This window comes from Watersipora subatra, chromosome 5 (assembly GCF_963576615.1).
Source record: "Watersipora subatra chromosome 5, tzWatSuba1.1, whole genome shotgun sequence".
Lineage (NCBI taxonomy): Eukaryota > Metazoa > Bryozoa > Gymnolaemata > Cheilostomatida > Watersiporidae > Watersipora > Watersipora subatra.
Genome location: NC_088712.1, coordinates 29,754,471 through 29,814,847, shown reverse-complemented (window position 1 = coordinate 29,814,847; position 60,377 = coordinate 29,754,471). Strand labels below are relative to the sequence as shown.

The following is a 60,377-nucleotide window of genomic DNA, read 5'->3' as shown; positions in this document are numbered from 1 at the left end:
AAAATATCTCAAGTGCAAATTAATCCGTTAGCATATTATGAGAAGAAACCACCTAGACAGGATATTACGGTGGAAAAACTTTTTTTAATTGTTTCAATTCAGTAAATGTGCTAAAAAAATAACAAATAGTTATTTAGTTGTTATTATCTGCAACAAAATGTAGCAACACTATGTACACTACTTCATGGAGAATAAAAAAAAAGACTAGATAGCAATGCGTTTGGTACACTAAACTTTTGTGACTTAATAGAAACTTTGAAGTTACTTCCGATGAATTTAGCTCACTAAACATACTCTTGAAGATAAGTTTCAATCTTTCACTAAACTTACTTTAATTTTGTCGTCTTAGTACGTTTTCGGATAGCGGCGTTTTGCCTCGCATTCGCTACCACTTTTAGCAAACTTTTTTCAAACTGATTCTAAAAAGACCAAGTGATGTGGTTCTCGAAAGCCACCTCTCGCATACTTGGCCATATAATGGCTAATTACAACCGACCTGTATGCTCTTATCTCAAAGATTACTCGCAACTCAAGGAAGAAACTTGCCCGAAAGTCAGCTCGTATCTCGAGTCTCTCACATGTTGGGCCACACGTATGTAGAGGTATGACTGTATAGCAAATACATTGGAAAAATGAATTTAAAGAGATGCCAGATTTTTTTACATAACTCAGCAAAACTAAAATATGGAAAAAATGCTTTGGTAAATGTTGAAAATGAAGATAACTTTGAAAAGTAAAATCAAAGGCTAATTGTTGGCAAGGCCATACTTGTGAAGCTCTCAGCTTTCAATCTTTCAAGACATAAGGCTATTACATGTTACTTAAAAAGAAATTGTCATGATGATCTAGACATCTATAACTTTTGGTCAACTGTTACACTAAATGTGTATGCAGGTGAAACATTCCTCCACTTGATTTAAACATTTTGACATGATCAGGAAATAAAAATTATAAAACATCTAGACTCTTGGTAGCTTGACACATCGGTTCGTTATCCTACAACTTCCTGGCATAAATGCATTTTACTAGCCACCAGATCATCTGAGATCTGTGGTTATTGCAGTTGAATGATTGATATTGCTATATGCTATATTGACTCGCATGAGTTGGTTATTGTATTTTATCTTTACAATTTTTAAACTTACGAAATTAGTATAAGCCATTGATTTAGCAAGTATTTCTATGTTTTGTCAAATCAAGTTCTATATAAATGGTATTTGATTCGCAGTATAGTATGCGCATATATATGTAGTATATAAGGATTTTTTTTAAATTGTACTCGATGTAACGTATAATAACTCTAACAGAGAATGTATGTTGAACTTGATGGCATGTGTCTACATATCCTAGTATTAACAATAGTACACTAATGGAGACGACAAATAGAAAGCAACCGTGTAAACAAGCATATGGGGAGATAATTCCTTAGTATCCAATCTAGTATTGTTATAATTTTGGCAGCTATAAAAGTATATTTGTTTGATATGGTTGCACTGAATAGCTGCCATCTTAAGAAATTTGCACTCACAATTTTGTAAAATGTTATACTGGAAGTGCAAGGCTAAAACCACTAACATTGAGCAGATGATATTCAAAATCAATGTAGGCAAACGAGCTAGTCAAACAATAACTTACAATGTAGGAAGACTTCACAATACAGCTAACATTTTACCAACATCAGTAATACAATAAACCCTGTAAAGAACACATGAACTGCCCACCTCTTTCTCACATGATATTGACACAGGTTAAAATAGCGATAACATGACTTGACATTTAGAGTGCAATGCAAAATTTAAAAAATGCTATTATGTGCATTTTTGGAGGAATTACGTTAAACACAACTCTTCTACATCCACAACTACATCAGTGTTGAACTTAGTTTGTCAGCTTGTTCTATTTTAATGATATTTAGTTTATCACTCTTTTCTTACGTTGTAAGAACAAATTTATTAGTAATGGTTCAGGCGCAAGTAAAAGTGCTACATATATATAGCATATGTAATATATAATAGTATATGTAATGCTTATACTTATCAGTAAAAATACAACTTTGATTCTACAAGTCTAACACTTCAAATATACAAACTACCAAACAAAATTCTAAATCAACAATAATGGTAGGAAAAAGCTAAAAATAGCCAATAAAAGTTACACACTTACGCAACAGCTGCACCCGCTTTTAAACTCAGTTTTACACATCTACATATATAAGTCTACACAAACAAAGAAAGCTATGGCAGTCAAGGAGGAAGTCATTGGATATGTTCTCTTTCATATGTCTCTGTTAGCCAGTGAGAAGATATTTAAGTGCTCAGGTTTTGGTTTTGTCTTGTGAGGAGCAAGTATCTGAATGAATATTGTTGAGTATGTCATGGAAATTTGCTGGTTGGAGGTGATTAGTAAAAGGTTATTTTAGTCATGTCTGGTAAAGGCTGGTAGAGCTGTGTACATGAAACTGCCTCTAATGTCTGTTGGCAGCTTTGTGGTATGTCGGTTAATATGTCATTTTGGACGATTTTCCTGAAAAATCTCTTAGTCGCGCCTGACAATTTCCTGGTCCATTAGTCAATGTATCTTCTTGGCCGAATGTTACTGATGGAACAAATTGCACGCATTTCTTGTTGCTCAGACTCGCCTCCACTTTGGTTCCCAGTTTCGCTGGTATTTCTATATAATGAGGCCAACCTGTGCGGTGGATAAATCTTTGCTCTTATTGCAAACATGTTTCATATTTTCATGTTTCCAAAGGTATCTTTGCGTTAAGATATTTCAAAGATTTGTATCAATTATCAATGTTTTTAGTATAATTCCTTTGACTAACACAACAGCTCTAAGAAACACAAATTATACCGCACTGTAGTTTTTTTCGGGGTACTACAAATCAGGATTGGTTTAAAAATTATGATTATCTCAAATTACATCAATTTTTTTTATTATTTTGATTTTTGCACACATTTTTGCTCATGCAAATTGTCTGTATATTGCATTACACATGAGAATGTTGATGAACTGATAATTTCAGTATCAGTGATTTACACGCTTTCGTTTGACAATGTCTTATATTTCGAGCATTCACTAGTCTTATAAATTTATAGTCTGCAAACTATATGTAAATTAGTGGAGTAAAGCTACTAGCAGTTTGACACAAAGTACAGTCAAACATGGATAACTCGCCCACGGATAGCTCAAACACATGGTTAGCTCGAACGGTTTCTTTGGTCTGTTCCCACGTAATGATAAATTGCTACAGATAACTCGAACTCAACACTGTTAACTCGAACTGTTTTTTGCCCAACGGCTACCGAAACGGTTGTTATTGCTTTAGAAAATCACTTTATTTCAAGCCATAGAGGGAAACCTCAACTTTTCGTAATTCATAAGCGTCGTTATTACCACCATTGGCAAAATATTTTTGTCAACGACTTTTCTAAAGGTTTGGTGAAATTTGATTTATACCAAACATCCGCTTAGCGATCGCCTTTTGGAAGCAAGGTAAAGTGAGGTAATCTTTGCATAAACTTCAAGAAAAATCGGCAAAATTGATCGTGGGTAAAACGCTCAAAAGAAAAAGATGTCTTTTCTTTTGAGCATTTCAACAACGATCAAGTTTTGCCAATGTCTAAAAAATGTCCTGGCAATAACATCACTTCAAACAACAAACCAATCTCAAGTGATAGAAAAATCTCTGAACTTTTTGATAAAAACGTTTTAAAATTTACATTAGAAGCATTTAATTTGAAACAAGCCATTTGTGCTTTTGATTTATATTATAGTTCGTATATGTACATGTATCTACTAATAAATAAGTAAATACATGGACTTGTGACAGTGCTCTGATAACTTGAACGCTCTGATAATTCGAACAATTTCGCTCGGTCCCGTGAAGTTCGAGTTATTCATGTTTGACGGTATGAATAAAAGCCAAACATAAAAAGGTGCTATAAAATAATTTACACACATTTTCTTTGGTGTGATCATGCAAAATATAAATACTAGTTTGCTAGTTTTTGAGTTGGCTCCTTATTTTTAATGAACAAAGCCAAAAGTGGAGAATACTCTTTGCAGTAATGAGTTTGATGTCATAATGTAATTTAATAAACATGGTGGTGAGAAAAAACTTTATTGCTTACAGTTGCTACCTTACCATTAATCCTGTTTTGCGGTTTACTAAATAAACGTATAGTTCCAAACTTCAAAGTTCCTTCTGTAGCATTGCACTACACATTCAGCCAACATTCTCCATCCCACCTGCTTATTTATGATTTACAGATTTATAACAGACGTATCAAAACAAGATTGCTTGTCGAAAATTACTGATTTTTGCAAAAATTATAAAAAAGTTCAATAAAATAGTTATTTCCCTAATTATGATCTTCAAATTTGTTAAAGAATAGTTATTCCCCTAATCATGATTTTAAAATTTATTAAAGTCAGATGATAGCATACCAGATAAGACAAGTCTTTTTAAACCATTCTACGAAGTATTAACGCGTTTGTTTGCATGTGTGTCTTTGTTAGCCAGAGCAGAGGGTCAAGACCTTTCTTAACGTAATGCAGTCTGAAAACCCCTTGTTCCAAAAACTAAATGATTTTATTGAGCAGTGTTTTAATGATGAGCGTCCTAGCACTCGCGCAAAATGTCAGGGCTAACCGAGAGCTATCTCATCTATCTGAAATGTGTATTTTAACAGCGTTATCCTAAAAACAACCAGAGATATGCGAATATTTTAGTTGATACTTGTACGAGTCTGATGGTCTATACTTCACTTACGTGTGGTTTAGGGACTCTATTTTAATTTAAGCTGAACTTGAAGCAAAGGCTATGCACTTCCACATTTTTTGACGATTTAATCGAAACATCACATGCATACCTGCCAACTCTCACGCATTGGACGTGAGACACGCAATTGCCCCATGCCTCACACATCTCACGCCCGTGTCACGCAATTGCCCCATTCACCCTAGCAAACCTATTTTTTTGCCCCAATCTTCAAGTAGTAATCATATAGTTACTACTAATAAACAACTATATATAAACATATTTGTGGCATTCTCATCTATTAATAACCTCCATGACATGTGGTTTCCATCAATGATATTCAGCCCCCACAGGGGTTGTATATCATTGTTTCCATATGAAGCTATATTATCTTTCGCTGTGGTGTTTTTATTGCGATGCAAATTTACCCTACTTAACAAATCCTCGCGTTTTCATTGCCCCAAAAATAGACTCTCACTCCTTTCCACACTCCAGGGTTGGCAGGTCTGATCACATGCATAAGCTCCGTGCCTTCCACATGCTTGGTGCCTAAAACATTTCACATCAAAACTCCGTCAAGCTCCTGTAAAATGTTCTCTTAAATACCCATCTGCAGACAAACCGATTAAAAATGAAACCGATTAAAAATGAAACCGATATCGGACATTGCTGCACTTACAGCTAGCATATAATAAAATATGGGTGTTACATGCCATGAGAAAGTTGAAAAAAAGATTATTCTCGCCATACGATCACACAACTGTTTATAATCTATCAACATTCAAAAATGTTAGACCACTCCTTTAATTGTTATAACCCTGTCCTTGTTATTTGCTTAATCTAAAAAAAAGTTGTAAAAGAAATAGTATGCATGAGGTTACTAGAGCAGCCATCTTGTTTTGCGCTCCTTGTTTCGCTCCCATATTGTTCGTACTTTTCTTATTATCAAAACTATTGCATTGATTTTGTGTTTTATAATTTAATTGATTGTTAATAATAAATTTACAAATATTCAAAAACTACATTTTTTGTGCGTTAATTATGGATTTGGCACAAAACTGTTAATTGGTTATCCTATAGGTCAGCGTACCTGCCATGACGCTGGTATCCATGCAAGCCGCGGTCATGGCTTAGCACAAATTTTCACGTTTTGCAGTTTTATATTCGATCATTGTCGTAGTTTATCGTGCACTGGAAAATTTTAAATGTCCAACTATATCAGCATAGTCTAGGTAAGTCAGCGCAATACCCGACTTGATTATTCTTTTTGTAACATAAATTGTGTTTATCTCCAACTTATTGCGATTCATGCCTCATTGAAATTAGCGCACTCTAAAAGGCCTTCTGGTCGGTGTTGGGACCGCATGAATTTTTAGTATTAAGTTTTTGGATAGACAATACGTTATTGCGTAATTGATAGACCATTTACGCTTTTTTAATGGCATACATTACTTGATAAACTGTAAATAAGTGTTTATGATAATGTTTATATATATACTGTATATATAGAAGTTGGCTTTCCTTTGTTGATTGCTCGATTTATTTCGATGCGTTTCTATATATGTGTACCACCTACCGCTTGACACATCTTGTCACCTACCACTTGATAGGTTTCATTTATGAGCTCATCATAGGCTAAAGCATAGGCTTTGTGTTTTTCTTCATTAGCTTAGATACCAGATAGGATACTTCAGTAGCTACAAAGCCAAATTTGTATGTGCTGGATTATGATTATGGCTATAACATGTGCATGGGTACTATTTTGTCGTGATCTTAAAATAATGTTAAATCCTTTGATCAAATTTGCCATCTCACAAACAAAGAAGGTTAAGACAATTTGTTTACCGTTCTTATATGTTCAGCTTTTTGAAGGAACTAATTATGCTGCATTGAGAAAGATAGTGTTGGCAAGTTAAATAGTTTTCCCATTATAACAGAGCTCAATGATATCCGAATTCACAACTCACACTGCACAAGTGATTCATAAATAAGCTATACAGAGCTCAATTATATAAGAATTCACAACTTTCAAACACACTACACAAGTTACTTACAAACAAGTTATACAGAGCTCAATTATATAAGTGTTCATAACTCTCACACACACTGCACCAGTTACTTACAAAGAAACTATACAGAATTCAATTATGTAAGTATATACAAATCTTAAACCCACTACACAAGCTACAAAGAAGCTATGCAGAGTTCAATTATGTAAGAATTCACAACTCTCAAACACACTGCACTAGTGACTCATAACGAAGCTATACAGAGCTCAATTATGTAATAATTCACAAATCTCAGACACGCTACACAAGTTACTCATAAAGAAGCTATACAGAGCTTTATTGTATAAGTGTTCATAACTCTCAAACACACTACATAAGTTAATTACAAAGAAGCTATACAGAGCTCTATTACATTTCCATTCACAACTCTCAATCGAGTATGAATAGTAGTGTTGACAAATTTGAATCAAATCATCAACTCTGTAGGTGTGTAGCATTTGCTTATCTACATGTATTTATAACGGCTCAATTTGAGTTTCTTTTATGGAAGGCTTTAGCTCACAATAATCATTCTGAGTTGAACTGAAAATGAGAGACTGTGGTTCAGACCACTAACTCGTCCAGTAGTTAGCCATAGCGTTCGTGTTAAATAATTTCATTACAAGAAAAATGTTACCACCAGCCCGTCTGCTAATGGTAATATGCTTTTTACAACAGGAGCGTGATGGACACACAAGTTAAACGCAAGAGTAAGGCTATTGTTACCACAAGTTACTAGAGGGTTAAACTATTGTTATTCAAATGTAATTTGTAGTCCTTGAGAGCTTGGTTATTATATTGCAGACCACTACTTAACCTGTATCTTGTAACTTAGGTAATTTACTTTGAGCTCGCGTATATGAGAGTGCATGTTGTTATTTATGTCGGTATGTACATGTAGGAATAACATCAAAATGGCTGAAGCGCCAAAAGAGGGTTCAGAGAAGAAAAGGGTAACAAAGGAGCGCGGAATTGAAGATTATAAAAGAAAGATATGGAAACTCAAAAAGGAGTTGGAAGAACAGAGAGAGCTTGCACTCACTGTACAGAAAGAAGAACTGGAGAAGTTGTCCAAGGTTAGCATGTGTAGTTGCATATATATTTCTAGACACTGTATATACCAGTATATATATATACAGTGTATATGCCAGTAGATATATATATATATACGATATATATATATACGATATATATATATCTACTGTTATATACCAGTATATATATATATATACTGGTATATACACTGTATATATATATATATATACAGTGTATATACCAGTAGATATATGTATACGATATATATACGATATATATATACGATATATATATATTTAGCCCTTTTACAGGCGTAGCCAATGTCGCCTATATTTTGCCCTCTCCTTCCCGTGGAGCGATATTAACATTTTGGATGCAATAAATCTGCTAACTTACCTCCAACGTGTCAAAGTTCTCTTAATAAGTATGCTTTGGTAAACCGAGAAATATTTCTACCAGTTGCTCTCTATTGCTTGCAATTAACCTATGATGATATTATAGCCTGTGTCCTGCTTTGAAATTTGTTCGAGCTTTCAGTTTTTATTCCATTCTAAATTTGAAGACATACTATTATTTTATAACACGGTGAATAAAAGCTCATTGCTCTCATTAATATGTTTGCTACAGTTTGCAGCCAAAACTAGCTTTTTATGTGCAATAGAAGGAATTATGAGTGTCAATAAATTGTAAAATCAGATTACCGCAATTATGGTATCAAATACTATGCTATAAATCTGCAAATTTATAAGTTATATAAGGATAATTTATCAAATGCTGCAAATATATAATATCATAAACAAGTGACATAAACGAACCATACTTATATTACATGCAGAAACAAAAGTTAACGTTTTTAAAACAAAATATTTGCATTGTTTGCTCGGATAGCTGCATTCTGATTGTTGCATTCGATGGAATGAACATCTTCTGATTGTCCAATACCTTCTACAATGTATTCAAAGTATCAAGACCGCGTTAAACAAGGAACTACTATAATTAGCCTAAGACAGTTAACTTAATTATTTCTATGGTATTGCTTTCAAAGTTCTAACAAATAAAAGCTAAAAGCTTTGGAGTTGAACAAGGAAAGAATTGTTTGTATTTGATGTAAATGATTCATAATTAATACGATTTTTTGGACAGATTTCTACTGATCCTTTGATATTATGGGTTCATAGAGATCAAAGATTGTCAAAGTGGTGATCAAATAAAGGGTGGCGCTCTATTTTTCAACTCTTCTTTCAGGATCACGGTCAAATATAGGTTTTATGGTACATCTATAAATCTTAGTATCTGTCCGATAAAGTTTAGCAATAAAGTTTTAGCAACGAAAAGTCACCTTTGTACTAAATTTGAACTCGCGACGTTCAAGTTGCAGGTGCACTAACAAGGGCATGTAAATTGAACATTTTTATGTTCTTGAGTTACATAAGCCATTTTTATCACCCCCATCGCTTTTACCATATGCTGTATAGCCTTTCCGCAATTGCACACGCTAAATGTGCACTTTTTATTATTAGTCAATACGGTGCGCCCTCAGGTTATGATGCCCCTGTTATACGATCTTTTTGCCTTACGAAGTGGATCACGATGTTTTTCATCTCCGCCATACAAGGACGAAACCTTTTTCAATTTTTTCTGTTCAATTCTATCGAACCTAAATTTGGCAGTCGGTGTGCTAATAACATTGAAATAAATAAAGATGCGGATATGATATTTGCCGAAATCCCTCTCATAGTGCCTATAATAGATACGATGCTCGCTATCTCAGTTCAGCATAATTTTGTTATAAGTTATAGCGAAAACGAAACCGAAAACAGATAGGTGATAAAATTTTAGCCTATGGCAAAGTTGAAGTTTAGTAAAATACATACTAAAACTTAGCTTCTAGTGTGTGTTTAGTGAGCTAAATTCCTTTACCATCGTTTATGCTATAGGCTATATGACATCTATATATGCTATATATAACATCGTTTATGCTATATAGGACATCTGTATATGCTATATATAACATCGTTTATACTATATGTGACATCTATATATGCTATATATAACATCGTTTATGCTATATATATGACATCTATATATGCTATATATAACATCGTTTATGCTATATATGACATCTATATATGCTATATATAACATCGTTTATGCTGTATATGACATCTATGTATGCTATATATAACATCATTTATGCTATTTATGACATCTATATACGCTATATATAACGTTGTTTATGCTTAACAATCGTTTATGCTATATGTCTCATCTGTCTCATTTGTATAATCGAATCTGTCCTTATGCTTGTATCACAGGCTAAAAGCCTTGAGAAGGAACATGCTCTGGAAGCCCTCAAACTAGAGACGAGGAATGACCTGCTGCATATGAAAGCCACATTTAATGACAAGGAGTCGGAGCTTAGAGAAATCGTTAAACGACAGGATGAAGAGCTAAAGATTCAAAAGAAACAGATAGCAGGTATATCTTGTACTTCCTCATTTATTATTCTTATTAACTTATTAATCTGTTGGTTCATTTTAGTATCCTGCCGTTTTTTGTATAAGACTGTTTTGAATGGAATGCGTAGCGTGGGCCAATTACAGTCCTGGGACTAAATGTAAGGCTAACATTTGATATTGATAAACCGTATATTAATAAACCGTATATCGATAAACTGTATATTGTTAAATCATATATTCATAAACTGTATATTGATAAATGATATATTCATAAACTGTATATTGTTAAATCATATATTCATAAACTTTAAATTGGTAAATCATATATTGATAAACCGTCTGTTGATAAACTGTCTATTGATAAACTGTCTGCCTTATAACAAGGCTGATGTGTCTATGAATGCTCACATTGTAACTCTAACTGAACAAAACCTTACATTAAATGCTGCGATAATAATTTTGAATAATAGCGACAGAACCAAGGTTGATGATGGAGCCAACGTGTTGTCATCTGTGTTATACATTGGCTAGGTACACATGCGTATTTTGGGCATACTATAAACACAAACGAATGAGCAGTGCTAAATTAAGTTGCTTCCTTTGCTGGCAAGAGGTTTTGATCTCAGCCTCGAGCGGGGTTTTAAATGTGTGTGTAACTTTTTATTGACATTAGTAATGATCAACAAAATGATATGTTTCGTTACCTGAGAAATTATTGAGTGAGTTGAACAAAAGTGTTTTGAGGAGTCCTGATAGAATAAGATAGCTGGTAGTCTGTATATTGAGTATTACATTCCCTTCCCTCTGGGTAAATTCTTAAATAGCGCTATCATGACTTGCAGTGTTTCCGAGCACTTTGATGTCTGTTTGCAGTAAGTCGGGTGAGTTGAACAAAAGTGTTTTAGAACTTGGTAATCTATTCATATTGCAGAGGAGTTGGGATAGCGAATTGAAGACTTTAGTAACAGAAAGTTTATAAACTGAAACATTTGATGGTGGATGTAGTGTGTTGGTATCGCGACATAAAATCTAAGATATTTATAGAACTTCAACATTCAAGTTACTTCTCTTTAGCGCAGTTTTAGTTATTCTCACTTACATGTATTCATTTTGGGCTTTCTTTATCAGTCCAAATCAACATAGTGTTCTTGCTTAAATTCAAAGTCTTTCTTGTTTATCATGAAGTGATTAATTGTCATCTACCAACAACTACCTGCTATGCTATATCACCTGGTATACTCAGATGTAACACTCTTAGTTGCACTCGGCAAGTGTCAACATCGAATTTCCTAGAATTTGTAGGCTGATGTAGATTTATACACCGCTAGTACGATAGTAGGCTCTTGGTCCGTGAGAGATTGTCATGTGTAATAATCTTGTTCACGATTTTTACATGTGAAAAGGTGCAGTGGTAGGGTGCTCGGCTTTGATATGAAATATTTGTGTTCAACTCTCATGAGGTACAATTTCGACTCCCGTGTGGTTTCAGACGAACAGGCAGCTCTTATTACAGTAAAGATTATGACTTATTGACATGTTCCAACGTGCCAGTTTCTTGATCAGCTTACTACAGTTTCTCAAATGTTGATGTTGTCTTCTAGTATTTGTGTGATGGACAACCTATCTGTTGGTGGAATGACCACTGTGTATATAGTCATGAGATGTGTGCAAGATGTGGCACTTAAACTCGTAAGTGTCCTTAACTTGTAGCACATGCTGTCGAGGTGAAGGGAGTTCGTGAGGCTATTGAGGGTGCTCATCAGGAGGCTGTAGCTAAGCTGCAGCGTGAGTTAAAACAACTCAAGCATATCAATCAGGAACTGCAGCAGAAGTACCAGTCCAAACAACAAGACTATAGGGATAAGGTAGAACAGTATGGTTTCTTCTATTTTGGTAAATTCTCTAAAAGCCTCTAGAAATCCTTTCAAAAAGGCTAAGTGTAGGTTGTTTAGAGGCTGAGCAAACATTGGCTTTCATCACTATGATTCCATGATGCCAATGATGCAGGTTTGGAGTTGTGCGCACGTTGAATTATCGTATGATAAGTGTTTCAATGGACATATTCGCATGTTGCAAATTAATACAAGCATTTTATTAAAAAAGATCAGGATTTCTTTGCCAGAGGTCATAACAGAGCATTGGCAACTGCTCAAATCGATAAGCGAACAACTGATGTGTGAAAAATGTTTAAAATGGAATAGCTTGCGCATCATCTGCAAGTTCCGTTCCCATCTTTCACAAGCGTGAAACATTTGGTAAAAATGTATGTAACAAAAAGAGTAACGAAATTTGCTTGACTCATAGGTTTTCGCCATATCCATCTAGCGGATGAGAACAAAGTTGTGGATTAGCTTGCCATGGAAACATAGCGTATCTCTGTCACTCATTATTGCAGCGTGCATTACTGTGTTACAATTGTCACTTTCTTCTGACCAGAGGTAATGACTAGAGGATTTGTTAGACACGCGATGACAAACAAATCGAAAATTAGAGATTGAAAATGTCTTGCAGCTTATGTGAACAAGTTCCAGCCAAGTTAGCAGACTGCAAGTCACAGAATGAGCACCGTAAAATAACTGTTCGAGTTAGTTTCACGTTTTGTTCACCAGGGCGGGCACAATTAATCCAATGATTCAAATTGTTGATTCAAATCATGATTTTTTTTCTGGAGAAAGTCATGATCTTTTTGATTTTAACAAAAGGTAACGGAGTTGCGGGCCTGTCAGGATGAAGCTGAGCAAGAAAGACAGAAAATGTTGAATGATGCTTTAACGATGAAGCTGAACAAAGTTAAACGGGATCAAGACAACATTGGTGAGTAGTAAGTAGTGAGTTGTGAGGAGCGAGTAGTGAGTTGTGAGCAGGTAGTGAGTTGTGAGGAGCAAGTAGTGAGTTGTGAGCAGGTAGTGAGTTGTGAGGAGCAAGTAGTGAGTTGTGAGGAGCGAGTAGTGAGTTGTGAGCAGGTAGTGAGTTGTGAGGAGCAAGTAGTGAGTTGTGAGCAGGTAGTGAGTTGTGAGGAGCAAGTAGTGAGTTGTGAGGAGCAAGTAGTGAGTTGTGAGGAGCGAGTAGTGAGTTGTGAGCAGGTAGTGAGTTGTGAGGAGCAAGTAGTGAGTTGTGAGGAGTAAGTACTGAGTTGTGAGTAAGTAGTGAGTTGTGAAGAGCAAGTAGTGAGTTGTGAGCAAGTAGTGAGTTGTGAGCAGGTAGTGAGTTGTTTGAATATCTGACTTCTCTATAATTCACATTTTGGTAATCACTTTCCTTCTCTCTGTTTCCTTTCTATTCCTTTTCTATTCCATTCTATTGCTCCTCCACACGCTTCATTCAATTCATTTTGAAAACTCACTACAATATCTTCTATTATTCAATGTTTAGTAAGTCTTTGTTACAACTCAGTAAAGCTGTCACCTTTATTATTTCGTTAAAACTCCCATGAAAGACTCAGCTTTGTGTTAAATATAAGAATCACATTTAACGTGATCGAAACATTTCCACAGCAATTTTCTTAAGGTCTTGTAAACACAGCTGTGGATCTCTATGTTGCACATAGCTTGCAGTTATCAAAAATTGTAACGGATCCTTGAGACCGTTGTCATCAGGTCTAACCCGTTTAATGGATTGTGATATTCAGCAGGAGAGATATAGAACCTTCGTGGTTCAGTTGATTTTCATGTCATCACCATCAAAGAAGTCTTTCTTCTTTGATGCTCACACTGCAGAACTGTTTGTTTATAGGCAAACTCGTTATGGTTCAATCAAATAGTTTTCCTAGTTCAATTGTTTTTAGCATTCATATTATGACATCGCAACCGAATCATACTCTTTTTTATCATTGTAGGTTTGGGCAAGGACCGTGACCTTCAGCACAAGGTCACTGAGCTGACTGTTACTGTAAAAAGGTGAATTTCCTGTCTTAATCAATTGTTTTATTAATGATTAGTTAAAGTTAGGGCATTGATTCAGTGGTCGCACTCGATGTCAAAGCAAGTATTTTTTGGTTTGGTAATTTTGTTAGTCAGTTAGAGCGTTTGAAAGAATGGACAGTTCCAATTCTAGGTCATTATAGTATTATTTTACAGTAGTTGTCGACTAACTAGCAAGTATAATTAGCATTAGCTGGTACTTACTCGCTTACTTACTCGCTACTTACTTGAGCTTATATATCATCTTATACAATAATCTACTTCACAGTTCATCTTTTATGGCTTCAGCGCCTTATGGGCAAAAAAATTTTCATTGAAAAATTTAAGGAGTGTACAAAAAAATATACAGTTGACTTTGTGATATACAGTTTGCTGTGTGAGATACAGTTGGCCGTGTGAGATACAGTTGACCGTGTGAGATACAGTTGGTCGTGTGAGATACAGTTGGGCGTGTGAGATACAGTTGGCCGTGTGAGATACAGTTGGCCGTGTGAGATACAGTTGGCCGTGTGAGATACAGTTGGCCGTGTGAGATACAGTTGGCCGTGTGAGACACAGTTGGTCGTGTGAGATACAGTTGGCCGTGTGAGATACAGTTGGCCGTGTGAGACACAGTTGGCCGTGTGAGATACAGTTAGCCGTGTGAAATACAGTTGACCGTGTGAAATACAGTTGGCCGTGTGAGATACAGTTGGCCGTGTGAGATACAGTTGGCCGTGTGAGATACAGTTAGTCGTGTGAGATACAGTTAGTCGTGTGAGATACAGTTGGCCGTGTGAAATACAGTTGACCGTGTGAAATACAGTTGACTGTGTGAGATACAGTTGACCGTGTGAGATACAGCTGGCTATGTGAGATACAGTTGGCCGTGTGAAATACAGTTGACCGTGTGAAATACAGTTGACTGTGTGAGATACAGTTGACCGTGTGAGATACAGCTGGCTATGTGAGATACAGTTGACCGTGTGAGATACAGTTGGCCGTGTGAGATACAGTTGGCCGTGTGAAATACAGTTGACCGTGTGAGATACAGTTGACCGTGTGAGATACAGTTGGCCGTGTGAGATACAGTTGGCCGTGTTACATACAGTTGGCCGTGTTAGATGCAGTTGGTCGTGTGAGATACAGTTGGCCGTGTGACATACCGTTGACCGTGTGACATACAGTTGGCCGTGTTAGATGCAGTGGTCATCATCATTTTGATGATGCTTTTTACCTGCTTATCTCTGCAGCTCGTGCCATTCCTACCTAATACACTGAAGTTTTTCAATAGGTTGGAGAAACGGTGCGATTCTCTCAAAGAGGAGAACACGATTTTGAGAAAAACAGAGACAAGCTACAGAGACCTGGAAGAGCACTGCGCCAAATTGAAAAGGCGCAATGCTGACCTCGTTAGTGACATTAAAGTAAGTTTTACAATGTCATACGTGATGTCATATGTGATGTCATGGCATTCTAATTTTATAACAGTGTGTTAGCGAAGTCCTTGGTTTGGATGTTTTTCTTATTCTGAAGGTAGGCCCTATACTGCTACCTTATTCTGAAGGTATACTGCTACCTTATTCTGAAGGTATACTGCTACCTTATTCTGAAGGTATACTACTACCTTATTCTGAAGGTATACTGCTACCTTATTCTGAAGGTATACTGCTACCTTTTTATCTTTATTAGTGATCATCAACAAAATGAGTTGAAAGACAGAATTCAGGAATTATTGAGTAACTTGAACAAAAGTATTTTACAAGTTGATAATCTACTAGTATTTCGTAAGAGTCGGAATAGTGAATTGTAGTAATAAGAAGTTCATTATGTAATAGTAACGACATAGATACTTTGAGTGACATTTGCAAACTTTGAGTAGCTCTTATGATAATTTTTTTATATTTAGACCCAATTTCTTATTGTTAGCATGGAATTTTTTGATAAGGAGAACGGTAAATATATTAGAACCTTGGTGCCGAGAAGTTACAATGTCAGATTGCTAGTTAAGACTATTTGTAAACATTCTTGGTAGGTACTGAAGCAAATGTCTAATCAATATCCGTAATCAAACATCTGAGGTACTTACTTTAATCCTGTTGTTTCTACTCAGCTACTAGGAGGTCTGTCACTCATCTTGCTACAATTTTATGTCAGCTTAAAGCAGGGGTTCCCAACCTTTTTCATTCATTCCTCCCTCCCCTTTTGCTTTTTCATAAATTTTATTCCCCACGCACTTTCAACTCACATGACTAAAAACAAATTATAATCTCATTTTATTGTACATATCTAAACATATAACAACATATTATTAATTTTTATACCGCATGCATACAACACACAACAATACATTTGGCATAGCAGTGAGTCGGTTTATGACTAGGTTAACTTACTGTCCAATCAAAACCTGAATAGATGTGTTCACATATATCTGGGTTCTGGCTAGTAGCTCACTATTGGCAAATAGTGTTATAGATAAAACCGAAATGTTAACTGATGAAGCCCAAGTTCACACGGCACTGCAGGACATAAATTAAAAGTTTAACAAATCAAACACTTCTCTGTTCCCTCCTTTTATATTCAAAATTCCCCCCGTGGGGGAATTCCTCCCTGGTTGGTAACCCCTGGCTTAAAGGCTGCACTCGATGTTGGATTCCGAATGGATAGCTTTTACAATTTCACAAGAAGTACACAGTACCCTAGGACACTTATGTATTCGCGTCATCTAACTTTCGCATTTTCACGGAGTCATCCTCTCGCGAAAATTTCATGAGCGAAACTAAACTATCATAACGAACGAGCGAAAACGCGAAACGAAATAGCTTTGTTCATTGATATTCACAATAAAATCGTCATATTAGAAATGCAGGTAACCTTTGTGTGTGATTGGGCTCATTGGGCAATTTCTGCTAAACTCATTATCGCTAATACGCCGACTGAACAGCGTGGCAAAGCAAATTGAGATAACAAGTTCTTTTGGAAAAGCAGGCCTGTATTCCTTGGTTGCAAATTGGGGCAGCTAATGTTAGGCGACTAGTTATGAGCATCCGGGGGTTTGGAGGGGCAGTATCAGCCCCTCAACAGGTTTCTTTCATGTAGGGCCTCAACCGGGCATCTCACGTAAAGTTTTAAAAGATTTTATTAGAAAGTATAAACATTTTTTCTATTGTTTGATATTTGTTTGTTTTAGGTGATGTGACTGCTAGGACGTTTTCAGATTAAAATAGGCTAAACTTGACCGCAGTGGAAACGCTCAGAAAAAAGACTTTTTTTTTCTTTTGAGCGTTTCAACAAAGATCAATTTTGCCGATTTTATTTTTAGTTCATCTGAAGGTTTTACGCTTTCGTTGGGCCATTGCCAAACGGGTGTTTGGTAAAACTTGACCTTTTGCAAACCTTTATAAAAGTCGTTAACAAAAATATTTTGCCAATCATGATAATAAAGACGCCAAGAACTATTAAAAGTTAACGTTTTTCTCTATGGCTTGGAATAAAGGGATATTCTACAGCGATAAAACCGTTCCCGTAGCCGTTGGGCAAATAACTGTTCGAGTTAATGATGTTGAGGTCGAGTTATCTTAAGAAGTTTATCATTACGTGGGAACGGACCAAACAAGTCTGTTCGAGTTAACCTTGTATTCGTGATTAAATTCTACATTTTATCCGAAGGCGAGTTCTCCGAGTTTGACTATACTTAGACGCCAAAAATTCCTAAAAAGTTGGGGCGGCTCAGCCGGCCAGCCGCCTCGGAGAATACGGGCCTGTGCAAAAGCCAAGACAAATGAGGAAGATGATGATATTAGTTTAGTCACTGAAGTTGTAACTGATGAGGATGAAAGTCTGGTAGGGAAAGTCATAAAATTGAATAATAATTATTGTAGCGATGAATTTTATTACCAACCATAGAGTTATCTCCCCCTAGAGTGATAACTGTGCCTTCAATAACACGAGCGTTTCCGGTGCCAACAAGGAGCTTTTAGGCCACGCCTCTTTTTTGTGCTAGTCAGTCGTAGTGATTGACAGAACAATAACATCAGCCATGAGAATGATCATGAATTTCCACAGTTAAGATAGTAATTATTGCTCATATTAAAGAAATAATGATTATAGTTTATTACTATAATATATGCTTATTATTTAAAGCAATTCAATACCTACATGCCTTGCAAAGGCACTGAATAGATAGTGTTAAGTAAGTGAGTTAATGCAATCAGTTACTCCAATGATATACAGCCCACCACACATGGGGGCTGTATATCATTGGTTACTCATAGATAAGATAGATAGTCATACTGGGGTTGTAATACATTGGTGTGATGAGAAGCTAATCGACTGCCATCAACTGAAAGTATTGACATTGTATGGTGATAGAGTGATTCATTGACACCACAGTTCACAAACAGCCCTTGCATGTAATATTAGATTTCAATACATATCAATCAAATACATAGACTAGCTTGAAACAAAGATGTCCACTAGTTAGTGGACATCTTTGCTTGATGTTAACAAGCAAAAAGTTTGAAAGTTAGAGTGGCAAATATTGTTATATGTTAGATAAAAATAAATTATACTTAATTGTACTAAATTATAATTATTTAAAAATAACATAGAATTTTTTATTACCTTATTTATTAAATAATTTTTTATTGTAATCATAGCTAAACAGATTATATTTAGCCATTACTTGCTAATTATTTCACATTTACATTTAAACACATTTGGAGTTTCATTTTTCTTACTAAATCATTTTAACAAAAAACTTATTTCATGATATGAAATTTAAAAGTTGTAGTTGTTTGAAAAAGCTTGAAAGCATTTAGTTGTTTTTATTTTCTCTCTTCTCTTCATTTATTTCATTTATACAAAACACTTCTCATAATATGTAGTTTGAAAGTTAAAGTGGCAAATGTTGTTATATGTTAAATAAAAATAAATTATACTTAATTATACTAAATTATAATTATATAAAAATAAAATAGACTTTTTAATTACCTTATTTATTAAATAATTTTTCATTGTAATCATAGCTAAACAGATTATATTTAGCCATTGCTTGCTAATTATTTTACATTTAAACACATTTACAGTTTTATCTTTTTTCCTAATTTATTTCAACAAAACACTTCTTTCATGATATGAAATTTAAAAGTTGTAGTTGTTTGAAAAAGTTTGAAAACCTTTACAGTTGTTTTCTTTTTCTTCTTAATTCCTCTTAATTTCAATTTTCATAATTTATTTCCATAATTCATTTCCATATTAATTCCATTTTCATAACATTTCCATAATTCTATTTCCATATTAATTCCATTTACATAATTCATTTCCATATTATTTCCATTTTTATAACATTTTCCTACTTCATTTCCATATTAATTCCATTTCCATATTAATTCCATTTCCATAAAATTTCCCTAATTCATTTTCATATTATTTCCATTTCCATAGCATTTCAATAATTCATTTCCAGATAATTTCCATTTCCATACCATTTCCATATTTCTAAAATAAAATTTCCATATCCATTTCCCTAAAATTATGGAAATATCTATGTTTATGGAAATGGATATGGAAAAGTAAACATTTCCATAATATGTTTAGCGATCCTTGGTAGGTATTGAATTGCTTTAAATAATAAGCATATATTAGAGTAATAAGCTATAATCATCATTTCTTTAATATGAGCATTAATTACTACGTTAACTGGAAATTTGGGATACTTGTTTAACCTTTCTCATGGTTGATGCTATTGATCTAGTCAATCACTATGACTGACTAGCACAGAAAAGGGGCGTGGCCTAAACGCTCCTTGTTGGCAGCGGAAACGCTCGTGTAGTTATCACTCTAGGGGGAGATAACTCTATGTTACCAACCAAAAACAATAACAACCTTGAGCCATGGCCACCGCGTGCTATAAGCACTTGAGATATAATATTGGTGCCACATCAGTCACGGCGGCAAGGACCTAGACGTCATTGATAGTCCAAGAAACAAATAGCAGCAAGCGATCAAGAGGCATTGTCGATCTCACCCACACATTTCTACCCGCGGTTCACAAATACAAACTAGTCCAAAATTGAAAATTTTTTTTACTAGTGAACTGGACCTGAGGAATCCAATTATTTTTGTTCTATTGCATTTATTTTCACATCAGTATATTTTCACACTCATCAGATCCGCGAAATTAAGTTGCAGCGAAATTGTACTCTGTGTGCTACTCACGAAACTAAATACTAGCGAAATATAAGTGTCCTAGGGTATATCTGGGGTACACGGTGAGAGCATTTAGTCGTATGGGCTTTCTTGACAGTCAGTTTGCAAACCTCAATGCAAACTTTAGCGATAGTTTTTCATCAATAATAAGGATAATAATAATAAGGAATTTAACCGCTCGCTGTATTATAAATGCAAGATAGCTAATTGTGGATTTGTCTTTCCATGCTCACTAGTGTTTAATCACATAGTAAAAACTTGTCTAGAAGCAAACTTAATGATTGGTCATCACTCACGTCTCTAGTGGATGAAAGGTATTTTTCAAACCCAAGCAGAAGGCTTTTTATAGGGAATCCAGAAGAACTCACAATGCTTAATGCTGCTCCTGATGCTTCGGCAAAAGCATTGTCTTAAATATCTACTTGTCGTGTTTTGCAGTCAGCCGGTGAGAAGAACAAACAGCTACAGGTGAGCAACAAAAAAGCAACAGAGCCTGTTGATGGTGGAGTAGAGCATGCCAAAAAACTGTTCGCTCGGCAAAGAGCGAAAGATTTTGCAGAGCATGCTAAGGTAAGGCTTTTTTTGCGCTATGATGTTATCTGAGGAGTTGTTTCCTTGATGTTAGCACTCATTCAGTGTACAGTAGGTGCTCCTACAGCGTAAATAATCCGTTCCAGAAACGTTTACGTTATAGAGATTTTACATTATAAGAACAGTAAAATACATGTGAATTGCCTAATCCGTTCCAAGATCTTTCCAAACTCACTCTTTTTTGTCATGCAAATAGAAAAAACTTTACTTAATTCTTTTAAATTGTGGACTGTATCATAACTGCAGTAATATTGGTTCGCATCGAGAACTTTTCTCCTTTTTTTTGATCAAATTCACTGGTTTTATAGACCATGCTTGCGGTAATTTTACAATAAGTTGATGGAGAGCACACATCTTCAGCTTTCATTTACAACAATTTGCTGATTTTTTTAAATAGGAAAGTCTATTCTGCAAAGTAAAACTAATCACAAATATTTTGTACGCCTACAATAAAGTAAAGCAACAAAATATTTTTACTATAAAAACAGTACTGCCTATTTGTCGTCTATCTGTATCCAGAGGTCAAGGTTAGGATAAAAGGGAACTTTTGACGGTACTCCAACTCGTGACATTCAGATTGGTAGACACTGTAACACCAGCATCAATCAATCACCTTTAAATATTTATGAACAATTGCACAACTACCTTATTTTCTGTTTTGTCGACACATCTGACAATCTATCACGATGAACTAAAATGTCGCGAAAGTTGTATATATAATAAGGTTGTAGATAAAAAGCTATACGCGCTCTGTTTTTTTGCAAGTTCAGCGAAATAGATTAACATTCAAATCGAATTTGAAAACTCATCCGACTTGACACTTTATGTTATATGGAATTTTTCTTGTAGTACGAAACAAGAACTGATAAATTCTTTACGTTGTCTGGAATTTACATTATAGGAGGAATACGTTATAGGATCGTCTACTGTATTTGAGTAGGGATAGTTAGCACCACCCGCTACAAGTTGACAGGTTTTCACACCACTGATTGATAGTAGATTTTCCTTAGTATTTATGTTAGAAGTCTTAGCATAATTTTTTTTCATGTATTCAGGAGTTCATGCATTTATTTTACATAAAAATTTAATTACAACTTGTGTGTAATTTACAAATGTTATGACCTTGTACCATCTATGTTTTTGGTTTAAACAATGGATGCTCTCCCACTGCCAGATATGTTAACTTATTTTACTAAGATTGTTGGATTCAGAATAGTGAATAGTTTAATTCCTTCAGGCATCACTGATATGTCTCTATTCTCAAATACCAGATATCTGCGGTATGATGATTACATTTTGTACTTACCAAAATATGTACTCAACAATTATATTGCTAATTCTATTAATCTTTTATTATAAGAGGTAATATGTATACCTCAACTTAGTAGTTTCAAGTCTTCCTTGTATAAATTTTTGTTTTTGCGTTTATGACATCACATGGCAATAACTTCTATTTATTTACTGATTCATTTACTTTAGTAGCACCATATTTAAACAGTTCTATAAAAATGATTGTGGACTGTCCAATAAAAGTACATATATTGGGCAGTTTTGTTTCCTCAGCTATTAAAATATTTATTTGTGCCAGCACTGTTAGCCAGAGATTGCTAGACTTACAGAAACTACACTCGCTGTAACTAATGTTATAATGTTATGCGCGTATACTTTGATGTAGGTCCTAATGGGAAAAGAAAGGGAAATAGAAAAGCTTACCAAGAAAAATATGGCGCTGTCAGATGGCATGAGTAACCAGGTGAGGTGTCACGCTGTCAATAGTCAGCTAGATATGAGTACTGCACTACGGCAAGGCACGAAGGAGCGCATGTCACTAGAGATGAACTCAACAGGTGAGATTAGATTTGCCTCTACCTGTCAATTACACTAATACATTGATAGTTCTGTCTAAGTTCACAGTCAGTTATGTGGGATGGATGACACAGTTTGACTGTGAAATGGAATGTGTGAGTTCGATTCTCACGCCAGGCAATCCTTTTTTAATGCTCTTAATGCGGCTTAGGACGGACACGGGTCTTATTATAGTAAATATTACAATTGATAGTTATACTCGATGAGATACTTTATTTGGCCCCATCCATGATCACCCCATTTTCTTTGCAAAGAATCTCCTGTCTTGTCTGTGATTGTAAGAAACCTGGTAAAAGTCTGCTCAAAGTTACTAAGACCTAACTTGCCAAACAACCATAAGGATTTGTCTTCTCATATGCTATATTGACATTTTCCTTGCACACTTCGTGAATATTTAGGTATATTTAGGTTGTATGCCTCAGTAGTAAAATAAACACACAACATATTGCAGGCTTATTTGTATGCAATATTTTTTGATGAATCAATGCATTTCTGAAGTAATGTGCTCAAAACTGTGGAACCGTTCAAGTTTTATTTTATTAGGTCGAGGAGGGGATGACTCCGAGTCTAGAGCCCTAATGTTCAACATGCAGGTAGACTATGATACCCTTAGAGACAATCATGATGTTTTGTTGGAAGAGAAAAGAAAACTAGAAACAGAGTTGGAAGATTTTCGGAGTCGAATCGGTGAAATAGAACAAGAGCTAGGTTTGTCCGCTCATTATTATGTTCTTAAACACTTGTCTATGTCTATGTTTATGTTTATGTCTCGCTGCAGAGCTCAACTGTTTTATATGCAACACGTGTACAATACATTCAGTTGCACAAGTTTGGGGTAGGGACGTGAGATACTCAAGAAGTATATCACATGTACCTTATCATAATACAACTACTCCTTGTGGCTTACATTGCTAATGAACTGCAATATACATGTATATCATTTGCAATGTACAGTATATATGTAATATCAAATCAGAACCTCAGACTCATGAAATTTAGTATTTATATGTGGTATGATTATGCGGTATTTGTATGCGGTGTGTTTATTCAGTGTGTTTATGCGGTGTGTTCATGCAGTGTGCTCATGCAGTGTGTTTATGCAATACCCTCTTTACATCGTTAGTTGTAATGCATTACATACAAGCAATTGAGATGAAATGCATAAGGAATGTAGTACACGCATGCAATAAAAATGAAATACATTTTTGTTGCATGTCTAGAATCGAGATATTTTTACACATTGAATTTAAACACTGCAGTTGATATGTAGCAATTATATCCGTGGAAGATAATATGCATAGTGTATATTGCAAGGTAATAATGTCTTATACAATAGGTGTAATATAACACAGAAGATTTACACACATCAAGCTTGTGACATATGGAGATGCGTTTCATCTCATGTTTTGCTTGGCTGACATTAACCACGTTTTGCTGGCTCTTATCTTGACACTTCATATACCACCAGCTGGCACTTGTCAGTTTGGATTTGTTGATAATAATTGTTGGTAATACCCATTGGTTTGAAATTATTCATACCTGACACCTGGCAACTTGCAACAATTGACACCTGACAAATTGCAACAATTGACACCTGACAACTTGCAACAATTGACACCTGACAGCTTGCAACAATTGGCACCTGACAACTTGCAACAATTGACACCTGACAACTTGAAATAATTGACACTTGACAACTTGCAATAATTGACACCTGACAACTTAAAATAATTGCTATTGATCAATTTTAAGCAGTAAACAGTTAACTCTTGACAACTTTAGAATCTCGCGCACCTAACAGCTTAGAGTGATGGCTTGCAGTTTTCTGTTATAGCTATTATAGTGTGTCTGTTTCTCAGAAGCGAAAAAGGCACTGCGTTAAATGCAATTTCTAACAAAAGTTTGAATGCTGTGAATTTACCTCCCTTGGCTCTAGGAAGAGTAGGGAAAGAGAGAGACAAGCTCAAACACGAGTGTGAAACAAAAGATCAGAAAATTGTGAAGCTAACAGCGTGCAATAATACCCTCACTAAGGAGAGAGATCATCTAACTGGTAGGAACACAGGCTATTAACTGACTCTAACTCTATTTACATCTCATTGCAAAACATGTTTCAGTGTGACCGCATTCAATGGAATAAATTGAATCCTGAATGCTTTGAATGAATTGAATTTGAATGAATTGAACCCTCAAGTGCTTGATGTGCTGAAGCATAAATCTTGTCATTGGTTTTCTTTCTATTTTTAGTAGTCACAGAAAATTGGCATTATTTATAGTATTTCAGTGGGCAGTCTTCTGTAAAAAAAATGGCTACTCCGTGTTTTTTCGCTAAGTTACTCCTTATTACAGTAGACACTCCTATAACGTAAATTCCACATAACATAAAGAAGTTATGTAAAGCTTTTGCTTTACAAAATTCCATATGACTTAAAGTGGCAAGTCTGTGCAAGTTCTCAAATTCAATTTAAAGAACGAGAATCGCATAATTAGCCTTAAAAATATCGCTTTCTCTCTTGCCGCATTCAGGAGAAAAAATGGCGTATAGGGTTGTCTCTATTATACATACTAGGACCCTCTACAGTGGCAGTCTAAATTGCTATGAAAGATCCTCTGGTGTGTCGATAAGCAACTGCAAAATTATTCAGAAATACTTAAAGGTAGTCCATTGATTGGTGCAGGTATTAGAGTGTCAGTCGAGCAAGCTAAATGTCACGAGTTGTAGTCTCGTTAAAAAATATCAGATTTTTTTAACTTCAAAACCTTGGAACAGATAGATGGATGGTCAGACAAGCATTGCTTTCATTATGTATGGTACGAATATATTTTGTTTTACTTTATTTTCGATAAATTATTTTTTATTATTTTTCTTTCGCTGACTAGACCTTGCAGGCTAGAAAAAATTAAATAATCACATTAAATCGACATTGAAAGGGTGTGCGCCCCTTAACCTATCGTATAGTTACCCTATTCATGGACTGTGGACCGATTGAAAGTGATAAGAAAAAGGAGAAAAGTTGTTGATAAAAACCAGTAATACTACAGTTACTGTACAGTCATTCATTTAAAAAGTTGAGGCTATTTTCTTTTCTTTTTAATGGCCAAAGGGGTGAATTTGGAAAGATCTTAGAGCGGATTAGGCAATTTACATGTATTTTACTGTTCTTATAATGTAAAATCCCTATGAAGGAAGCGTTGTTGAAAGGGATTATTTATGTTGTAGAGGCTTCTACTGTGTTATGAAATTTATGCATAAAGAGGGTCTGGCTTACAAACACAGACTGTTTTATGTTATTTTCTCAACATAATTTTGTATAATGGTACCACATTTACTAACTACACAGGCATTTACACTCTGTTATGTATTTAGGTTGCTTTACAATCATTAAAAGTGGACCAATCACATTTGGCTTTTTATGTTTCAGTCCACCAATAGCATTAGTCGACTGAAACTTAAAGGCTAAATGTGATTGGTCCGCTAGTTTAGTAGCATGTCACTCATGCAGACTTGTCCAGTGTAGAGTCATGTGCTTGTTGTGGTCCATGTTTATGCCTGGTTATTCATGACTCTGACTATCAGGTCTGAGCTGAATGTCTTCAACAAGGTAATAGTTTTAGGCTTTTCCTCGAGCATTCTGTCGAGGTTTGCTGAGCTTAGACAAGACTTAACAGAAGAATTTCAACAGCTTCATACAGTAATCACTTCCTCATGCTTGAATTTGCTCTAAAACCAACTATAGATTTGTCTGCCCTTGGTGTGGTTGGATATTGGCACATGTGCTGATAACTACACATTTTAGTTGTTGAGTATGCAATACTTTGTATAGAAATGAATTGAGCTATTTCCATATTTTTATGTTGTACAGCTGAAATTCAGAGATTTTGCATTTGCTGGTCTTTTTCTTTGTAAATAAATTTGTTCAAAACAAAAGGTTGTTTGTCTTTTGAATTTCTACAATACCGAGATAATATCGTTTGATATGGTGAGCAGGAACACACTATGGATTTATTTTTAATGCAAATCCAAATCAGTTTAGCTGTAAAAACAATTGTAATAAGCTCTCACAATTGTAATACAAAGATTTTTGGACAAATGTTAGAATATCACGAGGAAAGTTCTTCAAATGTTGGAAAAATAATGGAAAGTGTTGCTGGGACTAGTTGAATAGGTGTTGATTGCTGCGCTACTTGTGCCATTCTCTGTGTTCTTGTGTGTCACACACAAAGGCGCAACACATTAAGTTTAATTTCTCGTAAACGAAATTAAAGTAAGTTTGTCTGCCCTTATTTTTTGTAAAATATCTTAATTTTGCTATTACCACACCTCCTTCAACAAGCACAACTTGCCTGCAAAGTTGTAAGTGCTCTTCTTTTTGTTAGTGCAAACTAGATGATATAAATATTTTATTTAATAATGCAATATTGGGTTGTTGCTATTTAAAACTATAGTTTGTTTTTATAAGATTGAGTACCATAATGTTTAGGATTAGCCTATCATTTTGTTAAAGTAAGTGTAACAGCTGTAAAGATTGCGTATTTACAGAGCAGTTGTGGGTAAACAACTCCTTTATGAGTCTGGATATAATTAGTGTGTAAAGTAAGCTATGTTTAATGTTTAGATAACCCTGTCTTACATAGAAAATATTAAAACAGATTTTAAACAGCCAGCAGATGATAGTTATTTTGCAAGTAGTTGTAAATATTGTTGCAAGGCATATTGAAAGTAGCCAAGGTTTATAAACGCCTTTCAATAAATTTGAATATGCCATTTTAAGTCGATGAATGTTTGTTTTGTCTCCATTTAGATACTGTAGACAAGCTCACAGAAGAAATAGTCATCCTCCGACAGGAAAAGAAAGAATCTCAACAGTTAATGGAGCGACTCAAAGAGGCAAACAAACAGCTAAACTCATCACTAGAAAAGAATGACAGAGTCGCCATCCAGCAGATGGAGTCAAATATTGACAGTCTTACTAAGCGTCTAAATTCCTCTAACACTCAGGTACTCAATAGCAAAAGACTTTCCTCTAACACTCAGGTACTCAATATCAAAAGACATTCCTCTAACACTCAGGTACTCAATATCAAAAGACATTCATCTAACACTCAGGTACTCAATATCAAAGACTTTCCTCTAACACTCAGGTACTCAATACCAAAGACATTCCTCTAACACTCAGGTACTCAATATCAAAGACTTTCCTTTAACACTCAGGTACTCAATATCAAAGACTTTCCTCTAACGCTCAGGTACTCAATATCAAAAGACCTTCCTCTAACACTCAGGTACTCAATATCAAAGACTTTCCTCTAACACTCAGGTACTCAATATCAAAGACTTTCCTCTAACACTCAGGTACTCAATATCAAAGACTTTCCTCTAACGCTCAGGTACTCAATATCAAAAGACTTTCCTCTAACACTCAGGTACTCAATATCAAAGACATTCCTCTAACATTCAGGTACTCAATATCAAAGACTTTCCTCTAACACTCAGGTAGTCAATATCAAAGAAATTCCTCTAACACTCAGGTACTCAATATCATAAAACTTTCCTCTAACACTCAGGTACTCAATATCATAAAACTTTCCTCTAACACTCAGGTAGTCAATATCAAAGACTTTCCTCTAACACTCAGGTAGTCAATATCAAAGACCTTCCTCTAACACTCAGGTACTCAATATTAACATAGACCTTCCTAACATCTTTTTTTCTGATTTTTTTTTCTACACTCAAGTTTAGTTTTAGTTGTTTCAGTATGAACTGTCAACAACAAGGAGAACGACCAATTAAATGCTTGCTTTGTTAAAATTCTACAAATTAGCAAGGACCAGCAACCATATAACAAAAGTCTTCGGGTAGAGATCAACTATAAAAACTGGCTAGTAGAGATAAACTAACGAGAGCTCAGCTCACAAAGATGGCTTTATGTAAACAGATAAATTATAAATCAACTATTTATGGTCAAGTAGTAAATCTTTACTTCCAGACATCATCATTTAGCCACTGACCAGACTAACAGAGACAAGCTAGCAGGCATTATTACTACCAAGTGATGGTAACAATTGTTCACTTCGCCGCCTCTTTGAAATTTAGTGGTCCACAATTGGTCACCCAAAAACCAAATTTCAGGATAGCTATAATAATATACCCAGTGGAATCAACTAACTTAATTTACTTTTAATAATCACTATTAGTTACTTCATAAAATGTTACTAGCTCTCCTAGTAGCTCTCCTAGTAGCTATTCCTATAACTTTCTTAGTAGCTCTGCTATTTACCACGGAGGTTCAATTGTATATCTCTGATGAGCCCATTAATGTATAATTATTATATTTTTGGTTGTCTACATAAACATTAGTTCTAAGATAATCTCTAGTTAGTAAAGTGAGTTACTCCATCTAATTTTTCATTACCTGAGTTTTGATTTTGCGCTGTCTTGCTCATTGCAGCTGAAAGATCAATCACTCATGGTAACCCAGCTCAAGACCGAAGCCTCTCTATCTAATGACAGAATTCATGAGTTATTGGACAAAAACCAAAGCCTGAAAAGTCAGTTACATGAGCTTAATCACTCAGTGCTGCCAGTGATGCAATCACAAACAGGTGGAGTCTGTTCTTTTGGTTACCATTTTAGCATTGTTTGTTTTATAAAATTCTTTATGGCTGTTTGATTATGATATAATCATTGAAATAATTGAACTGTCGAGTTGAAAGAAATAGACATTCTCAACAAGTTTGTTGCCACATGTCAACAAGTTAGTTGACAAGTATCAACAAGTGAGTTGCCATATGTCAACAAGTTAGTTGGCAAGTGTCAACAAGTGAGTTGCCACATGTCAACAAGTTAGTTGACAAGTGTCAACAAGTGAGTTGCCAAGTCTCAGCATGTTACTGTCAATTTGTTTCAGATGAGCTGAAGACCAAAATAAAACAATTGGAGCTTAAGAATGATGACTTGCAAGAGGAAAATGAAGATTTGCTTCAGCAGCAGGATGATAATGATAATGTATGTAGCCTGTTGAAAACACAAGGTGAATGAAGGAGACTTGGGTAAACACAAGCTAGTGTAACACATGTTAGCGTAAAGCATGCTAGAGTAACACAGGAGTGCAACTCACTAGTGTAACGCTTGCCAGTGTAACACTTGCCAGTTAACACACGCCAGTTAACACTTGCCAGTTAACACATGCCAGTTAATACATGCCAGTGTGACCCATGTCAGTAGGATACATGCCAGTGTGACACATGCCTGTGTGACATATCAGTGTAACATATACCAGCGTAACACATGTCAATGTAACACATCAGTGTAACACATGCCAGTATGACACTTGTCAGTAGAACACATGTCAGTAGAACACATGTCAATGTAACACATGCCAGTGTGACACTTGTCAGTAGAACATATGTCAGTGTAAAACACACGAATATACTTCAAGCTAGCTATATTCTATGAGCCTCATGCAACCCTCAAAAGTCAGCTAGCTTGCACTTGTTTGCATTTACTTGTTAACTTTTTAATGCAAAAATTTTAATTTATTTGGCTCATTGAGATTGCATATAAAGTTACTGTTATTTCATTAAGTCAGGTCAGAATTATTTCAAGCCACAATAATAATCAGAATATTTAAAAATTATTTTAAAATTCAAGTCTGTGTAAACATACTTGAGTATCAGTTGATCTTGAGCACCCGTCAATAGAGGTGCTTATAATCCTCAGTGGTATCCAAGTACCTGTCACTTCCTGTCATGTACAATAACCTTATTCGCTCATGACTGATCTTCATTAGACAGTGGTATCTAAGTACCTGTCATTTCCTGTCATGTGCAATAACCTGTCAGCGCTTTTTGTCTTTTTCTTCCATTATTGAGAACATTATTCTTTGCGGGTCATGTTCTATTCTTTTTCATTGCTAGGCTTGTATGCTTCACTGCCTTATTGCTCTACACTAGTCATTGGGAATTAGCTTTTGCGAGCCACGTAGTGGGACTCGGCACAACGTTTGCATATGACCAAGAGCCTCGTGGTGGGGCTTTAGTAGACTTCATACATTTCTGATTAGTGAGTAGTTAATTAATTAGCCTATCATATATGTACTTAACAAAAGGAGATGGTCATTTGTATGCATTGAGCCAATAGAAATTATGTTTATAGCCCACCCTGAGCTTAGTTTCGTTTTGCAAAAAGTAAATTTTTTTATTGCAACCACACTCATTATAGCTACGGAGATTTCACTATTGTAGATCAATAGACTTGAGTTGATTATCTATTGAACAGTAGTACTAGTATTATTTTATTTTTAGCAGTAATAATAATGCAGTCAGTTATAATAATATTGATAACTTATCTGATTCACAACACGCTCTTGGTCATAACGAAAATGGCCAAAAACAAATGTGTGAACTCTTCCTGCAACACATTTGCAGCCTTTTTATGGCAACAGATGGTGGGAAGTTTTATTCTAATTAATTGGTGGTTAGAGTGGTTCATATAAGTTTATACGCACACTTGTCAAATATTAGGTTATACCCACGATTTAATTATTTCCTGGAAAAAAAAATAATTTGGCAGTGATAAAGTTAAACACAACTTAGGAATTGTTCGATGATTGTTGCTGTTAGGATTCTAATGTTCTTGTGCGTGATGGCAGGTTAAATTAAGGACCCTCTCCTTAGAGGAAGAGTTGAACGCAGCCAAAGAACAATTGGAGAAGCAAAACCAAATTTTACAAAGGACCACAGCCGAGCACGAGATGAAAGTTGATCGTCTCTCTTCACAACTTGAGCAGTGTAGTGAAGAACGTCGAGAACTTGAAGAAAATCGGGCGGAAGCACAACGACGGATTGAAGTGTTGAAAAATGATTTTAAAGCAGTCCTAATCACAAAACAGAAGGAAATTGAGGATTTGAGTACAGAGAATAAAAAACTATTGCATAGTGTAGACGACTCTCACAGTAAACGCACAGAATTAGCTGCTAAACTAAAATTGGCAGAAAGTGAAATCTCCAGTCTTCAGGCAGAGCTTTCACAAGAGATTAGCACTCAGACGAAAGAGCTTGAGTCATTTGAGCAGCTCAATCAAAAGTTCAACTTGACTTCAAGCAGGCTGTTAGAGGCGGAGTCAGCCAATAAGCAGCTCGAAGTGAAGTTGACTGAGTGTCAAGTTGAAGAACAAGTAGCCAAAGACTTGAACTTGAAAGTTTCATTACTTGAACAAGAAAACCAGCAGCAGTTATCCGAATTAACTAAACTGTCCCATGCCTTAAAAGAAAGAGAACAAACGTTAGAAGACAATAGATCCGCAGCTGAGTTTTTACGAGAGAAATTAGCGAGTGAAAATACAACATTCGCAGAAAAAATAGAACATCTGCAAAAACTAACAGAACAGAAAGAGTCAGAAAAGAAAAATCTAACTGTTCAAATTAGCAAAATGGTGCGCGACCTTGACACGTTGCAAAGCACACACTTAGAAACCTCTAACCTTGTCAACCAGAAACAAAAAGACTGTGAATCAATAGAAAGGGCATATAATGAGATGTCAGCGAAGCACACCAGTTTAGAGGTCAGCCTTACCGAACACAAGCAGCACCTTGAGGAGTCACAGAGAAATGAAGCGCTTGCAAAGGAGCAGCTTATCTCATTAGAAAAAGATTTGACGCAGGCGTATGAGCAGAAACTGGCGAGTCTTAATGAAACTGTGGATGCCTCTATGTTGGCTAAAACAGAGCTAGAGTCTCGACTCTCTGTTTTAACGGCTCAACTCGAGGAGGAAAGTATGAAACAGATTAGTGTTTACACCGGGGACAATTGCTATCACCTATACGTCGCTAGACACGCGTATGATCCCTCTCTCAGTGATGCCAGCCTTTCGCCCATCAAATCATCAGATAGATCGGGTGCAGACAGCGCTCTCTCTACTGAGCACATCGCCGGTGTCTCTGTTAATCCTGGCGATTATGTGTTCGTGAGCGGTGGACTCACGGAGGAAGGTTTTTATGAAGGTCATTTGCTTGATGGGCGGGCCGGGCTCATTCCATCAAATGTGTTGGAGCCACTCTTTGAGTTTGACATCTATGGATTCGTTGTAGCTTCAGAACCCGTAGAAGATCCCGAAAATTCAGAAGTAGTTGTGTCTGAGTTTAGTAGTACACTTTTTAATGACAGCAACTGGTTACCTAGCACACCACATCCGTCTGCACCTTATCCAATGAGCCTCAAGTTAGAGAGACAGTTCTCCAGTGGACTAGTTGTTGGCTGGAATCGTCCTGAAGGTAACCACTTTGAATTATTTTTTTATTTTTTAAAACCACTCTGAAATTATTTCTTTTCTCCTATCACAGGCAAAAATCACTGGATCATTAGATTCAGTGCATGTTTTGTAAAACTGTATACATTAGCCTCCAACTGGAAGGCTTCCCTAGACTGTGTACCTCAAAAATGACAGAAGTTACATGGCTGAATATAGGATTGAGCTTCAACCTTGACCTTCAACTTCTAGGTCTATGCATGTAGAAATTATTACTTGTTTTACATAATAGCAAAAATTTTATTTACATGATTTATTCTGTTTTTCAAAATACTTTTTGAAATTGTTTTTATTCCGAGCAGTTCATTCAAATCTTGACATTTTAAATGGTTAAAACTAATTCTATTAATCAAGGGTAAAGCGTTCATAGGAAAGAAATATTTATATTACTTCACTTTTCAAGAACCTTCACCCTAGTGATTTGTTTCTCATCAATTGCCATCTTAGAGCAGTTAGATGTGACATGGCATCAGTGTGTGTGGTGAGTCTGTGTGGTAGAATATGTTATCGATCTATTGTTGGTCTCGTCTGCTAGTCACTTAAGCTTTATTTATGCATGTTTCTTCTTTATATACCCCTCATCAGCATGATCATCCGCTGCGGTCTTGCTGTAAAAAAACAACTAATGTCAACTAATGTGTATTCAACAGTTGGATTCACTCATTAATTAAATCTTATAGAACAAAAAATAGCAAAACAATTGTGTGACACTATTCCTCTGGCTAATGTGACACTGTTCCTCTGACTCATGTCACACTATTCCTCTGACCCATGTGACACTATTCCTCTGACTCATGTGACACTATTCTTCTGACTCATGTGACACTATTCCTCTGACTCATGTGACACTATTCCTCTGACTCGTGTGTCACTATTCCTCTGACTCGTGTGTCACTATTCCTCTGACTCATGTGACACTATTCCTCTGACTCGTGTGACACTATTCCTTTGACTCGTGTGACACTATTTCACTGATTTACATGGTACATGTCTACAAATCTTTTAGCTCCATTTGGCCGATCTGACAGAATAAATGCCCAAACCATGTTTGTCGAAATGTCTTATGTTCTAACATTGTTTTATTCTAATTACCAGTTTTTTGACCGACTTGCACTCTTCAATAGCCTTATTGGCTGTAAGAAGGCTGCACTGCTGCCAGTCAATATCAATATAGGAGTTGTATGCCCCTTGCAGGTCAGGTACCAGTCTTTAACTACTGCATCTACGTTGACGGCAAGTTTTGGGAAACTCTCACAGGCACAGCCAAGTGCAAGGCTTTGCTCAAAGATGTTACATCTCGGCAGCCTCACCGCGTCTCCGTAACTGCAACCACTAGTTTGGGTGAGGATTTAAGGCTTTTGCTGTTCTTCTTTTGTGTTTGAGGCGGTTTGATGTGTAACTAAGAGTTGAGGTAAAACCTTACTTGATCCTCTTCTTCACGAATTCTTACTCTCTTTTTACTCTGATAGCATCCTGTTTATCAACCTTGAAGAAATTATATAGTAGGTGGTTAAAGTGGTTTATAAAAGATCGCTCTCTTTGGGTCTTGAACTCTTGAACTACAGTTTGGGAAACTGACACTCCACCAATTGTGTCACTCAACCACATCCTGATGTTATAGAATAATGCTTACTATAATAAGAGTAATGTTAATAAATTCTCATATGAAGGAAGAGTTATAAGAATGGGACTCACTTCTTATTTAATGTATAAAATCCAAACCTCTTCAAGCAATGACAGGATTAATTGGTAATCTAAAAACTTTCGTTTTCCATATAAATGTCCCGCAATCTATATGATCAGAAACTCAAAAATCCATCTTCGCATGTGTTAAAGACAATCACCCTCAATAAACAGACTCGTGGATTTTTTTTCGTGAAACAATTTGTGTTGAAAATAATCCCGTGCATGGCCAGGCTTAGTGCCAGCAATACAGATATAGTAATGAAACTATTTTTATGTATTATTAGTTTTTTCATCTCTCTTCACATTCGGTATGGTGTATTTATCTTTCTTCACATTCGGTATGATGTATTTATCTTTCTTCACATTCGGTATGATGTATTTATCTTTCTTCACATTCGGTATGATGTATTTATCTTTCTTCACATTCGGTATGATGTATTTATCTTTCTTCACATTCGGTATGATGTATTTATCTTTCTTCACATTCGGTATGATGTATTTATCTTTCTTCACATTCGGTATGATGTATTTATCTTTCTTCACATTCGGTATGATGTATTTATCTTTCTTCACATTCGGTATGGTGTATTTATCTTTCTTCACATTCGGTATGATGTATTTATCTTTCTTCACATTCGGTATGATGTATTTATCTCTCTTCACATTCGGTATGATGTATTTGTCTTTTAGTATTTTGTTTGCGCTACTTGGTAAGTAGTTAATGTAAGGTTTTTAGGCTAGGGAACACGAGAAATAAAATAAATATATTAGTAAGAGATATTTGTTAATAGTCCTACAGTTTTAACATAAGGAGTTTCTAAATTGACTTAAATTTGCGCATGGAGATTTTACTGTATTTAGAATTCATTTTGTTGAACTATTCGAATTCTAGTTTAGTCAAATATACAGGTAAATATGGATTTTATTATCACCTTCCAAGTAAATTAGTCCATGAGACAAACAAAAATTAAATTGAAGAATAAAAGTTTATTGTTAATAGTGATTCTTGCTGTGGCTTCAATGAAAGTTGATGGATTTTTCCAGGAGAATCACACACCAATCACTGCACTATTATGATTGGAGAACCAAACCGGCCTCCGTCACAGCTCAGTGCAGTAGCAATCAGCTGTGATACCGCTAGAGTCTCTTTCCTACCTCACAACTCAAATCACCACCACTTTGTTACAGTCAACGACGAGAAGGTTCGGACTCTCTCTTCTTCACTCTTCCAGGTTAGTCCTTGTTTGTGAAACTATATTGATGATCGTAATTAGGGACCGCTTGAGATAAAGACGTTATTTGTTGTTAATTCATAGTTTGTTGAGCGATTATTAGAGGAATATGCACATCAATGGAAAGCCAAGGATGTTCTACACATGAATTGTGTCGAATATCAACTGGTATGTGCCTTTTTAGCCTAGTTTTTTGTAACATAGCATGACATGCACATTATAAACATAAATAAACATCCAGTGAAGAAGCATTATATTTGTCAATAAAATTGGTCATATTCAACACGGTTATTGTACATACGTATACGTGTAACTATATGAAAGTAAATCGATGGTCTTTTGAGTATTATTAGCAAGTTGATATTTAGTTGGTCAACCCTTATTATCAATCAGAGGATAGGATAAAATGGATACCAAATAAATATAGTTTTGCATGAGAATGCTTTTGGTGATTGTCAGAGTGTCTACAAAACCCTTTTCTCAAATATGTAGAGTATGCATGGTCTGAGATAATAAAGAATGTGATTTTATACCATTCAATTACAAATAACATGAACAAGATTACTGAGTGGTCAGATAATTACGCTAATCACAGCAGCTGTTGTAAGTTTTCAGAATAAATGTGATTTGCATTTGCTGTACAATCTACACTCATACAGTCACTTGAGGGTAGACACTAGCAAAACTCACTACTATTACAGTCTGGCTACTAACATCAACTCCTTCAGTATATGTACTATATTCCTTGACAGTATGTGTAGAATATTCCTTGAGAGTATGTGTACTATATTCCTTGACAGTATGTGTGCCATATTCCTTGACAGTATTTGTACCATATTCCTTGACAGTCTATGTATCATGTTCCTTGACAGTATACATACCATATTCCTTGACAGTGTTTGTACCATATTCCGTGACAGTATGTGTACCATATTCCTTGACAGTATGTGTGCCATATTCCTCAACAGTGTTTGTACCATATTTCTTGAAAGTATATGTACCATATTCCTTGACAGTATATGTACTATATTACTTGAGAGTATGTGTACCATATTCCTTGACAGTATGTGTACCATATTCCTTGACAGCATACGTACTATATTCCTTGACAGTATGTGTACCATATTCCTTGACAGTATACGTACCATATTCCTTGACAGTATGTGTAGCATATTCCTTGACAGCATACGTACTATATTCCTTGACAGTGTATGTACCATATTCCTCGACAGTGTTTGTACCATATATACTAGCTATTTATACTGCAGGTAGACATAGCCGGGCTGCTCCCCCTCACAGAATATACCATAACAGTTACAGCCTCTCCACAGTCCCACAATCAATCACTGAACTCTTCATCCACTAGCAGCAAAGTCCTCAGTACTAGCATACAGTTCACCATGCCTTCTATCGAAGATCTCAATGGTCTTTCTGATGGGCAAATAGAGTCAAGCTTCCTTAAGGTATCTGAGAATCTGTTATTATAGAGTATTATTACTAGATATATTATATATTTTATTATAAAGTATTATTACTAGATATATTATATATGTTATTATAGAGTATTATTACTAGATATATTATATATTTTATTATAAAGTATTATTAATAGATATATTATATATTTTATTATAGAGGACTATTATTAGGTATATTATATATGTTATTATAGAGTATTATTACTAGATATATTATATATGTTATTATAGAGTATTATTACTAGATATATTATATATTTTGTTATAGAGGACTATTATTAGGTATGTTATTATAGAGTATTATTACTAGATATGTTATACCCTACAGGATGACATTATTCGATGGATTTAACAATTCGCGTACAGGCAATTCAACGAATTATCAAAATCCGCGAATAATTAGTTTGATTTTTAATACAAGGGAGAATAACTACTACCTCAAATTAAAAACTAGCCGCTAAACAGAGTTAGTAAACGTGGCTAAGTTCCAAATTCTTTTAAAATCATTGCCAGGACTTTGAGTTAAGCCCATTGCCAATGCATCACACTTCTTTACAAAATTATTCAAAGTTGTTACAACATGCTGAGTTGGACTACGCTGGTTTTGTGTGAAGATGAGGAGCAGTAGTGATGGAAGAAATAAATACTGCGTTTTACCAAAGAACCAAAGTAAAATTCAATATGATTAATTTAGAGAATGGTTTTGAAAAATTCATAACCCACCACAAGTTGTTGGTTCACCAAAGGACTCCAAATCGATGAATATTCATCAAAACCTCTGGATGCAGCTAGAAATTTATAGCTTAGCATGATCGATATAAATTTCCCAGCTAATAGAGCCCTAAAAACGTGGAACATGCGTGTGAAGGTTTTACACTATTGCTAGCTGCATTCACGGATTAATTTATTTGCGTATGTGTTCATCCGCGAATATATTAGTCCGCGAATATGCATGAAAAGGCAATTTTCGCGAAATTTAACTCCGCGAATAATTTCATCCTGTAGGGTATATGTTATTGTAGAGGACCATTAGTAGAAAGATTTAAAAGATTGGAGCCCTGTTTCAAACCCATTGCTACGCTTGCTTCAAGCGTTCTAGTTATATTTATTTCAGAAGTTTGATGAGTTTTTGGAAGGAGTCACTCACTCCTCCACCCATTCTCACTTTGATATTAACCAGATAGAACCTGAGCTAGAAGAGCCCGCTTTTTTGAAGAATTATGATTCCACTCTTGCCACCAGCAAACCTTCCAACTCTGCCCAGGTAACCACTAGGTCATCTCTTCACTGTTCCTACATGACATCGTTTTTGTTAGAGGTAAGCCTGTCAGTCATGAGCAATACAATTGGTCTGTGCTATGCAGGCCTGCCTGTGAGAAGAAATGTAATTGGGCGAAGGTTTAGGAATAGAAAATCTAATAAACATATTGTGTTTCATGTTCTTTTGGCGTCTTCTACCTTTAGGTCTGCCAGATAAGAGTCGAGAGTCCAACCAATACATAATATTCATACTAATCTATATGGAAATTTCAGTGTTGTTTGTTTTCATCCTTGTGTCCAGTTACAGCGATTAAAGTCTAGCAATAATAAATCCGCTTTGCAGAGGATTTGAACTCACCACATTTATATGACAAGCCTGCAACCAAGCGTGCTCAACCACTAGGCTAAATTTTTATTACCATTTCTAATGCTTTTACATATAGGTATATCCTTGTCACGATTGCACATGCTAAATATGGCCTTTTTTATTATTAATAAATATTACCTTTTACTATTGTTATTTTTTACCAATTCTTTTAAAAGATTTTTTTTCACTAAAACCTTTTTTTATTTTGTAATTTTCAAATGTATCATTTCATTCCTATTGTTGGTTTTGGTAAATCTTTAAAAGCTCAATATTTTTCACATGGACAAATTTATTATCTGGAGTAGGAATTGCCTCTACATTCTCTTCATTCGGTCAGACAAAGATGGTCCGATATCTCGTATTTACGTTTGTACCAGTGTCGAGAGGTACCAGTGTTGTCTATCAAAACTTTGAATACAACGAGCTTTTGCTGAAACAGTAAATTATTTTATATGCGCACTTCCATGTACTATACTTTTCGGACTATTAACCGCACCCCTAAATAAGCCGCATCTGCTTTATTTTCAAAAAACCGATAAATAAAACAATATATAGGCTACACCTTTTGTATAGGCCGCAAAACTCATGACAGTGCTTTTTAACACGGCAGCAACTTTGCATGTTAATACGAAACAGTACCGTTAGGCACTGTTCCGTATTAATCGACGCTTTTTAACCCAGTGCCTAACGGAACAGTACCGTTAGGCATTGTTTCATTTTTTCTTTCACCGCTAAAAGTGCACTAATCGGAGATTCCGGTTGATGCGCCCTAGCGGTGAAAGAAAAAAGAATAGAATACAGAATAGCCGCACCCTTATATAAGCCAGATGACTCAAAACATCAGGAAAAGAGGAAAAAAAGCCAACAAAAAATATTTATATATTTGGAGCTCTAAATGCTGAATTCATCACTACAGTAGTGCATAACTCATCACTGCAGCAGTACATAACTCATCACTGCAGCAGTACATAACTCATCACTGCAGTAGTACATAACTCATCACTGCAGTAGTACATGACTCATCACTACAGTAGTACATAACTCATCACTACAGTAGTACATAACTCATCACTGCAGTAGTACATGACTCATCACTGCAGTAGTACATGACTCATCACTACAGTAGTACATAACTCATCACTACAGTAGTACATAACTCATCACTACAGTAGTACATAACTCATCACTACAGTAGTACATAACTCATCACTACAGCAGTACATAACTCATCACTACAGCAGTACATAACTCATCACTGCAGCAGTACATAACTCATCACTGCAGCAGTACATAACTCATCACTACAGTAGTACATAACTCATCACTGCAGCAGTACATAACTCATCACTGCAGCAGTACATAACTCATCACTACAGTAGTACATAACTCATAACTACAGTAGTACATAACTCATCGCTACAGTAGTATATGACTCATCACTACAGTAGTACATAACTCATCACTACAATAGTACATAACTCATCACTCCAGTAGTACATAACTCATCACTACAGTAGTACATAACTCATCACTACAGTAGTACATAACTCATCACTAGAGTAGTACATAACTCATCACTACAGCAGTGCATAACTCATCACTGCAGCAGTACATAACTCATCACTACAGTAGTACATAACTCATCACTGCAGCAGTACATAACTCATCACTGCAGCAGTACATAACTCATCACTACAGTAGTACATAACTCATAACTACAGTAGTACATAACTCATCGCTACAGTAGTATATGACTCATCACTACAGTAGTACATAACTCATCACTACAATAGTACATAACTCATCACTCCAGTAGTACATAACTCATCACTACAGTAGTACATAACTCATCACTACAGTAGTACATAACTCATCACTACAGTAGTACATAACTCATCACTACAGCAGTGCATAACTCATCACTGCAGCAGTACATAACTCATCACTGCAGCAGTACATAACTCATCACTACAGTAGTACATGACTCATCACTACAGTAGTACATAACTCATCACTACAATAGTACATAGCTCATCACTACAGTAGTACATGACTCATCACTACAGTAGTACATAACTCATCACTACATTAGTACATAACTCATCACTACAGTAGTACATAACTCATCACTCCAGTAGTACATAATTCATCACTACAGTAGTACATGACTCATCACTACAGTAGTACATAACTCATCACTACAGTAGTACATAACTCATAACTACAGTAGTACATAACTCATCACTACAGTAGTATATGACTCATCACTACAATAGTACATAACTCATCACTACAGTAGTACATAACTCATCACTACAGTAGTACATGACTCATCACTACAGCAGTACATGACTCATCACTACAGTAGTACATAACTCATAACTACAGTAGTACATAACTCATCGCTACAGTAGTATATGACTCATCACTACAGTAGAACATAACTCATCACTACAGTATTACATAACTCATCACTCCAGTAGTACATAACTCATCACTACAGTAGTACATAACTCATCACTACAGTAGTACATGACTCATCACTACAGTAATACATAACTCATCACTACACTAGTACATAGCTCATCACTACAGTAGTACATAGCTCATCACTACAGTAGTACATAGCTCATCACTACAGTAGTACATAACTCATCACTACAGTAGTACATAGCTCATCAGTTGAAATTCCTTTCAGGCAGATTACTTCCACATCTGCACCACGAATTCCTTCATATGTTTTTACTGTTTAGATGCTGCACTCAACTCCTAAGTACCCAGTAAAGTTGGGCTCTGCTAGTCTCATTGATGACAAATGTTCACCAATAATCTTAGAATTTGAAGAGTTGGATGGGGAGGGCAAGCAGGACACTCTCACTAATCAAGGCCAGTCAACTTCTGAGTCTACACCAACTATTGGTACGCATCACAATTCGCTGCTTTTGATCAACGTCATTGTCTAGCATGTATATTACTTACCCTTTATGGGTACTTACCCTTCGTGTATATTACTTACCCTTGATGGGTACTTACCCTTCGTGTATATTACTTACCCTTTATGGGTACTCAAAGCACATAAATTACATAATTTTTTTACATAATTACATCAGAGTCTTGGCTTTCGAATGAGCCTATATTCAATACACAAAGAATAATAGAACTATGAAAAACAGGGTGTCAAAAGTATGATCTGCAATAAAAAAAACACTTGGTTGTGCTTCCCACAATGTGATGTCATAATTATATTTTAGCCTTAGGTCGTCGATCCCTTTTGCTGCCATTGAGGCTGCGCTTTTCTGTGCCAATCAGTGCTGTTAAACCCAGAGAGCGCTAATAATAAACTAGGATTTTAGATAATCAACAATGCCCGGGGATCACGCTAACGCCAACCAATACAAACACATGTTCTGGGTTAATTAATTATGCTTCAATAAATATACTGTCGTTGATAAAGGTGATGAAATCACATCGATTAAATTGTGACCTGCAGTTGCGTGGCTTTAGGACTATTTGTCAATCGCACTTTCGCAAAATCGCGCAATGCTTGAAATTAATTAGTCTCAGTCGTGCCCCTCAACATCACGATAAAAAGAGATAGCTAGTGCATAATATCATCGGAAAAACATAGTATGGTGCTTGGAATCTGAGTTATTTATCATAAAAATAATCTGTACATGGAGAGCTAATAACGCTGATTCCTTTGTCATCTTCATTGGTTCTCTGGAGTTGTCCAACCTTCGCCTGCCACTAGCGTCATTAGCATAGTTGATAGATACAGACGGTCCCCAACCTACGAACGAGTTACGTTCCGAACGATTGTTCGTACGGTGAATTTGTTCGCAAGTTGCTTCAGGGCTATATTTTGTATTATAATTTATGTTCAAGGCCTATATAAGTATATTGAAGGTTTATATAAGTATGTTTAAGGCTTGTATAAGTAAACTGTATTGGTTTGTACTGAAAAAATATTTAATAAGATGAAGAGAATACTGTGGTGGACGCCGGGCCATGACACTGCATTTCTTATTTATTGTATGTCTTGTCCTTTTTATTATACCGTTGTTTCACTCGTTATGCTATTGTTATATCTGATATCTCATCATAACACTATCACTTATCGTCACTTATATTGTTGTCATACTAACGCGCTAGCGGTCCTATTTATTCACCTTGTTAGCCGGTGTTCTTACCGTTTGCCGTTAGCCGGAATGGTTGATATCATATGTTGATATCATACCGTATGCTCCTCGGCTAGTGAAATTTCCTTCGCTAATAAAAAGCTGAATGAAACTACACGCACTCTCTTCTCTTTATTTATTAGTCTAGATCATGCCAAGTAAAGGCCGGCAAATTCCTTTACAATACGTAGAGTAAAAATAAAAATGTTTTTTTGCACACTGGAGATATGTTCACACACTTATGCACTGCAACGAACTGGGCAGAGGAAGGTGGATGCTGGGTGGTGCTTCTGAGTAGTGGCTCTTTCTGCCGCCAATACGTCGGTATTAGCAGCGGATATACGGGCTGACCTGTTCGTATGTACCGTTCTTCGTAACTCGAAAGTTCGTAAGTAGGGACCGTCTGTATAAACAGTAAGCAATAAAATAAACGGTAAGAGCACACAACACCGAATATGAAAATTGTGACATCACAATTTTTGATCCTATACCATCGAAGATTTCTGCGGTAGAGCTCTGGGGAAATCCTATAAACACCAACCAATGTCTGTCTCACCATGTCAAACAATGGCTCATATGAAAGCCAAGATATTGAAGAACCCGAATAAGCTAAATCAGTATTTATGTAATTGATGTGCTTTAACCTTCATTGTTTACATATATGGATGGACAGCGACAAATAGTGTCGATATATTCTGTGTTTACACACACCAACCTTCTTAACCAATATGTATTGTTGACAAATAGATTGATTAATCAGAATTTCTCTCTGCCTGGTGAGAAGTAAAGGGCTGTTACTAAACTGTCATCAGGGTTTCGGTATTGTAACTCATTTAAGCTGTTTGCATCGCTATATTTCGCTCAGAGAGACCGTCATACACGTTAACAGTGATAACAGCCAAGTACAAAAATACGAGCTTCGAGTTGATGATTTAAATGAAATTATGGAGTAAGGAATATCCCATTGCCAAAGAGTATCTGTTAGGGGTAACGGGTTACATATTTCCATATATTTCTGCTCTATTTATGTTATGCTGGAAAAAATGTAAATTTTTTCCTTTGCATAATATTATTTATTGGCGTGAGGGGGAAGGTTAGAGGGTGAGGATGAAAAGAGAGGAAGAGAGAAAGAGGGAGGAAGAGAGTAAGTAAGGTTGAGAGAGAGTGGATAGAGCGAGAGGGAGGGAGATGGGAAAAGATAAGAGGGGAAGAGTGAGAAAGCATTGGAGTTAGGCAGGCAAAGGGGTGGATAGAGAGACGGTAGGTGGGGAGAGACTGGTACCTCGCTGTCTGATGGCAAATGTTGTATCTGCAGGTGAGAATGAGTGCACTTCAGTTAATGAAAACAAAAGCCTGAAAAGACATTCTGGTGAGTATTCTACCTATTAGCTACATTGTACCATAGACCTATTAACTATACTAGACTGGGCAATGCATAGCCACGGTGTCCTACATAAATAACCACATTCTTTGTGACGCAACATCATTGCTTTGTTCACTTCCGTCTAGTCAGGCAAGTGAGTCATTGTTTACATTGAAATAATGAAGAGACATTTTTGCTGCTACATGTAAGTTGACATAACTACCAAAGTACACAAAATATTTATTACAAATTTTAGATACAAAGCTTATACACTATGCATTTTCTACCCTGTAAATTTGGAAACAAAGTTGAATATTTCATATGTAAAGTGCAAGTAAAAATATCTATTGATTGATCTATTCCAAAATATTGCAGAATTATCAATGTTGCCCCATGCTATGGGCTAAATTGTCAGATAGCTAGGTGTACAACTGATTTCAAATGCATACACGCTGGTAAATGGTACACTGATGATTGCAGTCTGCCATGAATATAAATGTTGGGTCTTGGGTGTTTCGCAAACAGCATTAGGGAAAATTGTAAAAAACAAGCGACATGTTGTACACTTTTCTATACGTATTGTGAAGGGCTAGACATGACTCAAGACAACCAGTCGGCTGAGCCTTGATCTGAGATTACCGTAAATACCCGCGTGTAGAACGATACCGTGTATAGGACGATACCATGTATAGGACGATACCATGTATAGGACGCAGTCGATATTTAACCCCAAAAACGATGTAAAAAACTGTGTATAGGACGCATCCTAATTACAGTCCTAAATTTATCAAGTATAGTTAATAGGTCTATGGTTGTAGGTGAGAGTCAATATGCGCTGGCAGTATGCCAATAAGTTAGTCATTCCATAGCGTACTAGCGTCAAAATGCATCGTCATAAGCTTAAATCGATAGTAATAATCCTTCTTCTTGGAGCTGATATAACTTCTGCTTCAACGTTCAGGTAAGGTGACAGTTGAGGAAGCTAGAAATGGGCAAGTCTCAAGTCCAAAATCAAACTCGTCTGCGCTGAAAAAGAAGTCGATTCAGAAAATGATCAAGTCTTTGACAAAGAAGGTACTTGAGAGATGTTTATGTTTGCCTCGCTGTAATGTCCATCATATAACTATGCTAATTACATTTATTGACTGCTCACTATTTTATGGTTTATGTACCTGTAGGTATACATCTATATAGTATATTGTATATATACAGTATATTATATATGCAGTATATTAGGCTGTAGACGTATATAATACAGTATGTTAGATATTTATAATATACTGTATATATATTGTGTATACGTTGTATATATATATATTAAACAGTATGTGATATATTTGTGTACACCTAAATGTACTGCACATGAAACCCTAATATAGTGAGCAGTCATCAAGCCAATCAGCAATCTGCAGCACTATCAGCTGTAATCTATATAGATATACTAGGCGAATGCCAGGCATTGCCTGGGTTATAAAAGTCTTTGCACAAAAAATTTATTTTTATTTACCTTATAACAACAGTTACTATTCTAACCTTCAAACTTTATATCATGAGAAAAGTGTTTTGTGCAGTTTAAATAAAGAGAAGAAATAAAACAACTGTAAAGATTATCAAACAAGATTGTCAAACAACTGTACCGTTTGAAATTATTAGCTAATAGTAAAGTAAGTCTGTTTTGCTACGATTACGATAAAAAATTATTTGTTATAGAATTATATGATGTTAGTTCGTTTCAATGGCATGCCAATTTTCGCATGTCAGTGAAGCCATGCGAAAATTATCGTAGGCTATAGACGTAAATAGAGTGGTATAGAAATCCATAGTAATTATCTAATGCGATCACCTCCTGATAAAAATCATCATCATTAAAAATAGAACAAAATAATATGTTAATATTATTATATTTATTATGTAAATAAATTGAAAGAAAAAATAAACAATGAGTACATGAAAGTCTGTATATATAAAAAGGTTACTGTTCCAGCAGAAAATATCCAACAAAACTTTGAATATGGCGATACTGGTACCTCTCGATACTTGTAAACATGTAAAAATGAGATATTGTACTGTATTTGTCTGACCGAACAGAGAGAGAATGTAGAGGTTATTCCTACTCAAGATTATACAATTGTTTGCGGTAAAAGTTGGCCTTTACCGATTTAGCAATTGAACCTTGCGAAAAGCCGGAAATGAAATTTTACGAAAACGCAAAAAGGCATCGTATTTCATAGAATTCATAGTTTCAAATAATACATCATTTAGCGTGTGCTACGGTATACGATATTGTGTTTGATGAATATGGCTTTCGTAGCTCAGTGGTCGAGCTCGTGGTAAAAAACCTTGCGGACGCAATCTCCGTGAGTTCAAATTCATCAGGATGGGGATTTTAATTCCAAGGTTTTAATAGCTATAACTGGACATACCGAAGGACAGATGACAGAAAACTAACTTTGAGAAATTTATATAGATATATATTTGTGGGTATTGGATTTGTCTTCCTTGTCAGCTCTAAGCTGCACTGATGAGGCTTCAATAGCCGAAACAGTACTGTCTGTAGCATGACTATCTATATATATATTTCTCAAAGCAAGTGTGTGGGTACGTGTGTCACTCCAGCTACAGAGCATGCTGATTATGTTACCAATGCGGTCACGCGTTACGATGTCCCTGTTTAGAAATATTTTTTGTAAAGTTCAATTACTATATCTGGGGTCAAGGCCAATTCTTCTCACGCGGACAAATATATTTTTTCCGTGGGAAAAGCCTCGACATTATCTCTCCATTAGGTCAGACAAAGACAGTACGATAGCTCATTTTTACATGTGTACCGGTATCGAGAGGTACCAGTATCGTCGTATTCAGAGTTTAGATGAATAGCTTTTGCTGGAACAGTAACCTTTTTTATACACACACTTCTATGCACTCATTGTTTATTATTAATTCTACATATTCAGGACTTTTATTTTGTTTTTTCAGTTTGTATTATTTGTATCATTACTGAATCATCTTTTTATTGTAATCGTAGCAATATCGACTTATTTTAGCTATTACTTGCTAATTATTTCACTTTTACATCTAAACCTTTTTATAGTCGTTTTATTTTTTTAATTTATTTGACCTGCACGAAACACTTTCCTCATGATATGAAATTTAAAAGTTGTTTGACAAAGTTTGAAAACCTTTACAGTTGTTTTCATTTTCTTTCCTAATTTATTTCAACTACACAAAACACTTTTCTCATGATATGTAGTTTGAAAGTTAGAATGGCAAATGTTGTTATATGTTAAATACAAATCAATTTTCTGTCCAAAGACTTTTTTAATACCTGTGCAACGCCGGGTAGTACAGCTAGTATATACGTGTATATAGATGAGTGCTGCAGTTTGCTGATTGTCTTGATGACTGCTCACCGTATTTAGATATATAAATATATGTATCTAGATATGATTTATGTAATATATCTATATATGTAGCTATATATGTATATATATACTGTATATATACTGTATCTATATATATAAAGTATATAGATATACTGTATATATACTGTATCTATATATACAAAGTATACAGATATACTATATATATACGAGCATACCAATACAAATGTTCACTATAACTATGCTGTTATTTCTGTATATTTCCCGTTTGTGTAGCAATCCAACGTAGACATATATGTAGATATGTATGTTCCTAAATGCATAGACATGAGGAATTCTACATCAACATGTGTGTTGAGTTCTATAGATATTTTCAATATTTTCAATAGAGGTCAATATCTCGCTACTTGGTAGGAAAAGACTCGTGTAGTCAAACCTGATAGTCAACACCATGTCAGGCATGAATCAGGCAGCGTCTCTCAGTCATCAAATAGACATCGTCATCAATCTAGTGAGAAACGGAGCAGGTCATCTAGCCAAGCAAAAGGTTGGTTATCACTTATATGTTTTTATGGAACCATTTTTTGTCTCTGCGCATCAATAAAACCTTTGTCATTGCTTGTACATGTCACATTTCACCGTTAACTTGATGTATACGCATACCGTAAAACCACAATTTGAGCGTTACAGTGCTCTATTTTTTAACCCTTCTCTCATAGTGGCATTCTATTAGAGGTTGGCGCTCTATTTTTCAACCTTTTTTCCATAGTGGCATTCTATTAGAGGTTGGCGCTCTATTTTTCAACCCTTTTCCCATAGTGGCATTCTATTAGAGTTTGGCGCTCTATTTTTCAACCCTTTTTCCATAGTGGCATTCTATTAGAGGTTTGCGCTTTATTTTTCTACTAGCTATTCGAAAATGTTGGAAGAAAAATGTTTAACCCTTTTAGGTGGGCTAAGCGAAATTTATGTCGCCTATATTTTGCACTCTCCTACAGGGCCGAGTGCAAAACCCCACAGTTACAGTTTAAAATTCATTTTATAAGAAGGCTAATTCACTTTCTCCAAAACCATTTCTTCTTATACAGTGCACCCTCGCCATATGACATTAATTCGTTCTAGTGTTGGCATCATAAGGTGAGAATGTCATATAGAGGGATATAAAAACCCATAGAAATTATAGAGTCCAAACACCCCCTGGTAGAAAAAGCAATGTTTTATATATGTATTGTACATATTAAAAATTTGTAACAAAATAGTATGCGAACTTCAGTAACTATAGTTACCTACAGTAACTTAAGTTTATTTAGTGGTTACGATCTGCAATAAAATGTAACAATACAATGTACTACGTCCAGTCTATATAAATAAACAAATAATTATAAAAAGCAAACATAAACTAATCATGATTATAATACATGTAGAAACAGAAATTAACATTTTTGAAACAAAAATTTTTGCATCGTTTGCTTGGCCAGCTGCGTTCAGGTCGCTTTCGTACGGAACGATTTTATCTTCTGGCTGTTCAATACCTTCCAAAGTGTTTGCTGACCTCAACTTTTTTTGTACTGCTGAACGAGTTACAGTCTGAAACAATTTACGAACAAATTCGTTTAATTGATGACCGTCCGTAAAATTTCATCCTCTATCTGTTTTTAATTTCGGTTTCACTATAACTTATAACGCTGGTCTAAGAGTGAGCATCATATCTCTTTCAAGCGTATTGGGAGGGATTTCTGCAAATAGCGTATCAACATTTTTGTTACTTTCACATATTTACCACACTGACTGCCAAATTTTAATTTTGAGAGAGATTTTTGTTGATATTGAATCGCGAACAAAATGTTGTATGGCGGGGATGAAAAAACATCATACGCCACACCGTTAGGTGAAAAACCGTATAACAGGGTAATCATAACTCGGGGGTGCGCTGTATGGGAGTGCACCGTATGGGGGTGCCCTGTATGGGAGTGCACTGTATGGAAGTGCACTGTACGGGAGTGCGCTGTACAGGGGTGCACTGTACGAGAGTGCACTGTATGGGAGTGCACTGTATGGAAGTGCACTGTACGTCTAAGTATGAGATAAAAGCTTCTGATTAGGTTGTAAATCGCCTTGTGAACGAGTTTGAAGACAATGGATCAAATATGGGCCTCAGCGACTTTGAATCGGAATATAATTCTGAGGATTCCACGACCAAACATGAGCGAAGCGATTGTTTGGGAGCTTTATGATAAATGCATATGCGCACACAACTCCCGAAAAATTATCCGTCAATGGCCGTGACCAAACTCTTGTACCGAAATCACATCGAAAAATTTAACCATTTTTGTGTAGAGTCGTTTAATTATAATAATGATACAAAACACATAAAAACCTATTTAAATATGTCACTAAGTCTTTGAAAAGTTGATTTAATATCCTAAAGTTTACCCATCTTATCGGATTATACATACATAGGCAGATTAATTTGGCCTAAAATCGCCATTACAACTTGACAAGCGTTTTTGAATCAAAATTAAGACTGGCCAACGAAACGCCGATAATGTCGTGCGACAGAGAGTAGAACCATTAAGTTGTGCGCATTTCACAAGAAAAACGTGTACATTTCACCAGTTTATGGCATTGTCCAATTGCCGAAGGTTTCTGTAATTAACGTAAAAGTACTGAAAAGTAATCGTTTCTTTTTTGCCGATTCTACCGGACTTTGACATTTTGGACACTTATAATGATTACTTTGGTATTCCAACTGATGTCCAATGCAGTGAAAGTAAAGGAAATAACGATGATATTTTTCTAACGATTCTTATAAGATTGCTACAGTATTTAATTGTAAGAATAATTATTCGATTTTATAAGATTATTATAATATATAGTTATAAGAATAATCATTCGAATTTACAAGATCGAAGTATATAGTGACCGATGGTGTGCAATATGTTACTGTTATTATTTTTCTAAAGATTTTGTTGATGATGATACTGCGGCTGTGCCAAATATCTCGGTTCTGCCAAGCCGTTTTTAATGTCTGCAAAATTAAGTAATAGACCTACCTTTTTTATAGATATGCATCTATTTCTATGACAACCAGCTAAAATCTGTTTAGATTTTTAAATTAAGCATAATTTTTTGGATATAAATACAGAAATCTAGATAAATATCACAACTTCTTGATATTGGTTGCTATGACCAATGATATACAGCCCCCCAGCCTGTGTATATTACACAGCAGCTTGCCATTTTACTTCTAATATTGCATTTATCCTATTGCAGGGGAGAGATATAAACATATAATCTTTTCCTTTCATTATTGTTGTTTGCTGTACATAATAACACCCAGTAAATTACAGCTACCATTGCAGTTCTCCTATTGCATTGCAGTGCCATTTTACTGCTAATGCTGCATTTTTTAACCAGCAGTACCCTTTCTTTTTCCATTATCACTTTGGCAGTGGGTTGTATAACGGGAATTTCTAGTTGTAATAATCAATTTTTTTAGGTACACTAACACTAAAACCAGGGCAACCATGACAACAGCAATGGAAGAACTCATTATTATTTATGTAATCTAGTAATTATTAGTACTATTTTGTGGAGAATTTTCTACTGATAACTTTCTATTACGGGTTCATGAAGATCCATAACAAAACATAACAAATGTCAAAGTGGCGGCATACTTTAGGTGTCATTTTGTTAAAAGGTGGTGCTACATTTTTCAACTCTTCTCTTATAGTGGCATTCTATAAGAGGTGATGTTTAAATAAAGGTGACACTCAAATGGAGGTTTTATGGTGTGTTAACCGACCTCTGCTCGTATGTCTTCATTTGTTACTCTCTGTGCAGGTGCCCTTACATCACCAGTCAGTCAAAATCAGAGTGCTAGTTCAACTAATCGTTCAGGGGCTAGTCTAAGATCCTTCAAAGCAGTCTATGACTACGAGCCAGCGAGCATGTCTCCTAACAAGGATGCTGTAAATGAGGAACTAGGTTTTCAGGCTGGAGATATCATCACTGTTTGCGGAGAGCTTGATGAAGATGGCTTCTACTTGGGAGAGGTAACCTTGTCCTTGTCACGTTCTGTACTGTTGCAGCTCAAATATTGGCTAGGCTTGTAAGCACTTGTGCAAATATCTCAGCAACAAATTGGGAGTTTATAAAACTGCAAACAATGTTGCTAAAGAAAAATGACAAAAATTTCTATGATCTGATGATTTGGTTGAGAGACCAGCACTTCAACGTGGAATAGTTAAAATTCTTTCTGGTCGTTTAACTGTGTCCTTGTCCACTTTATGACACTTCTGTTTTTGTCAGCTCATAACAAGGTCAACTTTACTATAAACAGCCAAGCGCTTTACGAGCCTCTCTAGTCGATGCAGCCATGTTACAGTTACTAAGTTTCTGTGCAGCGAAAGTGTAGTGACTTTTGAGTGCCCCGGTGCCGAAGCTATACACTGGGCTGACAAGCAGATCATGGTTCCACAGGACACTATAGTAAAGCGATGGTTGTACAACGCGTTATGTCAAGGTTGTATTTAGGTATTTCATGTCAAGGTTGTAAGCAAGACCTACATGTACTCACAAGTGCAACCTTGTTGGTCGCTAAGGTAGTTTTTATGGCACAAAGATGTTGCATCACACGCTTGTTTTGCTTCCAAACAGTGACGCTGAATCACGGCAGAATGAGAGTGACAGGCTGTTGCCATGATGTCATTGCAGCAATATTTGGGGGTGTGTCACTACGCTGTCTCTGTGGAGAAACTTAGTAAAGTTCTACTGCTTTGTTTAGATTTACGTACATATCGTATGTCTACTGGTTTATCAGACTACTTTTTGTCTGTCTGTTTTGAATCTTTACAGTTAATTGTAGAGCACTATCGGGGTATCGTACAGCGAAAGTTTGTTCAGGAGTATTTTTGATGTTGTAGTTGAATGGACGCAAGGGTTATGTGCCTAGCAACTTAGTAGAGGAAATCAAAAACATGGAGCAGCGAATGGTAGCGCAGTTTGACTACAACCCCTCCACGCGTTCACCTAACAAGAACTCTGAAGAAGAGTTGTCTTTTCGAGCTGGGGACACTGTGATAGTGATAGGTAGGGCTACTAACCCAGTTAAGTGCTTTTCTCTTCAAACTATGTGCTTTTGTCTGTTAATGTTAGCACGGGCTTTAGCCATAGAATAATGCGTTACGTATGATTACCACTATGTATATTATCTAATCCATATCATGATATTCTACCTATGATAACTGGTATGTATATCATCTAATCTATAGTATGATACTCTATCTATGATCACTGGTCTGTATATTATCTAATCTATAACATGATATTTATCTATGATTACTGATATGTATATCATCTAATCTATAACGTGCTACTCTACATATGATTGCTGCTATGTATATCATCTAATCTATAGTATGATACTCTACCTATGATCACTAGTATGTATATCATCTAATCTAATAGTATGATACTCTACCTATGATTACCAGTATGTATATTATCTAATCCATATCATAATATTCTACCTATGATTACTAGTATGTATATCATCTAATCTATAGTATGATACTCTACCTATGATCACTGGTCTGTATACTATCTAATCTATAACATGATATCTATCTATGATTACTGATATGTATATCATCTAATCTATAACGTGATACTCTACATATGATTGCTGCTATGTATATCATCTAATCTATAGTATGATACTCTACCTATGATCACTAGTATGTATATCATCTAATCAAGTAGTATGATACTCTACCTATGATCACTGGTTTGTATATCATCTAATTTATAACATGATATCTATCTATGATTACTGGTATGTATATCATTTAATCTATAACATGATACTCCACCTATGATTACTGATATGTATATCATCTAATCTATAACGTGATACTCTATCTATGATTACTGGTATGTATATCATCTGATCTATAACATGATATCTATCTATGATTACTGATATGTATATCATCTAATCTATAGTATGATACTCTACTTAGGATTACTAGTATATATATCATCTAATCTATAACATGATACTCTACCTAGAATTACTTGTATGTATATCATCTAATCTATAACGTGATACTCTACCTAGGATTACTGCTATGTACCCTAGGACACTTATGTATTCGCGGCATCTAACTTTCGCGTTTTCGCAGTGTCATCCTCTCGCGAAAGTTTCATGTGCACTAAACTATCATAACAAATGAGCGAAAAAGCGAAACTAAATAGCTTTGTTCATTGATACTGTATAATTGAATTTTATAACAACATTTATTTTAACGTTTTTAACTACCACTATAGCATCGTTAAAATATAAACCGACAAAATAATTTGGCTGTCAAAATTTATTACGTTATTATTTTGCAATTATTTAGGATTATTTTCCCATTAGGAATGATTTATAATGATAGGAATTTGATGTCAATGCACATGCATTAGTTAGCGTTATCGTTTGCTGGAGACATCAATCAATGCAGTGAGCACCGTGTGTTGAAAGAAAATAAGACACATGCACTGACACTCGTAGTATTACACAAGCAGCATGGCTCTGGGAAGGTTTGGATTCACCACTGACACCTCTTCAATAACTTGTAATTTTTTGAGATTTGTTTTGTTTTAAGTGATGTGACTGACGAGGCGTTTTTAAATTAACATAAGCAAAACATGACCGCAGTTAATACGCTCAGAAAAAAAACATCTTTTCCTTTTGAGCGTTTTAACAAAGATCAATTTTGCAGATTTTATTTCAAGTTCATTCGGAGGCTTTTACGCTTTCGATGGGACATGGCCAAGCGGGTGATTGATAAAACTTAATCTTTTGCAAACCTTTATAAAAGTCGTTAACAAAAATATTTTGCCTCTGATGATGATAATAATGATGCCTAAGAACTACTAGAAGTTGATGTTTGTCTCTATGGCTTGGAATGAAGTGACATTCTACAGCGATAAAAACCGCGTCCATGGCCGTTGGGCAAATAACTTTTCGAATAAAGGATGTTGAGGTCGAGTTATCTGAAGGAATTTATCATTGCGTTGGAACTGACCAAACAAATCCGTTTGAGTTGACCTTGTGTTTGAGATGAAATGTTACATTTTATCTGAGGGCGAGTTTTTCGAGTTGGACATTACTTACCGTAAAAAATTCCCAAAAAGTTGGGGCGGCTCAGCCGGCCAGCTGCCCCAGTGAAAACTGGCCTGTTGATAGTCCAAGAAACAAATGGCAGCAAGCGATCAAATTGCATTATCGACCTTGCCCACACCATTCTACCTGCGGTTCACAATTACAAACTAGTCGCAAATTGAAATTTTTTTTATCGATGAACCGAACCTGAGGAATATAATTATGTTTGTTCCACTGCATTTATTTTCACATCACTATATTTTCGCACTCATCAGAACTGCGAACTTAAGTTGCTTCGAAATTTTACTCTGTGAGCTACTCACAAAACTAAATACTAGCGAAATATAAGTGTCCTAGGGTATATCATCTAATCTATAGTATGATACTCTACTTAGGATTACTTGTATGTATATCATCTAATCTATAACATGATAACTATCTATGATTACTGATATGTATATCATCTAATCTATAACGTGATACTCTACCTATGATTACTGGTATGTATATCATCTAATCTATAGTATGATACTCTACTTAGGATTACTAGTATATATATCATCTAATCTATAACATGATACTCTACCTAGAATTACTTGTATGTATATCATCTAATCTATAACATGATATCTATCTATGATTACTGATATGTATATCATCTAATCTATAACGTGATACTCTACCTATGATTACTGGTATGTATATCATCTAATCTATAGTATGATATTCTACTTAGGATTACTAGTATGTATATCATCTAATCTATAGTATGATACTCTAACTATGATTGCTAGTATGTATATCATCTAATCTATAATGTGATACACTACCTATGATTACTACATTTAGGTAGAGCTGATGGACATGGCTTCTATCAAGGCTTCATTGAAGGTAAAAAGGGCAAACAAGGATTGATTCCGGGCAATTACCTGCAGACCTCTCCACCTACCTAGCCGGCCTAAGACTGTCGTGTTAGCTGTACTCATCAATGCTATTAGCCTGTCTTCCTGTTTGTGGGAATCCAACTTATTTTTACTTTAGCTTAAATGCGATTGTTTTTTATATACGGATTCTTCTGATCTGTATAGTAATTGCATAGTAAAACATGTATATTGTCTTTTGGCAAACATGCCTAGATTTGCACGTTATTGCATTGCATTAATCATGCTTATTTTGTCACAGTGTTACTTTTTTATTGGTAGAGAATTTTAAATTATTTGCCATTTTATCCCGTCCAGATTCTGGTGCATAATTATTTTATTATTGATATAATGATATTACTTACGGACAACCAAGTATGCCTTCACCAATCTATGTATTTTGTCTATGCAGTTGCATATCTAACCTTGCATATATCCATACGGAGATACATTTGCAATTGAATGGAGATTTTTAGCCGCGCTTTGTTACGTTCATAGTATAATATATTCACTGCATGTTATTGTCTCTAAACTGAACCGTCCACTCTCATACAAATAGGGAGGGTTATTTGGGCTCCCTTACAGAACTGAAAACAACCTTTGTAAAAGCACTGTGTTATACCAGTGATGCACCGTGACAACATCTAGAGAGCGAAGATAAACAAACCCATCTATCGGCCAGCAGCTGCAACAGGATTGAGATGCTAGCATGTCTAGACCTGTTTTTGTCGGCTGGATGCCATATTTTTCCTGCCAAGAGATTCACTATGTTTCCATGATGCGCAGTGCTTCGGAGTTGCGCTATCTCCGAATCATGGAAACGGCGTCTTCGCACTGAAATCACTGCGCACTGATCAGTGCGAAGCCAGTGCAAATTCGCAGCAAGGAAACAGCGACTGCGCAGTGGCTGCGCATAGCTCTCATGCCGTGGAGACAGATTTTTCGATGGCAATAAACTAGTACAAAGGTTGTTCTGCTAATCTTGTTTTTCACTATTCTTCCGATCTTCTTTCACATAAATTTAATTATAGTCTGCATTCACGAGGATGATAAGGTGATTACTTTCCTGGACTTTGTTATCGATGCCAACACTTCGAAAAATAGGTGGCAAGTCCTAAATTAACGTTTAAATAATATATTACTTAAAAATACTTATTAAAAATGTATTACTATGTAAAAAGTGTGTTAAGGTTTGTAAAACCTTGTGAATGTGTATTGTAAATAAAAGTATAATGACGACAGAATAATAAAAAAAGACTGTTTATGACGTTCGGTATCCGTGATCGATTCTATTTCTCCATCAGGCGATTCAATTTATACAATTTCTCTTCTCTGGCTAATTTGCGGTATTTGCTGAAAACCACTGCGCAGCATGGAAACGTACAATCCCCTCGACTTCGGAGGGGGCTGCTTCGCAGTACTGCGCACCATGGAAACATAGTGATTGAGCAAAGTCTGTAATCACTTCAACATGCAGCCCTACATAATAAAGGGAAAGTTCAACAATCTCTGCAAGCCACAACTATAAGCAGTTTAAGTTGCCTTAACTGACTGAGAGAGAGGAGAGAGAAGATTGAGGGAAGGGGCGGGGGAGAGATGAGCAAGAATCATCTGTTGACATAGAAGAGGCTAGTTATTGTAAAGACATCTTCCATACACTTTGTAATAAACTAGCGGAATGCCTGGTCTTGCGTGAGTATTAAAAATCAGCTTGCAAGCAGTGAGAGGTAATGTAGTCGCCTGTCACTTGCTATTAGCCTGGCACATTGCCAATGGCTAATTTGAGTAAGCTTACTAGTAATACTGCTTGCCCGCACAGGAGAGAAAGCATAGCGTTACAGTGAGCCGTAAATGAGAGCAGTAGCATATTTTCACCCAAATAGCGACATATATCGCCCAAGAAATCCAATCTTAATCAATTATTGGTAAGGCATTTACCTGGCGAACGGGAAGTTCCAAAATCGAATTCTTCTGCTATAAAGATTTTTCATTCCAATATTTTAATAGCTGGACAAACTGAACTTCATACAGACTTTGAGATTTATATATAGAGATTGGCACCAGCCCTGTACTCGCATATTAAAACACCGCCAGTTAACTTCTTGTTCTCTTATTGCGCTACTCTGGTGTGACTAAAAGGCTGGGTATGTCAACTATGTACATGCACAGTACAATATATGTTATCAAGATCATAGCAAAGGAAGGGAAGGAAATGTGGCAGATCTCTGCTGCTAGCCCTAACATAGTCAGTTTTAAAATTTTGATTATCACAGTTGATGCAACCATTGTTCTCGATAAGAGTATCTAGGATGAAGGTCATGAGAATAATGTACTCATTTACACACCTTATTGGTTCCCAGCTGAAGTGTTCTCTCTCATCCTGATGGATATATCATTGTCTAGTTCCCACAGTTACTTGTTTATATAAACTCATCATGCTTATCCATTGGTTTATCTAAGCTGTGCTTTATTGCTTTATGTGCTTTAAGCTGTGCTTGTGCTGCATATCTTCACAACCCAATATGTAATGCTTGCTCTGTCTATTGTATCTCAGTTGGTTATGGTATCTTGACAGTTAAATTTCTGCTCGTTTCGCACAAACTCATAATTCTAACAAGAATTCTGAGTTCATTCCTACCTAGAATTCCTTCGAAGCAACCATGTTGACACAGTCCTTAGTTCGGACACCTAATCAACACTGGTGGGCCTTGAACAAAGACCATGCCCTCAAGTTGTCCACCAAACCTAGCTTCCAAGTAGTTGGATTACAAGAATGCACCACCAAAATAGGTTAGTAATAGGTGCTGACTTATTTAATGTGAATTTTGACTTATGTGAGCCCTGTATAAAGGGCAAGATGACAAGAAAGCCTTTTCTAAGTCATGGTATTGTGAAAACTACTAGGCCACTTGAATTGGTGCACACTGATGTTTGCGGTCCAATGCAAACAGAGTCTCTAGGAGGTAGTAAATTTTTTGTCTCGTTCATTGATGACTTTAACAGATATGCATTCGTGTACTTTGTAAGCCAAAAGTCAGATGTTTTTGAGAAATTTAGAGAGTTCGAGATGTTTGTTACAAACAAAACGGGGCTAAGCATTGGTGCGCCAGCCGGAGGGTTTTGTAAAACCTGTTAGCGAACACCTAGTATGTAGACTCAAGAAATCTATTTATGGACTCAAGCAGGCGCCTAGATGTTGGAATGCTGTGTTAGACGAATTCTTAAAATCACAAGGCTACAAGCAATCATCAGCCGACCAGTACATTTATATACATGACAATGGCAATGCTAAAGCAATAATTGCTGTTTATGTGGACGATCTCCCGGTAATGGCAAGTACAGAACCTGCTTTGTTACAGGCCAAACAGAAACTGGCTGAGCGATTTGAAATGAAGGACTTTGGAGAGCTGCACTTCCTGCTTGGCATGGCAATAAAACGTAACAGCGATTCTTTGAGTATCAACCAGCAACCATTCATTAAGCAAATCTTGAGTAAATTTGGAATGGAGAGTTGTAATCCAGTGTCTACACCAGCAGGAACTGATGAAAAATTGCTCAAATCAGATGGAAGCAAATCAGTGGACGCAAAGCTTTATCAATCAATAGTTGGTAGTCTCCTATATCTGGCAGTTGGAACTCGACCTGACATAGCACATTCCGTGGGAGTTTTATCAAAGTTTAACTCTTGTCCGACTGTAACGCATCTCACAGCTGCCAAACGTGTCTTCTAGGAATCATTCTCATTGGTTCCCAGTTGAAGTGTTCTCTCTCACTTACCCTTCCTTTTGTTTTTAAGTTAAATGACCAAACTAAATGCCAATTATGTAATAGTGCCATGAAGCAAGTTTGAATTTACTATCTGACATGTACAAGTGTCGTGGAGAAATGCTGAACTCATTGCCTAGTATACAGCTTGAATAGTAATGGTCACAGATACGTTCCAAATACATAAAAGTTCACTTCTTTCATGTTCAAAATAAAAACTCAATTTACGCTTTATTTTAAAGCATAAATGCTGAGCCTTTGCACACTGTTAATTTTCCATCAGCTAAATTAATAAAATGACGAGGGTTTAATCTGATAGAAATTATGGTAGCAGCCTCTAACACCACGTTTGATATTGCGAACAGTGGGAAGGTTGATGTACTTTATTGGTAGCTATTCATATACAATGTAACTGAACTGA

The 60,377-nt window shown here is 35.8% G+C and overlaps 2 protein-coding genes across 2 annotated transcripts; both read left to right on the top strand.

Moving 5' to 3' along the window:
* Positions 1–7,724: 7,724 nt before the first annotated feature.
* LOC137397266 (putative leucine-rich repeat-containing protein DDB_G0290503) lies at positions 7,725–56,677 on the top strand. The gene is given in 25 exon segments (XM_068083554.1): positions 7,725–7,886; positions 10,161–10,323; positions 12,015–12,169; positions 13,007–13,118; positions 14,140–14,200; positions 15,498–15,630; positions 20,876–20,983; positions 22,680–22,851; positions 23,414–23,578; positions 24,807–24,923; positions 27,673–27,869; positions 29,320–29,473; positions 29,779–29,920; positions 31,533–33,142; positions 34,372–34,518; positions 35,908–36,095; positions 37,364–37,558; positions 38,688–38,837; positions 41,954–42,119; positions 44,694–44,747; positions 45,703–45,815; positions 48,536–48,668; positions 51,965–52,176; positions 53,047–53,212; positions 56,121–56,677. Coding segments are annotated over 25 exon segments (5,079 nt in total). The 3' UTR covers positions 56,225–56,677.
* Positions 56,678–59,520: 2,843 nt separating this feature from the next.
* Positions 59,521–59,922, top strand: LOC137397265 (uncharacterized). The gene has a single exon (XM_068083552.1). It carries the CDS (start codon positions 59,521–59,523, stop codon positions 59,920–59,922), a length of 402 nt encoding a protein of 133 aa, XP_067939653.1.
* Positions 59,923–60,377: the final 455 nt, after the last annotated feature.

What these genes read in the sequence shown, in the direction of transcription:
- LOC137397265 (XM_068083552.1), top strand. Translation starts at nt 59,521, where the DNA reads ATGGCAAGTACAGAACCTGCTTTGTTACAGGCCAAACAGAAACTGGCT.